At 36.3% G+C, this 72,089-nt stretch overlaps 1 protein-coding gene across 13 annotated transcripts; it reads left to right on the top strand.

The window, feature by feature from the left end:
- The first annotated feature begins 32,581 nt into the window (after window positions 1-32,581).
- MBIP (MAP3K12 binding inhibitory protein 1) lies at window positions 32,582-54,342 on the top strand. 13 transcript variants are annotated; one of them, XR_007152944.1, is made up of 10 exons: window positions 32,583-32,744; window positions 36,533-36,652; window positions 38,399-38,659; window positions 38,748-38,844; window positions 41,593-41,658; window positions 41,888-42,040; window positions 45,650-45,747; window positions 49,295-49,439; window positions 52,336-52,374; window positions 53,631-53,725. XR_007152944.1 is itself a non-coding variant. In XM_047862459.1 (9 exons), the coding sequence occupies exons 1-9, from the start codon at window positions 32,616-32,618 to the stop codon at window positions 53,736-53,738; spliced, it is 1,071 nt and encodes a 356-aa protein (XP_047718415.1). In that variant the 5' UTR covers window positions 32,582-32,615; the 3' UTR covers window positions 53,739-54,342. The 13 variants fall into 13 exon arrangements, 11 of the variants coding, with proteins under 11 accessions (XP_047718415.1, XP_047718421.1, XP_047718420.1 ...); XR_007152945.1 differs by having other exon boundaries at window positions 53,634-53,710; XM_047862459.1 differs by lacking the exon at window positions 49,295-49,439 and having other exon boundaries at window positions 32,582-32,744; window positions 53,631-54,342.
- The last annotated feature ends 17,747 nt before the right edge of the window (window positions 54,343-72,089 follow it).

Genomic DNA, 72,089 nt, shown 5'->3' with positions numbered 1-72,089 from the left:
TATGAACTAGAACAGAGATCTTAAAATATTTAATTTTAAGGAGAATGGAATTGGTTAATATTTTTAACCTAGTTATTTCTCTTCTTTGTTGTCTTTGTTAACTGTATACTGAAATAGATTTTTTAAAAGAAAGGTCTTTTTTTTGAATGAACAATGAATATATTATAATATTCAATCTATCTTCTTGATACAAGAATTCTGAAAAGATTGTACAATTAATTCAACACATCAAACTTCAAAGAGCTGCTATGGTATCAACATACTCTTCAAGGGATCCATGGGGAAACCACCAATTGCACATTCAAATAAACATACCCATAGCAGACTGGAGCTTATTAGTGTTCATGCTTCAATAAATTCGACAAACATTTATTGAGCCCCTACTGTGTGTCAGGCACTAGGACTATAGTCTATGGGTAATACAAAGATGAATACAATAGTCTCTATCTTAAAGAAATTTATGATCAACTAACGTACACAAATAACTCTAATATAAACTCTAAACATCACGAAAGACCATAAAAAAGTGTTCAAGGAGTTCAGATTTCTTCTAGGTTCTGAATAGTCCTCAGGGAGGAGAAGACATTTGAGCTAAGACTAGGATGGGGAAAATTTGTAAAGAGAGCTTTTATAATTCTTTTTTTGTACCTTAATATTCTCATCTTTAAAACAGGCATAATAGTAGTTCTCATGTTTACTCTGCAAAAATGATCTCAGGGTCAACCCAACTTCATGGACAGTTCAGAAGCAACAGTCACTTCTCAAAGAATGTATATACTTCCCACTGCCTTTTATTAACTCATTGCTTCTATCTCCAGGGTAAGCTTTCAAAACATTTCAGAGTGATAAAGCATAAGCCTTACAGCAGACAGGTTACCTCTGGCAAACCCCATAAAAGTGTACCATAGGGATGAGTGCACTGTGTAGCTGTATACAAATTGCTGGCTATTTGTATTTGGGCTATGTTGAGGTGAACCAGTCAGGTAAACTCTCTTCTGTGAGTAAAGGGTAAAGGAAATATCACCCTCTTAATTTGTTCAACAAAATGACTCACATCTGTCCTGACTTTTTTTTAAAATGCTTGTTTGTTTGTTTATTGTGAGAGAGAGGGCACAAGTGAGTGAGGAGCAGAGAGAGGGGGTGAGAGAGAGAGAATCCCACACACTGACAGTGCAGAGACTGAAGTAGGGCTCTAGCTCATCAACCATGGGATCATGACCTGAGCTGAAGTAGGAGGCTTAACCGACTGAGCCACACAGGTGCCCGTCTTGACTTTTCTGGTCCTGCTGCCCTACCTTGATTCAAGCCCTTATTCCTTCACTACTAGAGTACTATATCATTTCTTCCAAATGATCTCTTGGTACCTAAGCCTTCCCACTTCTGTGCTTTTACACAAACCACTGTCAGACTGATTTTCCTAACATAGTATTCTGTTCACATTACTGTTTAAAAGTCCATCAGAGGCTCTCTCTTGCTGTCCAGAAAGAATCCAGACTCCATGGCCCACCATTCTTGACTCTTCACAACTTGGACCCAGTGCACTTGTCTCATCTTAAATCCCACAACACTCCTATGTCTGTGCCTTCACTTATGCACCTCTCACTGACTAAAGCACTTAACTCATTTTCATACATCAAAATAGAAACAGAAACCATCCTTCAATGCCTGCCTACTTTAACTCCAACCCTCCCCCAACATTTTGTACATACAGCTTTGAACTGCACATATTTTGGTACATGGCTATATTCACCAGGGTAAGTAACATTACTGCTTACTGTTAATTTACAATATTATTTACAATACTTATTATGGAAATAGCCGAAATGTCCATTGACTGATAAATGGATAAAGAAGATGTGGTGTGTATGTGTATATATATATATATATATACCACAATGGAATATTATTCAGCCATCAAAAAGAATGAAATCTTGCCATTTGCAGTGATGTGGATGGAGCTAGAGAGTACTCTGCTAAGCGAAATAAGTCAGAGAAAGACAAATAACATACGATTTCACACATATGTGGAAGTTGAGAAACGAAACAAGTGAGCATAGGGGAAAAAAGAGAGAGAGGCTAACCAAGAAACAAGACTCTTAACTACAGAGAACAAACTGATGGTTACTAGAGGGGAGGTGGGTGAGGGGGATGGGTAAATAGGTGGTAGGGATTAAGGAGTGTAATTTTTGTGATGAACACCAGGTGTTCTATGTAAGTGTTGAAATCACTAAATTGTATACCTGAAACTAATACTACACTGTATGTTAACTAACTAGAATTTAAATAAAAACTTTAAAAAAAACATTAACTGCTTATAATGTAATAGAATAATACAATATTGTTTCCTGTGCAGAGCTTTGCTTATTTTAGGTACTTCAATAATTTGTTTAATTATACATTTAGTAATATTATTATTTAATATTTATTAACTACTATGTTTTAGGTGCTGCTTAAATTCTTTTTAAAACAATTTTTTAATGTTTATTTTTGACAGAGAGAGAGAGACAGAGACAGAGACAGAACATGAGTGGGGGAGGGGCAAAGAGAGAGGGAGACAGAATCTGAAGCAGGCTCCAGGCTCTGAGCTGTCAGCACAGAGCCTGACGTGGGGCTCGAACTCACAAACTGTGAGATCATGACCTGAGCTGAAGTCGGACACTCGACTGACTGAGCCACCCTGGCTCCCTGAGGTGCTGTTTAAATTCTTTACATGCATTATCTCATTCTATCTTCTCAAGAACCCTCTGAAGTAGGTATTGTTATTATCCCTTGTAAGGGATGAAGAAACTGAGGCACAAAGAGTAATTTGCCCAAAGTTACACAACTAATAAATTGGACTTAACTGATGCTCTTCATGAATATACTATGCCAGCTCTAATGTTTTTAAGGTGCTTTACAATATAAAAAGCACTTTCACGTACGTGATTTTCATTTCAGATGTGGAAACCGATGCTTAGTGGCAGGCCCAGAGTTATCCAGTGAGTCACAGAGTGAGGACTGGAGTACTAGAGGCCATTCCTCCTTCGTGCTGCAAGGAGTCACAGCAGTATACTCTCACAATAAAAACAAAGACAAGCAGGTGCCAAAAAACTGGAAATACAGACAAGGAGTTTTTCAAGGTCAGTGTGTGAAACTGGCATATTCTTAGTGCCAACTAGCCATTGGGCAATGTGACCCAAGTAACAAAATAGGGATGTCACACCCATTGAGCTTGCCTTTTTAAAACCCCTGACATAATCAAATTCATATTGGCTTAGGGAGGAGTATTTGTTCTTCAGTTTCTGGGAAATGTCTCTTATTTTGGTTCCCCCCAAATAAGACAAGAATTTGGGTTAAAGTGGTTTACCTTAGAGATGATTCTAGGAAGCATGAGTAAATGAACTGTGAGAGAGGGACAAGGAAGATGGAGATAACAATAAAAGTGTATTACCAAGATGGTTACTGGGTAAAGGTAGCTCCATTAAACCTGGATCATTAAGAAATATACAGAATTTCCCTCCAGAATTGCCTGACTCCAAAACAGAAGACTAGAGCATTTAGCTACAGCCCCAACTGGTTGGGAGTGTCCTGGAGGCATTAACTACTCTCACTTCTGGCCTGCCTTTGACGTAGGTCCAGCAAGTTCTGTAGTTTTGGAGAAGAGACTGAGGCAGAAAGATGAACCACACAGTGCATGTTTGAAGTGTGAGTCAATATGAGCCTGAGTCTGAACTTGCATCTATTGTCCACCAAAGCTGTGGTTATAATCAGAAGTACACTGAGGCGATACAATACAAGGCACCAGGGACCTCTCTTCTACCAACTGAATTTCACTTGAACTTCATGACCCTGAGATCAAGAATCGGATGCTCTAGCAACTGAACCAGCCAGGTGCCCCACACCTGAAGAACTTTTAAATCTCCACAAGTGGATCCTGAGAAACTTAACAGGAACCCATGGGGGAGGGGAAGAAAAAAAAAAGAGGTTAGAGCGGGAGAGAGCCAAAGCATAAGAGACTCTTAAAAAATGAGAACAAACTGAGGGCTGATGGGGGTGGGGTGGGTGGGAGGGAGGGGAGGGTGGGTGATGGGTGTTGAAGAGGGCATCTTTTGGGATGAGCACTGGGTGTTGTATGGAAACCAATTTGACAATAAATTTCATATATTTTAAATAAATAAATAAATAAATAAATAAATAAATAAATAAATAAATCTCCACAAGTGACCTATGGATTACTTTTTGGATCGTAACTCTTTGGCATATCCTGACAAATCTACATAGTCAAAATATATATACTAATCATAATAATATACCTCCAAAAATATAGATCCTAATCTTTTAAAAATTTCCCACTTAAAAACTGAGACCAACATAGCCTATACTAAGCTCAGAATCAAAGTTACCAGTTTAGATATATCAAGTTTATTAGATTTTATGATAAATGCCTGAGGGTACTATTAAAAGATGATAGTTTAATAGTATAAATTTGTAATGTAGAAAGCAAAAATAAATTTATCAAGGTACTTTGAAAAGATTTCAGTTAACACTAGTGTTTTTTTCCCCTTGTGAATATAGACGAGTTGTAGTAGTATGAGAAATAAAGAGTGTAAGTTTTAGAATCAGACAAACCAATTAAATAAGTGAATGAATTTGAGCCAGTGGATCAGTCAGCTATTGCTGCAATAATGTTATGTAATAAATAACCCCCAAATTTCAGTAGCTTATAATAATAACCAAGTCTTTGGGCAGATTGTGATTCTGCTCAGCCAGGATGGGCTTAGATTAGGTTCAGGTCTACTTTATGTTTCTCCTTATTCTCTTCAGAATAGGGGCTATGCAGGCAGGTTCTTTTCGTGGTGAACAGCAGAAGCACATGAAAGAAACCAGTTTACGTATGCACATCCTTCTGCCCACATATGCTCGGTCAAAGAAAGTGGCATGACTAACATCAACATCAGTAAGATGAGGAAATATACTCCGTCTATTCTTTTTTTTTTTTTTTAATTTTTTTTTCAACGTTTATTTATTTTTGGGACAGAGACAGACAGAGCATGAACGGGGGAGGGGCAGAGAGAGAGGGAGACACAGAATCAGAAACAGGCTCCAGGCTCCGAGCCATCAGCCCAGAGCCTGACGCGGGGCTCGAACTCACGGACCGCGAGATCGTGACCTGGCTGAAGTCGGACGCTTAACCGACTGCGCCACCCAGGCGCCCCTACTCTGTCTATTCTTGAGGGAGGTATTGAAAAGTCACATGGCAGAGGGAAGCAGAGCAGAATTGGGAATGACAATCTAATCCATCTGACCTATAAAACAGGAATAATGATATTTACTTTAGCATGTGTTATAAGGATTAAATTAAGGTAATTCATGTGAATTGGATATTATAGTTCTGCCACAGAGTAATTGATCACTAAATATTAATTCCCTCTATTTTATCCCCTTCCTTATCTATTAGGAGAAAGGCAGACAGAAGCAATGCTTCTTTTCTTTAATTAAATAGAAAAATAGTCAATCTTACTAGGCAAAGTGAAGAAAAAACACTTATTAACTAATTTTTATTTCATCCTTGAACTTTTAGTGTTTATTTCCTACCACATTTCCACCTACTTAACTTCAAAATAACCATCAAAATCAGGAACATTGACATACTGCTACTGCATACTAATTCTCAGACCCCATTAAAGTTTTCCAAAGAATTGTCTAAAGAATCCAATTCAGAATCATGCAATGCAGGGGCCCCTGGCTGGTTCAGTCAGTGAAGTATGCAACTCTTGATCTCAGGTTTGTGAGTTTGAACCCTTTATTGGGTATAGAGATTACTTAGAAAAATAAAATCTAAAAAAAAAAAAACAAAAACAAAAAAACAAAAAAACAATCAAACATTTGTCTAACACATTAGTATCCTTTAATCTGAAAGTTTCTTAGTCTTTAATTGACTTTTATAACTATATTAGTTTTCTACACTGTATAACAATTGCTACAAACTTAGTAGTTTAAAACAATATACGTTTATAATTTAAAATTTAATCAAGAGTCCAGGCCTGGCTTAACTAGATTCTATGCTTCAGGGTTTTACCAGGCTGAATTGTATGTGTCAACCAATGCTGTGGTCTCATCAGAGGCTACCGTGGGTATATATCTGCTTCCAAGTTCCCTCAGGTTGTTAGCTGCTTCAGGTCTCTTGCTGGAAGCCACTTGTAGCTCCTAGAGGCTATCTACAGTTCCCTGCCATGTTAGCTTCTCCAACATTACCATTTATTTTATGGCAGTTTACCTTAAGGACAGTAAGGGGGAGTTTCTGGCACCTCTGCTAACAAGATGGAGTCTTATATACATCATAGATAATTATGGAATGACATCCCATCACCTCTGCTATGTTGTATTAGTTAAAAGCAAGTCACAAGTTTGCTGAAACTGAAGGGAAGGCCATTACACAAAGGCATGGACACCAAAGGACAGGTATCTTTGTGTGTGTGTGTGGGGGGGGGGGTCACGTTAGGTTCTGTCCACAACAGTAACCTTGACACTTTTGAAAATTACTTTGTAGAATACTCCTCACTTTGGGTTTTTATAAAATGTGCTTCAGTTTGGATTTGTTTGGTATTTCCTTATGATTACATTATGATTAGGTAAAGAATCTTTTTCTAGAATATCACAAAAAGATGTTGAGCTCTTCATATTGGTTGCTGTCTCAGAATTTGTGTGCCCTATTATTAATATTCAAATTGACAATCTGAATTAAGTAACATCTCTTTTCCCTTATGTAATTATTAAGAGTTCTGTGGAAAGATGCTTTAAAACTGTGTAACTATCTCCTTCTTCATCTATCAATTTAGTTATTTAATAACTAAATTTAAAATTTTAGTTATTTAGTCAGTATGGTCTTGTGGTTTATTGTTTAATTCAATGTTATTTTGGTGCTCAAATTATCCCAGATTTAACCAGTAGAAGTTCCAAGTTTGCTTGGGTGTTCTTTTAACATGACACCATCATTCTTTGAGTACTTACTTACTCTCTGACACAATATGATATCCAGGCTCATGCACTTTCCTTGCTCTACTGCGTTACTCCAAGAAACCCTTTACCAGCGTTCTGTGTGCAGATTCACATTACTGTCTGGGGTCACTTGCTCTCAGCTTGAAGAACTTCCTTTAGTATTTCTTGTGAGTCTGCTGGCAACAAATTCTCTCAGTTTTGTTTATTTGGGAGTCTTTCTTTTGCCTTCATTGTTGAAAGCACTGCTAGATATAGAATTCTTGGTTGAACTTTTTTTTTTTTTAATCTTTGACTACTTTAAATATTTTAACCCACTGCCTTCTGGCCCCTATTGTTTCTGCTGAAAAGTCAGCTCATAATTTTACTGAGGTTCCTTATAACTAATTTCTTTTATTTTGCTGCTTTCAAGATTTTCTTGTCTTTCATCATTTTTACTATGCTGTGCCTGCAGTTCTCTTTGAGTTTACCCTACTGGGATTTTGTTGAGCTTCCTGAGTATGGAGGTTATTATTTTTCAATATATTTGAGAAGTTTTCAGCCATTATTTCTTTGATATTTTTGTTTATTCTCCTTTCCTTCTGATACTCCCATTATTTGTATGCTGGTGTATCTAATGGTGTCCCATATCTCTGAGGCTCTGTTCATTTTTCTTTACTCTTTTCTCTCCCTGTTCTTCAGCTTGTAAAATCTCTATCAGTCTATCTTAAAGTTCACTAATTCTTTATTATGCTAATTCAAATCTGTTGAGATTCTCTAGTCAATATTTTATTCCAGTTATTGTACTTTTCAACTTCAGAATTTCCATTTAGTTCATTTTTATAATTCCTCTTTGTTGACATTTCCTATTTGATGTGACAGTGTCATCATACCTTCCTTTGTTTCTTTAATCATTCTTTACTTTAGTTCTGTAGATATGTATATAAAACCTACTTTGAAATATTCTATTAACATTTATTAAAATATTATTAAAATATTATTATTTTAAATTAATTTGTCATCTGGTTGCTCTCAAAGGTAGTTTATAGAGCTGCTTTTTTCCCTGATGTATGAATCACGTTTTCTTATTTTTCTGTATGCCTCATAAATTTTCATTGGAAACTGGACATTTTGGATACTATATTGTAGCAATTCTGGGTACTGCTACCCCTTGTCCCCTATAGTGAGCTTGTTATTTCATTATTTTTTTACTGACAGGTTGGATTATTTTAGTGAAGTCTATTTTTCTCCCACATTGTTACATTGCTGATGTTGTTCCTCTAGGAGGCACAGTTTTGGGAATGTTCTTAGTCACTCAATCTCAGACCACACCAAGCTGTTAAACTCCACTAATTGCAGGGCTGATTGCTCTACTGTTTTCAATAATGCCCTAAGGAATTAGTTCTTGTACAAACAGATCCAATCAAATTGTGGCTCTTTTGAAGGAAGTTTTAGATGTCAGTGTTTGATATTTGTTCTAAACCCAGGAGGGATCCTCCTAGCTGTCTTATTTTCCTTTCACTCCTGCAAACTAGCCAGCCTTAGTCTTGGCTATATCAACTGCCTTTTACTACATATCTACTATTTCTGAGAACACCCTTAGGCTTAAATTTTTCCAGTCTCTGTTGTAAATGAAGACAGTTACTTTGAGAAAAAATTAGGAGGTATTTGGTTCACGGCCTGCCTCTCCCCTAAGACAAACTGTCTTAGGAAGGGCCCAGGAGTTGAGAGGAGGGACAATGAGGTCCTCTTAACTTGCTTCTTCTGGTAGGGAGCTACCATGTCAGGAGCTTGGGTAAGGGTTATCAGGGTCCCAACCCTTCTAGGATGCTACTCCCAAGGTAGAGCCTCTCTACTACAAGCAGGATTGGACACAAGAAGGGATCCCTACTCTTCCTGCACTCATTCAGGAATTAGCCTGAGCAACAGGCAGTTGGGGGCAGGGTGAGAAATGCTAGGATCCTGCTAGTCCCAGGAAGAAAGCCCTCCAGCTCAGAGCTGGGGAGTGTATGTGGGGGGTTGGGGGGGGGGGAATCTCTGCCTCCCTGATTTGGGAGGGGAGAAAGAGGGAGTGGTCTGATTCAAATACCATACACTTGTCTTTCTTACCTAGTTATTTTTCTTTTTTTTAACTTAGATTTTCCTGAGTGGATGTTTTTTTCATTTGCTATTTGCATTAGGATCATTTCCAAAGGTTTTAATAATCTGTTTTTGTTTGTTGTTTGTAATTTTGACCAGTTTTTAAAAATAATTTTGACCAGTTTTGACCAGTTTCACTGGGGAGCAAGTCAGAAGAACACCTCATGTTGTCATGCCAGCAATTAATCTCACAGCATTTTAAACATTTTAAACTGAATTTTTAACTTAACAGTGTTGTTTTTGTGTAGTCATGACCCACGGCCCATATACATTTCAGAGTTTCTACATATCAGAGTTCTTTTACATTATCCATCACTGCATCTTTTCCCAGACCTTTGCATTGTCTGTTCTCTCTGCCTAGAACGCCCTCTCTCCAGATATCTGCAAGGCTTACTCCCTCTCTTCCTTCAGATAATTGCTCAAGAATCATCTTTTTAGCAAGGCTTTCTTTCACTATCCTATTTAACATTGAATTCTCCATCCCTTCTCATCCCCCTTTTGTGTGTGTGTTGTTTTGGGGTGTTGTGTTTTTTTTGTCATTTTTGGTCAGAGATTTTTTAAAAAATCTCTTTTGTTCACTGCTGAATTCTTAGCACCTTCAAGTATCCTGCACATAGTAGGCACTAAAAAAAAGTTATTAAAATAATATTCTTAACATCTTATGCATTATTAATTCAACTAATGTAGATCAATGATTGTAAATTGTGATAGTAATTGATAGCTAATAATAAGGTTTCCTACTCTTCAGACATGGAAATTGAGGTACAGAGAAGTTGAATACCACAAGGCCACAGATGAGAGATGAGAGAAAAAAATTATGGAAAATGAGAACAGACTTAGGGAACTCAGCAACACCATCAAGCATAATAACATTCGCTAAATAGATGTATATATCCAGCAAGGCTATCATTCAGAATAGAAGTAGAGATAGTTTCCCAGACAAACAAAAGTTAAAGGAATTCATGACCACTAAACCAGCCCTATAAGAAATGTTAAAGGGACATTTGAGTGGAAAGGAAAGACCATAAGTAAGAGTATGAAAAGTAGGAAATACAAAAGCAGTAAAAATAAGTGTATCTGTAAAAATAATTCAAGGGACTCAAAAAATAAAAGGGTGTATAGTATGATATCATATACCTAAAACAGGGGGAGGAAAGGAGTAAAGAATGGGTTCAAACTTAAGTGACCATCAACTTAATACAGTCTGCTATATACAGAATATATTATGTACAAACCTAATGGTAACCACGAATCAAAAACCAGTAATAGAGATGCAAAAAATAAAGAGAAAGGAATTCAAGTGTATCACTAAAAAAGCCAACTAATCATGAGAGAAGAGAACAAGAGAAGAAAGGAATGGAGAAAAACTACAAAAACAACCATTAAACAAGTAACAAAATGGCAATAAATACATGCCTATCAATAATTACTTTGGATGTAAATGGACTAAAAGCTCCAATCAAAAGACAAAGGTTGATAGAATGGATAAAAAAACAAGACCTATCTATGCTGCCTACAAGAGATTCATTTCAGACCTAAAGACACATGCAGATTGAAAGTGACCAGATGGAGAAGCATTTTTCATGCAAATGGATGTGAAAAGAAAGCCATGGTAACGATACCTATATTGGACAAAATAGAGTTTAAAACAAAGATTGGAAATAATCTAAATGTACAGCAATAGTAAATTTAAAAAGAAAGTATAGTATATCCATACACTAGAATATTATGTAGAATATTATGTAATCAATAAAAATTGCATTGTGAAAGAACACACAATAGTATACAAAGATATTCTTAGTATATCATAAGGTTTATTTCAAAAGATAGTTATAGGTCACCTGGGTGGCTCAGTTGGTTGAGTGTCCAACTCTTGATTCCAACTCAGGCCATGATCTCACCGTTAGTGAGACTGATCCCCTCATCAGGCTCTGTGCTGACAGTGCGTAGCCTGTTTGGGATTCTTTCTCTCCCTCTCTATCTGCCCCTTCCCCACTTGTGCTCACTCTCTCTCTCTCAAAATAAATATAAATCACCTTAAAAGATGGTACATATACATTTTATATGTATATAAATGAAGAATAAAGAGTAAACATGAAAGAAACCAAAATATTAATAATGTTATGAGCCTCTATAGAATTATGGATTATTTTCTTTTCTGTATCTTATATTTGTTTTCTAAACTTTCTGTAATAAACATTACATTTATGTAAGAAGAAATAAGAAATAAAATTTTTATTCACGATTGAGGCTTAAGCATTAAAAACACTTGAACATTATTAAGGATTATAAGGAAACTATTGCCATTAGCAGATTACTTGTTCTCCTTTGTAGTGATTTCTCTGCAACTTGTCATACTATTTCACAATTTTGTCCTGGACCTTATCAAAATCCATGAACATCTATGATCTGAACAAAAATTAACAGAAATCTTCAAAACAGCTATGAGGGACATTGTTTTTGTGAACTGATGGTCAGCACTCTAGGGACAATGTGTCTTCTTTTTTACCTTAGATTTTATTTTTGGGCTTAACAGTGCTTTGCTCCTATCAGTGTTCATTCATTTATTGAACCAATGCTAAATGAATATTAAATTACTGAAGGCAGGGGCGCCTGGGTGGCGCAGTCGGTTAAGCGTCCGACTTCAGCCAGGTCACGATCTCGCGGTCCGTGAGTTCGAGCCCCGCATCAGGCTCTGGGCTGATGGCTCAGAGCCTGGAGCCTGTTTCCGATTCTGTGTCTCCCTCTCTCTCTGCCCCTCCCCCGTTCATGTTCTGTCTCTCTCTGTCCCAAAAATAAATAAACGTTAAATTACTGAAGGCAATTTCTGCCTAATTGCTGACAGCACCCTACAGAATTTGCTATGAGATGTACATAAACTGTAACCTGCCAAAATGAGAACCCGAAGCTGTTTTGGGAGATATAATTAGGGACAATTCTCTTTGCTTTGTTACCTCTGAATTAGATTTAAAATAAATACTGTTGATCCCAGAATGGCATGTGTGTAAAAAGTTCACATTTGTCTTATCTCATTGGTATTTTGTAATAAGATTTTAATAGGTCTTCTGTTTTGATTTCACTTGCTGTGATCCAATGTGATTACAATAGGTTAGACAAACCGTAAAACTCCTAAAAGTACGGAGCAGTGTGTAACAATTGCCATGATTTTAAAGAGACATTTGTCTTGCCTACGCCATTGTCTAATTGTATTTCAGTTGCAGACATATTTTCTAAATTAAATTTATTTTTTATCTGTGGGATATACACAGGAGCTCTTATCTTCAGGCATGCTTTTGACCTATAACTTTAGTAATTTGAATCACCCACACAAGCTCAAGGAAAGTGCTGTGAACATAACAAGTCCTTATCCAAGTCCAGTGTATTTGTTCACCTAGTTTACTGCCTTACCATCTGCCCTTCACTTCTGGAGGACTTGCAATAAAGCAGGAGCCAAAGTAAAAGCAGATACCCCACTGCTATCTATTTAACTTTCATTAAGTGAGTTGGTGCAGTGCTCAGGCGCCTTCTCAAAACCAGCCCATCATCTAAGAGTATTTACATAAGACTCTTTGCATTATATTCCGACCTCTGCAACATTAGTATTAACTACTGACATCTGTCAAGTCTGACTGGTAAGTGCTTTACAGTATCAATTCATCCCAAGCAAAAAGCATTTCTGAGTGCTGCAGTGCTCTTGTTAATGCCAATAAGAAGTATCAAGGCTCATATGACACCTAGCAGAAATTAGTACCCACATTCAAAGAAAAGTCTTTGTTATTTCCCGAGTATTATGTGGACTTTATTGAGATGACTGCATCTGACACCTGCTGTAATATAAAATGCAGCTATAATTAGCCAACTGATGCTCACTGCAGTTTAGGTCGAATCCCTTCTGTGGGAATTATGCTTTAAAATATTCAGAACTCCAAGTGGCTCTCATTACATTTAATTTTAACTTAGAATTAGGTGGTCTAGAAAAAAAATTTAGGATTGTAATAGCCCCCTGCTGAATGCCACACAGCAACATGAAAACCCATAGGGTTTTTCCCCCCTTCTAAATTAAAAAAAAAAAAGGAGAACAGCAGACTACACTAGAGCCTTCAATTGAAGTCTGGCTTTGCTTAATTGTACTTTTTGCACTCATCAGTCTCTCCTCTTCAGAGCAAGCTACAAAAATTGCCTGAATAGCCAAAGAAAAGTTTCCCACAGTCACTGGCCACAGAAAAACACTATTGTCCTTCCTCACAGTTTGATGGACAACATTTCTATAAATGGGTAGCCAGCCTGTCAATGGTACCCTTGCTGAAAAGGCAAAAGAAGAGAACAGATTCTGCCAATATCTGACAAAGCATGTTAACACATAATCAGGCATTCAGTAGTCAGGCAGCTGCCCCTGGGACCTTCATCACACAGGTGCCTTTAAGCCATTTCCTATTCACAGATAAAGGAAACAAGCAGGAGATACCTGGGAAAGGAGCAGTCTATTATGGCTTGCCAAACGTCCATCTTCTAGGCTGTGTGTATAAAAGTAGAAAGAAGAAAAAGGAAACTGTGGTTTCAATTGAAAAACTGTAAAATAGCAGAACATTTACAAAACCTACCACTTAAGCTGTGGTGTTTTTTCCCTTTCCTTTTCTTTTTATTTATTTTTAGGAGGGATGGATTTGTTTGTTTGTAAGACAGAGCACTCATGTCTAATAACAAAGGTCTATTTTCCTCAGTGGCTTGTCAAATGCATTTGTCCAAAAGTCCCTTCACATACAGGCCAAAATACTTACCTGGTCTAATTGAATTTACTTTGTCACCTTAAGTGATTTTTTTCTATACACACACATACATACACACTCCATTTTAAGTGATGTCAAAGTGGTAATGGGGTAGATGATTCTCCAGTAAGGCAGAACCTCTGGACTATCTCTTGAGGAACCACCAAAATAAATACTTGAGAACGATTACCATTGTTCATTTTTTTGTAACTGCTTAGACTAAGGACATTAGTACCATACTGCACTGCTCTACCCAGTTAGAGGAAGTATCAGACCTTAATACTCAATTAAGCCAAAGGCCCCATTAGCATATGCATGCGTATGTGTGTGTGTGTGTATAATATTTTCAGATTAAAATTTAGTAATTTTACTTTAAGACCATTTCAAATCAAAATTTCATGATTACTACCTCAAGGCTGTTAAATATGAATTTCTATTTTATTTCTTTGTTTTCATTTTACTTATCACCATACTCTCAGATCTTCTATACTCAGTGTATGCAGCAGATATGGGAAAGAACCAGGAGTACAATTTTGGGAAGTGATCAAATCCTCAGGGACCTTAGATTGACTAAATGTGGTCCTTGGGGTACAGTTTGAAGACTGACATTCATAACCATAACTTTTCCTCTAAAAGGCAAGGTACTATAAAACTACTGAGGAACAACAAAGTCAACACAGTGATATAAATCAAATGCCATGAGTTAAAGTACTGCTTTTTCAACTAACTTCTTGAGTTCTACTTATTTTGTATAGCTTCCTCATCTGAAAAATAGGATTGTACTATTCACCACAAACAGTTTTAGGGAGTAGTCACTGATGAAAGTTTCTGCCTTTGGGGTGGCCATCTGTTAAGTGGAATAAAACCTATTAGGGATCATGAACACTTAAGAAATAGAACACTGAATTCTCTGACTTAACATTTATTTTCTTCTTTACTTCTTTTTACTTATTTCTAGAATACAAGTAAAATTATGAAATAAATTTTAGTGAATAAATCATTAATAATTAGGATTTACTAATTTTATAATCTTTACAAATATAAAGATGGGAAATTTTCATTAAATTCAACTCAACTCAATTCAATAATATTAAGTAGTTGCTTCTATATAATCATTGCCATTACTGCTACCATACCTATTATATCTAGCTACTTTATATATGTTTCATCATTTATTGACAACTCTGAGGCAGATCCAATTGACATTTTATTTGCTTATTTATTTAAAAAAAACACACATGGGGCTCAAACTCACGACCCCAAGATCAAGAGTCATATGCTCTAGCAGCTGAGCCAGCTAGGTACCCCTATTATTGCCATTTTATAGGTGAGGAATTCGAGGCTCTAGAAGCTAGAGTAGTTTAGCCTTCTCTACTTCTCTGTCAAGCTCGCCTTGGATGTGAACCCAGATATGCCTCCTTCTAAAAACCATGCTTTTCCTATGAAACTATGGTTCATGCTTTAATTAATATAGGACACAATGAATTTTTATTTTTTCATGACTTGAAAACACAGTATGCTCTTTTACGAGGTAGCACATGGGTACAGGGTATTAGATAGCATATTTATATTTTATGATATATGTATGAGTCTTTCTAATAATTGTAACATAAGTTAAATCAACCTTTTATCTCCAGGTGGAATAACCAAAACTTTTTTGGATAGGTGAATTAATTTTTCTTAACTATTTCTAGAGAGTTTCCATCAGTGACCAAATTTATACTTGAAAATTTTAACCAAAGACTACTTTTATCTCAAAGGCATGGTCTATCTCACCAACCAGATTGAAACACTTAAAGTCTAACAGGAACCCAGTCTTCAGCTTTCTCAAAACATTTTTGTAACAAAATATAACTTCCTCGGAATTTTTTCTTCAGGTGTATCCTTAAAACTCCTACAATTTAAAACACTCTTTTATTTTGGCTTTAGCTGAATCCACAGTTTCTTACTACTTCCCATTAGGTCAAATATAAAGGTTATAGCCTCATGTTCAAGTTCACAGAAAACTAATCCTAACGTACTATTTCAACTTTTAATCTCACCCTTTACTCCAGTTGAGCAAATCTCATCTCTCCTTCTTCCTTGCTCATTCTCATTTCTGGCTTCTTACTTGCTGTGTTTCTTATTAGAAGTAACTTCTTGGGGCGCCTGGGTGGCGCAGTCGGTTAAGTGTCCGACTTCAGCCAGGTCACTATCTCACGGTCCGTGAGTTCGAGCCCCGCGTCGGGCTCTGGGCTGATGGCTCAGAGCCTGGAGCCTGTTTCCGATTCTGTGTCTCCCTCTCTCTCTGCCCCTCCCCCGTTCATGCTCTGTCTCTCTCTGTCCCAAAAAATAAATAAATGTTGAAAAAAAAATTAAAAAAAAAAAAAAAAAAGAAATAACTTCTTTCCGGGGCGCCTGGGTGGCTCACTCGGTTAAGCGGCCGACTTCGGCTCAGGTCATGATCTCAGAGTCCGTGAGTTCGAGCCCCGTGTCGGGCTCTGGGCTGATGGCTCAGAGCCTGGAGCCTGTTTCCGATTCTGTGTTTCCCTCTCTCTCTGACCCTCCCCCATTCATGCTCTGTCTCTCTCTGTCTCAAAAATAAATAAATGTTAAAAAAAAAATAACTTCTTTCCTTCTTTTGATTAAACTAAACCTAATATTTCATGTCCATCTAATGATATATCTTCTTCAAGGAAATTTTCTTAACTCACTTAACACTTATCTTTTCCTTAATTTCACCTACCTTTTTGATTTTATTTTGTGGCCTATAAACCATTCACTGGAATGATATGATAGTCTGCCTCATCCTCCAGTTGTTTCATGGAGCCCAGACCTATGTTTCCTGACAAATTATAGCCTCCTTGGGGGCTAAAGAAGAAATAAGTCCATAAACAAATGAGTGAAGAATAAAAGTTTATCCTAATGCTCCATATAATATTCTCTTACATTTCTTCCTTTGAAGAAAGTTATCATCCATCAATATCCTTCTCGTCCTACAACTAGAAAAGGAAGCAACACTCAAATCTGGCTTGAACAGAGAATGAATTAAAAGAGTTGCCATCTCCAGTCCTTTCTAGATGAGTATAGAACTCATTAGTATACTAAGTAAGTCTGGCCTTTCTCCTTCTGAGCACGAGGGGACTATCATTCTTGATCCCATTTGAAGTTAGCATGGCCATATCTTTTGCATTAGTCAAGTAATGTGATCAGAAGTAACAAAACATCACTTTTAGGGAGAAGCTTTAATATTTTGTGCTTACTTTCCATTTTACTTTTTCTTTTCCACAGTAATTGTGAAACAGTGTAGGTAGACCCCCTCTTCAGCCAGAGTCTCTAAATGAGGATAATGTACAGGAGAGTCCCCAGCCAACTAATGATGTACATGTAACAGGAGCAAGAAACAAAAACTTGTCATGTTTTAAGGCACTAAGGTTTACTACATCAGACTATGCCTGATGTAATAGCTTACTTAGGTCAATATGGGAATCAATGTCAAGATATGAGAAGACTGAAAAACAGAATGACTAAATTAAAGCATCTTAAAATATAATCCATAAATATATAAAATTAGGCATTTCACTTTTTAATCTGCTGGGTAAAAAATCAAGCTAAATAGATCCTTCAAACGTCTTGTTACTGAATTGTCTACAATTTCTTTTCTTTCTCGTCTTTGGTATCCATCATACTTTCAAACTCTATACATTATTTTAAAATTTTATACTGACCACAGACTCTACTAAAATGTTAACCACCACAAAATTTAGTGTTAGATTTCCATAACTTTTATATATGTAATATTTCTCATTGAATATTAAAATATCATTTGTATCCTTGTAGATACAGCTACAAAAGGATACGCATATTTTGGGCATTATTTTGCTGTGGTATTGTCCAGGGAGTCAAAATAAGAAATCATAGATCTAGCTTTATTCACCTACTTACAAGTTTCTTTTATTTAGTTATAGCATAAGTACACACTTTAAAAATTTTATTTATTGTTGGGGCGCCTGGGTGGCGCAGTCGGTTGAGTGTCCGACTTCAGCCAGGTCACGATCTCACGGTCCGGGAGTTCGAGCCCCGCGTCAGGCTCTGGGCTGATGGCTCAGAGCCTGGAGCCTGTTTCCGATTCTGTGTCTCCCTCTCTCTCTGCCCCTCCCCCGTTCATGCTCTGTCTCTCTCTGTCCCAAAAATAAATAAAACGTTGAAAAAAAAATTTAAAAAAAAAAAAAAGAAAAAAATTTTATTTATTGTTTTATTATCCTTGTTTCAAAAAAGAATATATAGCTCAAGTTTCAAATATGACATATGATAACTTACTGAGTATGCTTATTTTGTTTGTACTTCTATTCTTTTTTATATACTAAGATTCTGACAGATGCATTCCCCTCTGACTACATTCTTCACCATACATAAGTACTATATAGTTATGAATAATGAAATTTAAAAAGCACAATGAAAGAACAGCACAACTGTTTTTTATTTCTCACTCTTGAGGACTCATCGCAATATTTCCTGCTCCATATTAAGTTTGAGAGCTTCTGAGTAGTATTCTCAGAATTCTGATCTTTTGGAAAGAATAATGATTCAATTAGGGTTTTTTTTTTTAATCATGATGATTACTTTATGATAATGATCTTATATAGCTAAGATGTTGCACTTATATTGCACTTAGATGCAGCATTTCATTTTAGCAAATTCCAAGAATCATCCATGACTTTATTACTGTACCTGATTTTTATAAGTTCTTTATCCAAGAACCTCTTCATTCTCAATTGAAATGGGGATGCTATTTGATAAAGTGCAGTGATAACCAGTAGCAGCTGAAAAACATGACAAAATGAAGAATATCAGAACTATTTGAAAGCAAACCAAAAATTCCCATTTGTAGTGTTCAGAATCCACCTTGGAACTGGTTCAGAAAGCTGTCATTCAGAGGTGCCTCACAATTCCTTTTAAGTTTCATTGGAGAAATCTAGACTTTAGTAACATATTTGATATAAAGCATTAGTTTCCTCCAACAATAAACACAGGGAACTATGGCTGTACCACTATCACCATTTCTAATAACATCCTGCTAGCTTAAAACTGAAGCTGGCCAAATTGCTGACAATTTCATCTTCATTCACTGGAGTGGCGAGACATGGATAGAAATAGCATTTAAAATGAATTGTTTATTAGAGTGATTAAAGAAAAAAGTTTATTTTGTAAAAAGATTAACTATTTTTTCTTTTGCCATCCCCATGTAAGGTATTCAATTTATCGATGTTCATTCAACCAATGTTTATTGAACCCTATGTTATAGAAATGAAACCCATGGCATTGCACAGAAGTAAAAGGCAGGTTAAGATATATATCATAGGAGCAGCACAGACAATGTTGGTTCTCTCAAGAGAGCTTCCAGTTACAGGGGCCAGAGAATGTTTGGTGTGAGAGATGAGTCTTAAAAAATAGGTGAGATTAAAAAAAAAAAAGTAGGCGATATTTTAGTTGGTATAAATGGGAATAATAAAATGACAAAATACGGGGCACCTGGTGGCTCCGTCGGTTAAGCATCCGACTTCAGCTCAGGTCATAACCTCATGGTTTGTGGGTTTGAGCCCCACATCAGGCTCTGTGTTGACAACTCAGAGCCTGGAGCCTGCTTCAGATTCTGTTTGTGTCCCCCTCTCTCTGTCCCTCCTCTGCTCACACTCTGTCTCTGTCTCTCAAAAATGAGTAAACATTAAAAAAAAAAACAGACAAAATGAATTCAAGAGGACAATATGGGTGACAAGGAAATAAGTATACTATAGTAATTGCAGAGCACTTATACAAAAGGTAAGTATGAAAATGGGATGGTTATAGTCAGTAGGGTCAGAATTTTAGTTGTTGATGATGGTGATGGGTTTCAGAGAGGTGTGTTTAGATATAATGAAGTTGTCCTTCTTTGAGAGAGCTGAATCCCTTTCAAAGAGGAAGAAGAAAGGAATGGTAAGAAGAGTTTAGCCCTGGAAATAAAAAAACAAAACCAAAAACAAAACTCTTCTTTCTTTGCAATAGGAAACCATCCTTCTTTACTAAGAACATCCAAGGTCAAAATTACCTATTGTGCCCTTCCATTCTGTACTCCTCCTCTATGTAAAGTATCTCAGCCCCTAGACCTATCTTTTCATCAACACATAGATTCATTTCAACAGTTATTGAGCACCTACTATGTGCCAGGAACAAGCATAGAGCCCGGCACATGGTTGATAATAAAAGTTTGCTGCTTGAAGGTAGAGATAAGGAAAAATTAAACAGCACTAGTTACCTGTAAATTTCTCAGTAAAGTTGGATGGATATTATCTGGTGAGAATGGAAAGGGTAAGTAGTGAATCAGATGTGTGAGCAGAAAGATCTGAAGCACCTTCTAAGGGAAGTGTGCTGGGGAATAAATGGGAGATCAATATCAAGATTGTCAAGCAGCAATGAGAACCCAGTTGGAGTAGGTTAGATTGATTTTGCAGTGGGCCAGGGGTACACATAGTGTTATGACGTTCTCCAAGAATACTATTTGAACAAAATTCTCTATTGGACAGGAAAAGGATCAGGGTAGGTAGTGACTAAAGATGAGGGCATGGCAGAAAGATAGGGATTTAATAAATGCAAAATGCAGCTTCTCATTTCCCTATAAGCAAGCCCTGTCTCCTCCAAATAACATGGTGTTACATGATATTTCTCTCATATTCTTAATCCATAAAAAATGAATTAGAATTATATTGTAAACTGTCCTATTCTAAAATCACATTTTAACATGACTTCTGAAATAGCTGATTAGTAAACTAGTCTTAGAATTGTTTTATTTATATATGAATGTCCACAGAAGTGTCCTCTTATGATAAACTTCTATACTAAACTTTCATAAAAATATACAAGTATTAAATGCAAGATGTAATAAAATTAATATTAAATAAATAACATTTACTTTACCATTGTGAGATTTTGGCAATCCCATACTATAAGCCTTAGAAATCATTTTTTAAAAATAAATTGGAGACCCTTCCAGAGGACATTAAATCTACACAAAGTAAAGAACAGCCTCTACTGGTTTAGCTACTAGCACATTCATTTATGCTGCTCATTGTCTAGTCAGAATTTATATATCCCATGTGTCTGCATATCTGAAATGACCATAAGAAAATATGGCAAAACTGCATTAGCTTATTAAAAAGTGATAGGATTGAATACATCACAATTCTAAAACTCTGTGGCAGAATTAGTATCTTTTATTTTAAATCAATTTTCTGACACCTGGATTTTCTTCAGTGTAGAGGGGTTCCTAGTCTAAGATGGACAGAAGCTGACTGATTCTGGCTATTTTCAATTCCTCTCATTCAGAAGCCAGGTAGGTAGTCCAAGCAAGCTATTATGCAGTGGTCAAAAAAACATCATTCAAGAACTAAAAGCCTCTTCAGTATATGGAGTATTTTTCCCTTGGGAACCCTGAAATTCTCAGGATAGAGCTAGGTACACACCAGACACTCAAATACTTGTGTGACTAGACTCCATAAAACCCAAGGATGGATCTGTATCTCCTGTTCATAGCTGGATCTCCATTGCCTACCAAAGCATCAGATACATAATTGGTACTGAGGAGGAAGGAAGCCATGAGGTCCAGAAGTAGTTCAATTGTAAGTAATAACATTCTCCTGGGCAATATCTTGAAAGGGCCAGGCACTGAAGAAAACATCTGCACTTTAACAACAGTGTTAATAATAGCACATGTTATTAAATACCAAAAGACTTTGAAACCACTCACATTAAAAAAAATTTAGAAAATTGCATTCAAATTATAGATAATCTACATATGAAATCCCTTGCAGTTAATGTGTTGCTTAATAAACACACGTTTGTGGGGTGCCTGGGTGGCTCAGTCGGTTCAGCGACCAATTTCAGCTCAGGTCATGATCTCACGGTGTGTGAGTTCGAGCCCCGCGTTGGACTCTGTGCTGACAGCTCAGAGCCTGGAGCCTGCTTCAGATTCTGTGTCTCCCTCTCTCTCTGCCCCTCCCCCACTCATGCTCTGTCTCTGTCTCAGAAATAAATAAAAACACTAAAAAAAAAAAATAATAAACACACGTTTGTTCCTGTAAATTTGGTATTTTCTTTCCCCGTGATTTAACTAACTCACCTTTTAGAGAAAGTTGTAAAACTGTATTTTAAATCTCAATAGTTTTATCTTTTTTTTTTTTTCAAGGGGATACTGCTGTTGCCTGGGTACAAGAGCAGGAGGTAAAACCAGCTTAAGGGGCTTTGTTTATTATCATCATGGTAAGAGTTCAAAGCAATAACAAAAAAGGTAATAGATTTTATTATCCTCAGGGAGATTTTCGAAGTGTTCTGCTACCCCATTTGTATTGACAAAAATAAATTAGATGAAATTGACCAAAAAGAGAGTTCTCTATAGGAAGAGTTCAAAAGATGAATTATATTACCCTTCAGTTATTGCTAATAACAATAATTTAGCTTACTACTTCATTTTATAGTTTACAACATGCTTTCACTTACTCTGTCTCAATTGATTTGAACAACTTGTAAGTTAAGTCATGCAGCAAATACTAGACCATTGATTTTTTTCCCCCTATTTCCTTGATTTTTCAAGCAATTCAGTCATCACAGAAAATTATAGGAAAAATTGTCAGGAAAGTATACAAAAAAAACCCTACTCTAAACCAATCACAGTTAATATTTTGGTGAATTTCCTTTCAGTCTTTTTTCTATGCATCATTCCAGTATTCGAGTTAACAATCTATACAGTTTATTATCCTATCTTTTTCTTTTGACATTATAACAACCATGTTCCCATTTTGAGTCTTTAAGTATCATTTGACTGAATGCACAAGATACTTCTAGTTTTTAAACATGTATAAATAGAAGGGTATTTGGGTATCTTTATGCTCAAAACTTTTTTTTTTTTTTAAATTTATTTATTTATTTTGAGAGAGAGAGCACAAGCAAGGGAGGGGCAGAGAGAGGGAGACAGGGAGAGGGGAGAGAGAGAATCCCAAGCAGGCTCTGCATTGCTAGCATAGAGCCCGACACAGAGCTTGAACTCACAAGTGGCAAGATTATCACCTGAGCCAAAACCAAGAGTTAGATGCTTAACCAAGAGTTGGAGACACTCAGGCACCCCAAAACTCTGTGTGTTTTAGAATAATTTCTTAGAATAGATGGCAAGATTACATTTACCAAATACTAGAAGCAGCCACAGGATTAGAAGGGATTTGATTTTATGTAGTCAATGTTCTTGCCTTTGAGAACAATCCTATTTTTACAATCCTAAAAAAATCTATAAAAAGTTTTCCTTGCATCCCCCTTAAATGTTAAAGACAGAAGCCCTCAAATGTGTTTTCATTTTCTCATCTCACTACGTTCTCTGGTGAAGAAAGAAAACAGCTAGTTGCTATCTTAGTACAGTAAGATATTAAATGAATATATTGAATATGTTCAAAGAGATAAAAGAGATCAACAAACAAATAAAAACAGATGATAAAACACACAATTACTTAGTAGTTAAGAAAAATAACCAGACATTTTAGAAATAAAAACTATATCTTATATTAAAAAAACTCAGAAGATGGGCTAAATAGCAGACCAAATATAAATGAAAAGAAAATTAATGAAGGAAGATGGAACTGAGGAAAGCCCCTATCACCAAGATATAAGAAAAAATATAAAAGATGGGGTGGCTGGGTGGTTCAGACGGTTAAGTGTCTGATTTCAGCTCAGGTCATGATCTCCCAGTTCGTGAGTCTGAGCCCTGTGTCGGGCTCTGTGCTGACAGCTCAGAGCCTGGAGCCTGCTTCAAATTCTATGTCTCCCTCTCTCTCTGCCCCTCCCCTGCTTGCTCTCTGTCTCTTTCTCTCAAAAATAAATAAACATTAAAAAAATTTTTTAATTAAAAAAATTTAAAAAAGAAAAACAAAATATAAAAAAATGACATTCATATTACATATTTTCAGGAGGAAAAAATAGAATGGTAGGTAGGCAATACGTTAAACTAAAATGAGTAGCAATTTGGCAGAATTTTAAAATTTTGTCAAATGCTGATCAAAATTAAGTTAAAAAAAACTCATATCTGAACTCATGGTGAAGCTTGTGAAAAGTAAAGGATATTGACAAGCTTCCACAGAGAAAACACAGAATACTGTAAAAAATGAGAAAATACTGTCATTAGATTTCTCATTACTAACACTGGTACTAGGAAAACAAACAAATACAAGACCAGAAAAATACTTTCAAGGTATTGAGGAAAAAGAAAACAAAACTTGGAACCTAGAAACCTTTGGCAAGTCAAACTATCACTCAAGAATGATGACAAAATAAAGACTTTTCAGGCATACAGAAAGTTTAACGCTCACAGATCTTTGCTTTAAGATGTTTGGAGAAGTGGACTTGTAATTGTAGTTCTTGAAGCAAACTTAGTAGCAGAACCACTCTTTTAAGTGGTGTTAAATCAGAGTCAGAGAATGAACTTCTAAGAACAGTAGAATATTAGAGGTCAAGTCATTGTCAGGGACATCTGGGAATTATCTGTGCTTTGACCAACACCTTCTCCCTCCCTTATGAAAATGTAGCCCTGATAGTACTAATGGCTTAGCATAAATTTGGCTTTCCCAGTTCTGGAGGATGTTACCTGTGCCGAGTGTCACAACCACTGCATGAACTATAAGTGAATCAAAAGGTCTAATTAAAGCAGTGGCAGACCGCTACATCTGACCAAGGGGCAAGATTTATCCTCCCACTTAAATGACTAGGTGGGGGGTGGGGGGTGGGAAGCAAAAACACAAAAAAGAAGCAACCGTTTTTTGGATATTGGATAATAGAAAGTATAGAACTGTCATCCCTGAGGGAAAGGAAACAAACAAGTTGAGCCCAGTAATTGTACAAGTTTGCTGCCTATAGACAGTTTCCAGTCTGCAGGTCAGGGAGATGGAATGCAACTAAGTCTTTGTCTCACTGGGTTGAAGAGACAGCAATCAGTTTGCAGAGTCAAGGCAGTTAAGAGTCTGTGGGACAGAGTATCAGAGAAAAGGGAGCTCTGCAGAGAGAGTTCTGGAGATCTATAGAGGGGTATCCTAGAATCTTTGAGTATTGATCCAGGTACATGTGAGAGGAAAGTACTCAAGACTTGAAACTAATAGGCAGAACAATTCCCAGTGCTCATTAGAGGGCTGGGGATAAGAATAGTTTGTTTTCACCAACAAGAGTGAAAAGCTCTTGCAATGCAAGGAACATTAACTAGAACACTCAGAATAGGTATTACCTTCGTTGTGGGGCTAAATTAGCCCTGACCTACGGCTATTCTAAACTTGCCAAGACAAAACTTAAAACCAAACCTCAAAAGCAGCTTATTACATATAATTTAACTGCATTTCAAAATAAAACACTATTTAAGTGAATGCTTCAAATTCCACAAACCAACAATGTAAAATTTATGTAATATTTGTGTAAAATGTCTGGTAACCAAAAAATCAGGAAAATATGACTGATAACCGTAAGAAAATCAGTAGAAACAGACACAAAATTAAGAGATGATGTAACTAACAATGATATGTGAAATAGCTAATATAAATATACCCTGTATATTTAAGAAAATATGAGGAAACATGACATGATGAGGAGAGATGTGGAGGATATAACAGTGACTCAAATGGAACTTCTAGATAAGTACAATATAAGAAATGAAAAATACAATGGATGGGATTTAGAACAAATTAAACACTATCTCAGAGATAATGCCAGTGAACTTGAAGACACAACAACAGAAATTATCCAAACTGAAGCATCAAGAGAAAAAGACTGGAAAAGAAATAAATAGACTTCTGAGATAATATTAGGTGGCCTAACAGATATATAGCTAGAATCCCAAAAGGAAAATAGAGAGAAGAGGTAATAGAAAAAAAATATTTGAAGAAATAAAATTTAAAATTTCCCCAATTGATGAAAACTACAAACCCACAGACCCAGGAAGTTCAATGAACTCCAAGTAGAATAAAAACAAGGCACAGCATAAACAAAGTTGCTGAAAACCAGCTATAAAAAGGAAAATGTTAAAAGTAGCCAAAGGAAGAAAGAGATATATACAGCAAACTTCTCAATAAACCATGCAAGCCAAAAAATAATGGAGACACATCTTTAAAGTACTGAAAGACAAAAATACTCAAGATTTTTTTGTCCAGCAAATATATTAAAAGCTGAAAGCTCAATAATAATTTTGTATGTGTGTAGATTTTCCTGACTATTCTTGTCTGTTTATTTTTCCACATTAACTTTACTTTTTTAAAGATTTTTTTTTTATGTTTATTTATTTTGAGAGAGAGAGCTAGCAAGCAGGGGAGGGGCAGAGAGAGAGGGAGAAGGAGAATCCCAAGCAGTCTCTGCACTGCCAGAAAAGCCCTCCATGAGGGCCATTCAAACTCATGAGCTGCAGGATCATGACCTGAGCCAAGATGAAGAATTGGATGCTTAAGTGACTGAGCCACCCCGGTGTCCCCATATGGACTTTAAAATGAACCTTCCAGGTCCAGAAAAATTTTTGTTCCATACTTGTATTGGGATTGTATCAACTTTATACATTCATATGGAAAGAACTGTCAAGCTCATAATGTTTAATACTTAGCCAAGAATGTAGGTCTTTTAATTTGTTCAAGTCTATTCAGTGTTTCTCAGAAGTGTTTTATAATTTTCTTTATATAGATTTTGTACATTTACTGAGAAACAAAAATCTTAAACATTTGGAACTACTGACTTGTAAAAATGAATTAGAAATGAAGACTAACTACCTCTGAAATTAAATTACAAGTCAAAGGGGGAGAAAGTGGGATTGAATTTGTAAAGCTTGATTTATATGACTTTTTCAAAGAAAAAAATATTTTTAATGTAAAGCATTTATAAAAAATAAGGTGATTCATAACTATAATAAAATAAAAGAAGAAATGTTAAATGTGTCTTTCCTCTCTTGAATGAGTCATTTTCTTTTACTTAGTGTATCTCTACCAAATGTACCAACCCACATACTGGTTTTTTATTTTTTTTTTTTTACCAATTATTAAGAGAAGAGTGTTGAAGACTCCAAATATAATTGTGGATTTATATCTTTCTCCTTTCAGTTCTATTAGTTTTTTCTGATAATATGAAACACTTTTGAAGAACTGTTGTTGCTGCACAAACAATATTGTTAAAGCTTCTTGGTAAATTGGCCCTCTAACATTACATATTGCTCTTAGGATACCTACATTGTCTGATATTAAAATAGTCATTTTAGTATTTCAAGATTTATTTTTATGGATACTTGCATGGTATTTTTTTCATCTTTTAACCTTTAAGCTATCTCTGTCTTTATATTTAAAGTGAGTTTCTTTCAGTCAGAATATAATTAGAACTTAGTTTTTAATTAGCCTGTAAATTTGAGTTTATATCATTTACATTTAATGTAACTATTAATATGGTTGAATTAAAAACTATTACCGTTAGTTATTTTCTATTTGCTCCATCTTTTTTGTTTCTTTTTTTCTGACATTTTAAAATTAATTATTTTATAATTCCTTCATATTTCCATTATTAGCTTATTAATTATATTTCTTTTAAAAATATTTTAGTGGTTACCTTAGGGCTTAAAATTTACATCTTTAATTTATCACAGTCTACTTTCATATAATATTATATTGCACCATGTACAATGGAGAAACCTTACAAGTGTACACTTACAATTGCTCCCTCCCGATTTGTGTTATACATTCCTCTTATGTATGCTATATCCACAATAAATTTGCCATTATTTTTGTTTTGGATAGTTAGTTATCTTTATAACAAATAAAAATAAGGAAAAGATGTCTTTTATATGTTACTTTATTTTAACTATTGGTTAAGGTCTTCATTGTGTAGACACAAATTTCTTTCTGGTATTGTGGTATTTTTGCCTTAAAGAGTTTTTTAACATTTCTTATAATGTAGGTCTGCTGTACTATAGGAACTATATTTTGTTTACATAAAAACAATCTTTATTTACCCTTCATATTTTTTTTAGTGTTTATTTTTGAGAGAAAGAGAGATGGAGCACAAGCAGGGGAGGGGCAGAGAGAGAGGGAGACACAGAATCTGAAGCAGGCGCCAGGCTCTGAGCTGTCGGCACAGAGCCCAGCATGGGGCTTGAACTCACAGACAGAGAGATCATGACCTGAGTCAAAGTCAGACGCTTAAACAACTGAACCACCCAGGTGCCCCTCCTTCATATTTGAAATAGAGATGTGGAACCTAATTTCTCTCCTCTTGAGTATGGGCCAAACATCATAACTTACTATAACAAAAAGAATCAGATGGAAGTGGCACTGTGTGACTTGAGAGACTAGGTCCTAAAAGGCACTATGACTTCTGCTTTCTCCCCAGTGAGTGAAAGAACCACCAAAGCGACTCCTGAATTTCTGACCCAAAGAAACTAGGAGACAAGAATTTTTTGTTGTTGTAAGCCACTAAATTTTGGGGTAATTTGTTATATAGCAGTATACAATCAATACTGGAGTTGCCTGGTTTCTTGGATCTGTCGTTTGATGCTTTCATTATTTTTTGGAACTTTCTCAGTCATTATCTCTTGAAATGTTTCTTCGGCCCCAATCTCTTCTATTCTCCCTTAGGGATCCTAATTACATATATATTAGACTGCAAGGTGCTGTACTACAGTGCTTTGATGCTCTGTTTGCAGTTTTAAACACTTGCCAAATCAGCCTAATCACATCCCTGCCTCTTAAGACACCAGTCCCAGCTGAGCACCATCTCCTTCTCTGAGGAACTCCACAGGAATGCTCCCCTAAGCTCTAAATCTTAATAATTCCAAACTCTTCACTTTGCTTCCCCAGCCATAGAGGGGTTAGTTGCTTCCTGAATTTGCTAATTGTGATATATTATTGTTTCTTGGTATCTTTTGAGTTGACAATGTACCCTAATAACATTTTTACTAACATTTTCTCTGTTCAAGTAACAGGTATGGTTTCTATTTTCTAACTAAATCTTGACTGATTCAGAAATTGTTATGGAGAGTCCCAGGAAACAAATCCTCAAAGGTAGGATTCTGGAATTTGTTTAGTTGTGCCTCGACTTGATCGTAGTGTGAACTCCTTGCTAATAGGAAGTGGAATACTGTGACCCATTTCATGACATGGCAACACAATTAGTCAACATTACTCCAACTTGTTTGGCCAGGGAAACTTCTGTTGAAAGAAGCATCTTACAGAACTAGTATTCAGCAGAACAAACTCTGGGAAATGCTGGCTCAGCCATCCTTCTCTGCTCCATATATCCTCCCAAAACACACCAAGCATGTTCAAGTTGCTGCTTATGCTTTATCTAAATTGAGAATTTATACTCATCATTTGAGCCTCAATCCACATTCTATATCAGTTTAGAGCTTCTCCTGACACTGAACCCAAACATTTCCTCAAAGGAATTAACTGGTTGTATTATCTTATACATACTTCTAAAATAATCGTTGTCACACTATATCATAGTTGTTTGCTTACATATATACCTAGCCCACTAAAATTGGAGCTCTTTGAGAGTCTTTGCCTGATTCATCTTTATATTGCCTATGCTGATCATAGTGTCTGGCACATAGAATGTACAATTAATTGGTATGGCTAACATTCATGAGAATGTTTATGGAGGCTAGCTATATTTATTCATTAAGAAAAATTTGAGCACTTTGAAATTGGCATTATTCTAGAAGAGGATAAACAGACATGCTTTGTTATTTGAAATGAATTTGCATATCATTCTTACTATGAGTTACAATTTCCCCTCAAGTATAGAAGCTTGTGGGTTTTTTTTCCCATTTACATATCTGTTCACTCTAGATAGGCAAATAAATTCAGCTTAACAAGCATATACTGATTAATTAGTATAGTACCTGACACACAGGTACTATACTGAACCTTAAATACACAAACATGATAAATGGTCATGGCTCAATGGGGAGACAGGCTCATAGTCAAGGAAATTTCAATATCAGTATGATAAATACAATAATCAAAAGTATATACAAGTTGCAGGAGCAGTTTAGCAGAAAAGATAAACTTTCATGAGAATTGAGGGAAGACTTATCAGAGATTTCTGAGCCATAGTTTGAAAGAGGAATAGGAGTTTTATAAACTGAGGTGGGGGCATAAATAAAAAACATGGAGACAAAAATAGTAAAGTTCTAAAGAACTAAAAGCAGTTTCAGGAGCATTAGCACCAGATGGTTTGTGACAGAAAATGAGGCTGCGAATTTAGGCAAAGGCCAGATCATGAGAAGAGACTAAGATGCCATTCTAAGGAACTTGCACTTATCCATCAGGTGATGGGGAAGCAGAGAAGATAAATAACGTTTATTTTTCTTTTGCTGCATTAGTTAAAATTTGTACTATGTACATTGAACAAACATCTGTTGAGCATGTATAATACTACAGGCATTTTGCTGTGCACTGGATTATTTAATGGAGTTGTGCCTTTAAGGCTCTTCATAAAGCATATTTTTGTTGATAAGATGGATAGTCCAGATTTCATTTATACTTTCTATCCTCTCAACTGATTCTTAGCACAAACTTGCAGGACAGTATTTCTAATTATGTTGGTAACACAAAGACCAACACTTTGAATCATTTCTGTCAGGCAGCAGATTTTGCAGCATCCCACTTTATAAACTATAATTAGCCTTCTATAATGAGAACATTATTTTCTTTATTCCCTTTCTAAATGTCATAGCTTTCATCATATTTTTTGTTATACATCACTATCTACATATTTCTATTTAAAGTTAGCTCAAGGAAATCCACATCTTTTCAGCCTATTTAAAATAAATAGAAGAAAATAAGAAATTTCCAAACTGACGGTAATAAGCATCAGGAAGGAGTAAGAAAGATCCCTGGAAAGTAGGAATAATGCACAAAAGAGTTAAATTCCAACTATTATCTCATTAAGCAGTACTAAGATATAAGTGTAAGTTTGGATATTGAAACAGAGTTAAATAGACAACATACATAAAAATCAAATGGCTATAAATTCTATAATAGAGGAATAAGGGAACAAGTAAAACTTGAAATTTCAAAATCAGTGATGGCATGGACAGGAATGAGCAGTACCTAATTAAAGATGCTATTCTTATAATATACAAAGTGTGGTCCCAACTGTGTTTCCTACCAGTGTCCTGAATATTGGGGAAAAAACAAAAACAAAAACAAAACAACAACAAAATGTTCACACCTAGATGAAAAGAAATGATCTGAAACTGGTTGCTAATTTGTTACAAAACAAAAATTTCTAGTTACCCTCTTATATTCTCCTTGAAAAGAGACCTAAGGCAAAAAATGCTAGCATTGCAAAGAATCGTGAATTTAGGTTAGGTATGGAGATGAGTTAGGTATGGAAGGTTGCTCAATTTGGGATTACACATTGTGAAATCTTTCTCTGGATGTTTCTAGACATAGGCTGGATTATAAATTGTATATCTTGCTGTGAACAAGGAAACAGACAGGATTTCTCAAGATCCTGTCAAGCCTCCTGAACTTTGGAAATGAAAGCCTAATTAAGAGGCTCCCAAGGGACAGGTCAAAGGCGTTCTTTTATCCCTACTGCCCCTATTCCACTTTCTTGATGCCTATTCTGCTCTTTTCATTCAGCCTACTCTAAAACTGAAGAATACATATTGTGCAAGTTTCCACCTTTGCTTTCTCTACTGTAGATGCATTAGACTATTAGAATTAAGAATCTTAAATCCCTCATCCCTTATCTCTACACTGATGTGTTTTGTTTTTGAATAGAGCTTAACATTAAAAATTCTTCTAAAATTTGTGTCCTTCAACTGGACAAAACTTTTTAACGTTAGACTGTAAGATTGAAAGTCCTTCAAATATGTTTTAGTAAATCTGATGAATAATACTCTGTCAAATTTCAATTCGGATTTATGCCTTCCTTCTAATTCCAAAGATTGTGTTGCAGGCAATTACTTGGGTTAAAGGGTTAGAATTGTATTGACAGTGTCTCACTTTGAAAGTTTTAGGGTGAGCGTCTCTACAGTATCACCCAGAGAATAGCAGCTGATGCGCGTTTTAAAACTTGACATAATTATTTTGCAGATTTAAAGTAATTAACGTCATTCCCTTGACAGTAAATGAGGCATAGTAAAGCATCTTACTGTTCTTTTCTATCCTCCGCTCCCTCGCATGAAATATTAGTGACGTTAATTTGTGTAAGTTTTAAACAACCCTGTAGATTCTACAAAGTTGTAATGTTCTAAGTATGACAATTCTATGTGAAACAGTTTTCCAATGTTTAGAAGCAGGTGTGGGCACTGCTGTATCCCCGACCTTTCTGCAGACCATTTCACAGCGCCATGTTAAAATTTTAACTTTTAATTTAAAAACTTAACTTCTAAAACTCTAACATTTAACTATGTTTCCTCTTACCATCACTGATAAGCAACATCTAAGAACCAAGACAGTCTTCAGATGCTAACACTCAGTGGACCACAGTTCCAATCACCAACCCAAATACCTTCTGCAACCTCGTTCAGGTCTACAATTCCCCGCTCCCAGTCCTCGGTGTGACGCTATAGCTGCACCTGATTGGTGCACGGGCTTGTCAGTCACAACGAGAGAGTGGGTCCTCGAAAGCCGAGTCTAAATGAGACGCTGTGTTTTTACGTCATCTCCCAGAGACGAAAGCGGGAGGGGGTGGGTTTGTGAGCACAACTCGGTGGTGGCGGGGGTAGCCTGTGAAGGTGTCATGGCTGCTGTCGCTGAGCTTAGTCGCTCCAGCAGTGGTGACAGGAGTTTGGAACGGAGCTGCAGCCCTAATCTCTCCCAAGAGGTGCTCTGCGAAATCTTTCGCTCTCTGCATAGCCTGGTGGGACAAGTGAGTGGTGGTCTGTGGGAGTAGGGGTATGGGAACCATCCGGCCCCTCCCCCCTTTTTTCCTCTAGCGGAGGCGGGGGGCCGAGGACGCCGGCCGGGATCCGGCCTGAGTAACTGAGGCCGGAGGAGGAGCCCGAGCCCAGCAACCTACGGTCGGAGCGAGGATGGCCGTACGGACTTAGTTCAGGATGGGTTGCAGACTAGATTTCCTTGCAACTCTTCTCCCCAAGAGTGAGAGAGGAGAGTGTAAGTGGAAAACCCGGCTCCGAGAACATGTTTGGCGAGAATGAATGTGTAAAAAGCTGTGTAGGTTGGGAAGGCGCCTGGCGCGTAGGACTCTTTCCTTCAGTCCATTCATTATTGAAATTGATAGGCTAGTGCGGCCTGAGAGTTTTGGAAAAGAGCTCTCAGCCTTTTTTGAGTGATTTGCTGTAATGAGTCACTTGGTTTTCTTTCTTTTTTTCCTTCTGGTCGTTGTGTGCATCTCTTACCCTTTCATACAAGGAGGAAAATAAAAGGAATTAATCTAAATACTTCTTGCATAAAGTTGGATGAGTTAGCCACGGTTGACAACAGTTTGCATCGGGAACTGTTGTTTAATCGTCATTTAATTATTAACTAATTTAACTGGCTAATAAATAACCTCTGCAGATATATCATAATAAATTGGGCTTAAATAAAAGTACTCCCTACACTCTATTACAATTAAGTGACTATTTCGTTTCATGAAGTAAAATGCAAAGCATATTTTAAATGAGAAACACTTGAAAATACGTTTGTTTGCTTTTAAAAAGGAAATCTTTTCTCACATTTTAGATGCAATATTTTCTAGCTCTAAATGTTTGTTGTGGGGTTGGTACTAGTGCGGGTAGCAGACTTTTGTGTCGAAGATAATGTTATCTTCCTTTATAAAAATGGATCATTTGTCTGATTGGTAAAACATTATTTTAAAAAGCCGTGGGTAGATAGAGAATACATTTTTTTTAAAGTTATTTCAGTATTTAAAAGAAATTCTAACATGTCGCGACTTGCAAAAAGTACTACTCCAAGTTGAACATTAGTTTGGTGTAATGGAACAGTTATTAATAGAATCTGATAAAAGTTATAGCTTTTGAACTCAATTGTTTGCCACGGACTTACTAAAAAAATTTTAAAGACTGGGGGACGTAAATATTTTAGTCTTATCACCGAAGACCTGTACTGGTTTAACAGTTTAAGAATGTTTTATGACATTGGAATTGTAAGGTTTATTTATATTTAAATGTCAGGATGAAAAAAGTTTTTGCTCATTTATAATTTACATAAGGTTTTTTTTTAGTGATGAGATATTTTTTAAAGTAACATTAAGAAATAATTTAAACATTTCTTTTGAAATATTTTGCATACTGAATTTTCACAACTCATTTAAAAAATTTAAACATTCAGATATTCTGAAGGTACAAATAGAGATGTGATTAAAGTTTACTTATGTCACTTGTCAAAAATGTTAAGAGTAAATATTTGGCGAGTTTACATGACACAGTGAAGGGACCATCTATACAAGTGTCAAAAAGTAAATCCTTGTCTCATCAATTAAATGCTAACCATTTTTTACAATGCTAACCATTTTGATATTACTCTTTATGTTTTGAGATGTATTCTTTAAAGATAAGCATGAAAGCCACAATACTTATCAAATTGCTCCTGGAGGAAATCACTATTTACTTTTGCAACAAGTTTGCAGGCTGCATTTTTAATTATAAGTTTCAAAAAAAATGTCAATATGCCTAATTTCATTCTGCATAGTATCATTATATTGTTGGCTCTCCTCAGTAAGAAACAAAATTGAATGTTAAAAAGTATTTTCTATCCCAGATTTCAGATTTACTGATTTTAACCTTCTTGCTTGCCTCTCCATGGCCCATTTTACCAAGCTGAAGCATTATTTATTGTTAGCTTGGAGTTTCATATTAATTTAAGTTTTTACTGAAAATGCATATTTGTATAGGCCATATTAATATCGAACTAATACATTTTTGAGTGAATGGTTTACAATAACAAGTTCTGTAGGGTAAAAATGCATAGAACTCGTATTACTAATAGGGAATTTGTTAAGTAAATAGTTGGATATATTGGGATAATTTTATTTATTTATTTATTTATTTTTATTGGGATAATTTTAAAGTTAATTTGTATCATGTGGTTTTCTTGAAAGACCAAATATTTTTAACTGTGCTTGGAAGGCTTACATAATCATGCTGAATTGAAAGGAGAATATGATCCCAACATTAAGATTTATTTTCGATAAGTTATTTTCTCTAGAAAATTTGATGCTTTGCTTTGGTTGAGGATTTATCTGTGTTATACCTAAACTCTATTATAACTAGTGTTTAGGGATAACTCTCTTATGAATAACACATAAATTTATTATCAACTATAGATCTCTTACAGGACTGTAGAAGTACAGTAATAGTTTACTTCCATACGTAAGTTGTTGTCTGATGAAATTTTTACAGGCATTAAATAATATAAACTAAGATTAATGCAGTAATCTTAATGTAAAACCTTAGTTAACATAAACTGACCTTTGCCAATGCAGTCTATACAAAACTTCTATTTCTTTATACGTATCTAATATGGACCTTAAATGTTTCTTGTCTCATGCAAAGGGTGGGGGTGGTAAATTTTTGTCATATAGTATTCATTGAGTATAGTGCCTTTTTGGTAACTTTGGGTCTCTGGTTCTTTATTCAGTGATTCATCTTTTTGTTTTATTATAATCACAACTCATAACATCTGTATTTGAACTAATGTAACACTTGCCTTTATTTTGTACAAAATGGGACTTTTAATAAATGGTTTCTGAAAAAATAATTCTACGATGCAGCATATCTTTATAGTATGCTATAAACACATGTCCCTAGAAAAGTTTATTATGGTTCACTTTTATTTACTTAAGAGCCTAAATATGGAAGCTTTCCTTCTAAAATTTTCACTAATTTTGATACTAATTTTATATTCGGGTTCTTGGTAGTTTTCTGTATATAATTTTATTCTAACAGGTCACACATAGCCAACTTATAAGAAGTTTTATATGATAAGCCCTCACACAATACTAGAAAATACTATTTAACCAAAGATTTGGCCAGTGTTGTGGAAAAGTTTTTGTTTTTCACTTCAGATTCCACAGCTAAGTAATTGTTTTTTTATTTGAAGCAAATAAACATGCTGCAGTTTATCCCTAGATTTTATAATATGTATGAATAATCTTGAGTTTTAAATTATTTTAAAAATTGGTTAAAGTTGAAAATGATAAAAATGTGATTCAGAAAACATCAGAGTAATGATGTATGCCAGTTATGTTTTCATGTACATATTTAACAAAAAGAAATGTTTATATCAGAACTTGCATAAATGTACCTGCCCCTTCTGTTTAATGCTCTGAGCTAGAAGTACTGAAAAGGGCAAGTCTTTCTTGCCTCTCATCCAAAGGTTTTAGATAATGAAGTATCCAAAAAAGCCTTATCTTTCCATCTTTCCTGGACAGTTTCACCTGTGAGATGGTCCCATTACACAGACCCAAGAATAAAATTAGAATGAGATGTCATTGTGATTTTTTTCTATAAAAATTGCACCTTTCTTGGCCTTTTAAAATGGTAACTAGGTAGAGCATTTTAATGTATCATTAAAAACCTGATAACTTTGAGCTAAATAGGCATGTTACTCTAAAGAAATATTATTTTTGTGACATCCCATATATTCAGCTTAATCGTGTAATTTTTGTGATGTCGCTGGTTTGCCCCTTTGAAGCTTAACCTCAGAGATGATGTGGTGAAAATTACAATCGATTGGAACAAGCTCCAGAGCCTCTCGGCATTCCAGCCCACTTTGCTCTTTAGTGCACTTGAACAACATGTTTTATATTTACAGGTAAATTTCTTGTTAAAAATGTTAATTCAGTATTGAGAATAGAAATTAATTGCAGTTAAATTATAAGCTAGAGTATTTGTCAGGTCCGTCTTAACACTGTATTAATAGTGTTATCAGTAAAAGGTTACTTCAGCCAGATTAGATCTAAATCTGTTCATTTCCATAGTGATCTGGACAGTCTCAGGAATATAGTCCAATAGGCCAATGTGGCTATGAAGACTGAATGAATGCAATTCTATTCAATTCTAGACTTGTGCCGAAAATTCAATACAGTAGCATCTATGGTGGGTTATAATTAAGCAATAAGACACGGCAGGTGTGTGTCATGCTATGATAATGATTCCATGCCTTGGGTGAGTTTGGAGGCTCATGGAGTGCTTTCAGTGGTTCAAGAAGTGGCATTATCCCAGCATGACACATCCTGGAGTGTCTATTGCAATTAAACAGTTTCAGCATACTTTTTAAAAAGAAAGTAATTTCTGTGACATTAATGTCTCATCTTAGTAAGTAGCCAGTCACTATTTTATCTTTTCTTTTTCTTAACAGTTTGAAATAATTCGTCCCTTATATTAGAAGTCAACATTGAATTATTTATAATAGTATTGCTATATTTTATAATATTTCAGTTTAATAACTGAACTAGTTATTTGCTAGTTTCCAGCTGAACATCTCTGCAGTTATAACTGATGTTAAGTTTGCAGTTTATCTCTAATCAAAGTATATAATATGAAGTGTCAAAAGGTAAGTGGAAGAACTGTTTGGATTGGTCATTTTATTGCTATTAGGATGTTATAAGGTTTCAGAAGAATAGTTGGTATATAGTAAACAACAGAAGCAAAATTATAGGTATGAAAAAATAACTGGAACATTGACCAGTACTGGTGTATTTTGATAAATGGAGTAAACATTAATTCTCAACCCTCTGTTCAGTGACTATGGGAAATTTTAACTCTGTTTCATATTGAAATAGTTAACCCTAAGATTAAAGGACAGAAATATGAGTTATAGAACTCAATTGAGGCCTGATTGTTGGGGGGGGTGGAGGGTGGAATTAGTGGTATAATTTATATTATACAATAGGGTTTGTTTTGTTTTTTTTTTTTAATTCCCTCCAGTATAGTGAATGATAGGCATATATCTCTTTTCAGCTATGGAACTTGGGAGTTTTTATTTTCTTTTTAAAAATTTAATTTCGTGACCCAAGAAGGTACCTTGCCATGTCAGGAAAAGCCTGAGTATTCACTCAGCATAACACCTATATATTTCATATCTATGCTGTCTCATTCACTTTGGCCAACTGCAGTTTCAAGTGGAGAATCTCCAGTGATACAGTGATAATGCAGGGCTTTGCTGAGTGAGAGCACTGGCTCTCATGTTAAGGAGGAAAAATACTAAGCCTTAGTGTTCTGAGGAGGCATTTGAATGACATGTTAATTAAGTGGCATTGGTGCCAGAGGCTGAGGCTTTGATTTGGCACAAAATAAAAGATGAGTGACAGAATGATTCCCTCAAAGAAAATTTTAAATTTCCTCAGGTTTTCTTTCTTTCTTTCTTTCTTTCTTTCTTCCTTTCAAACAGATTTATAGCAAATGATAATGGTCACAATAGCAGAGAACAGCAAACACATGTGATCAGATCTATGTATCCTGATATGCCAACTTTTTATATTTTGTTTGATATTAAATATTGCATTTACTTAGCAGAAATTTATATAAATATATTAAATGTGTAATTAATTTTGATTAGTTTGAACCTCTGCAGATGGAATTGTGTTTTTCTCAGCCTTTTTTAGCAAAACTTCAGCCTCTGATTAAAGAGGAGAATACAACTGTTGTTGGAGGGACAGAAAAAACAGAAATGGGGAATAAGAATGAAGTAAATGCCAAATTTCCCATTAGTGACCTACAAGAGGAAGAAAAGCACAAAGATTGTGATTTAGGAGATGTGAAAAAGACACAGATCCATGTTGATCCAGAAGTAGTTCAAATAAAGGCTGGAAAAGCAGAAGTAAGAAGTTTTGTTTTTTTGGGGGGGGGTATTATTTTTTAAAATCTTATGCTTGAATTGTTAAAACATGCGTACTTATTGTTTGTAGATTGACAGACGAATATCTGCATTTATTGAAAGAAAGCAAGCTGAAATCAATGAAAACAACGTGAGGGAATTTTGCAATGTTATTGATTGTAATCAAGGTAACTACCTCGAAGAAGTTAATTTTCATAGGATTTTAAGTACAGTTTTTACAGTTGCTCTGATTTTTCATTTGTTTTTAAAAATGAATAACATTAAACCAGTTTATTTCACAGGTTTATTTAGAAGCTAAGGCAGCAGAATTTCTTTCTGTTTAATAATACACTACATTGCAAAAACAGGTTTCATTTTAGTTATGCAAAGATCAAATGCTACACACAAGGGCTACCACAGGTGAAGATTCTTTTAAATTTCCTTTAGAAATGAAGATGAAGTGTGGGTGGCAGTGTTGCTTAGTCTCCCAAGAAGGAACTAAGCTATATAAATTTCAAGCCTGTAAATGTACTTTTGAAATTATGATGTTAATACATAAAGTGAACTTAGTAAAGTTAATACTCCTCAAGAGGGAGCAGTTTTCTCACTACTCATGAGCTGTTTGAAATGTTTTCTGTCACGATAAAAAAAATTGTCATGAAGACTGTGGTGTCTTATGCTTTCTTCCTTTCTCTCACAGTGCATGCATTTGCTATTCTTTTTATCAGATTCTCCTTTTCCTTTCCACTTGGTGCTATATATATTTACAAATCTGCAGGTATGCTGCAGTATACAAAATATTGCAAAGCACTGGCATAGATCTTACTCAGGCATCATAGTAATAATCAGAACAAGTAGTTCTTAGAAAAAATCATGGAGAAGAGTTCCTAATTGGAATGAACATTTTTCTTGTTGCCTCTACCATCTCTTAGCTAATTATTATGAATACAGAATTGTGAGATGAACCTAGAATTGACACTTACATTGGTATACTGATTCTCTTAATAATGAAATAATACAGGCTCAAGTGGGTCCTGAATTCAGCCTTTTCTGCTATTAACATTATACATGCATATCTCTAGACTTAGTAAATTTTCCTGTTAGCTTTTCAGAACAGGTGCAAGTGGCAAAATCTCAGGTATTGCAATCCATCCAACTGCAAGCAACCCATGAGAAAGGGTTTGTTGAGGGAACAAGCACATGTGTCACTAATGTTATTCCTCTGTTCTCCCTGCTAACTCTATTATTATAAACCACCAGGGGATAGAAATTGACAAGAATTGAAATGCTCAGCAGGATTCCTTGGCCCATTCAATCCCTTGCTGGCTCAAAACAGTGCTAGCAAGAATTGCTGTGGAGAGTGGCTAGCACTCATACATTCACTATCTTCACACCATGCTGAATTTCTCACTGATGGGTCAGTTAATCTATATACATGGAATATAACTCTGGAATGGATGATAGCTTCTTTTTTTAACCCTTAGCCCCATGAAATGTTAGAAAAAGAATGGAGAAGTGATGGCCCTTTGAACGTTATATTGAGGTATCTCAAAAAAAAAAAAAAAAAGAAAAGAAAAAGATTCTGTTTACTATCTATATAAAAGATAAATTTAGAATATTCACATAATTTAATTTGTCAGCAGAACTGTTAAGGAAACTCAGACTGAAAAAATATGAATGTATTATAATGTGTTTGTGTATTCCTTTGATACCTGTCAATCTGACTGAAACAAAAAATATTTATTTTTGAAAATCAGTTTCCATAGGGAAAAAAAGAATTTTCCCTCAGTATCTCTTTTACCATCTATTTTTTATTATAAAATAAGGGGAAATTTTCAGGAAATTTACTGCAGTGCATGGCTTAATGTCATTTTAAGTGTAATTTCATAATATTTGACACATTTATGTTTCAAATTTATTCATGTTAGGTTAACATTATTCCAGTTTTCCCCTGGGTTTGTAATTAATTTTTGATACCTAATTTGAGAAAAAAAAAAAAAGCTATGCCTTTCAGCTTAGAAAAAAATGGAACAAATTTTTACAACTTATTTTTCCTAAAATTGTACCTTTAGACAGGAACAGTCTGGAAAGAGATAGATAGCTTTTGGGATTCTGAAATTAAAATGTGTTAAATGCATAATTAATCCTTTTTATTAGATGATTGCTAATTTGACCAATAAGTAATATCAAAATGCTGTATTTTTTTAAAAGGCATTTCGGTAAAAATAATGAATTCTATTTATTTCTGTGATGAAATAAAGGGAGTAAAGTCTCTTTGGCTTAAAATTAAAATGCTTTCTATAATATATAAAGTATTTTCTCCAAAGGTCCAGATGGTTTGGGTGGATATTGGTATTTGTTAAAAAATTATATTATGCCACTGAATGCTGAGGACTTTTCTTTCTGTAAATGTAAAAATTAGGTACGATTAAAGCTTATAAATTTTAGAGGGTAAAGGTCACTAAATTTTATCCTGAATAAGATGGTAATTTAATTACTGTTATTTGAAATGATAATTCTTTTATTAGTAGCATGTTAATATGAATTATTGGAAGTTTATCAAAATCTCATATAGTTGAAGTTAAGAATATATTTAAACTTTTTTTTTCAATATATGAAATTTATTGTCAACTTGGTTTCCATACAACACCCAGTGCTCATCCCAAAAGGTGCCCTCCTCAATACCCATCACCCACCCTCTCCTCCCTCCCACCCCCCATCAACCCTCAGTTCTCAGTTTTTAAGAGTCTCTTATGCTTTGGCTCTCTCCCACTCTAACCTCTTTTTTTTTTTCCTTCCCCTCCCCCATGGGTTTCTGTTAAGTTTCTCAGTATCCACATAAGAGTGAAAACATATGGTATCTGTCTTTCTCTGTATGGCTTATTTCACTTAGCAAGGAATATATTTAAACTTATACTCATCTAAATTCTCTTTAGAAAACAGTTGTGCAAGAACTGATGCCATTTTTACTCCTTACCCGGGATTTAAAAGTCATGTAAAAGGTAAGTATCCACTACATATCTTCATCACTGACAGAAGTTTATTCTCAATTATAAACAAAATGGAATAGAAATCACCTTCCTATCTAAATTTTGTTTATTTTAAAACACAAAAAAAAGTCTTGCCTTCATACTTGGGTTGGTTAGATGGTCTTTATAAAGTACTGTTAGGGAGATAGAATTTCTGACTTTGGAGCGTATTAAATTTACATTTCAAAGTTTCTTAATTTAGTTTCTAGAGTTGTGAATACATATGGACCACAGACTAGACCTGAAGGAATTCAAGGGTCAGGTCATAAACCTAACAGCATGCTCCGAGATTGTGGTAATCAGGCTGTAGAAGAACGACTACAAAATATTGAGGCTCACTTGCGATTGCAGACGGGTAAGCAGAGTGCTGGGCAGTGCCCTAACAAGGTACCTTTGCAAGTAGTTAAACTACACAATTTATTGAGTCACAGAATTTTCATTGAGCACTTGCCACGTACAAAACATGCTTCTGGTTGGTATGAAAATGAACAAAGCATAGTCTCTACTCTCAAGGAATCTACAGTTCATGTGTTCAGGTTCTCCCTCCTCTTGCACTTCTCACCAATTTGAGACTGTTAGTAGAAAGGGAACAGATTCCAAATAGATCCTGACACTCTCAGTTTATTAAAGTCATGGCTGAAAATTAATGTAGTCTTTTTCCTGCCACCAGTGTCATAACTTAACCACGACTATCACCCACTGTGCTAGGTACCAAGTATTGATAAATGTGATCCTAGTCCCCAAAGATCTTTCAGTGAGGAGAAGCATATAACTAAGTAAATACCATAGGGGAAATGAACTAACATTTATTGAATAATACTAAGTGCCAGTCACTCAAAGTATTATACATGTCAACTCACCTAATATTTAACAGTACCTTTGTGAGGTGTTGGTGCTGTTATTGTCAGATGAAGAAACTGAGTTCAGAGAGCTCAAGCAACAGGCCCAAGGTGGTAATGACAACTCGAAATCAAACCTCAGTGTTAATTGGCTGTAAAGCCAGTCTCCCTTCTCATTTAGTCACCAGATAACTGTTGATTCTGTCTTCTAAATATCTCTCAAACCTACCCACTTCTGTCTACTTCCACAGCTGCTTCTCTAGTTGAAGTCACTGTTCTCTGCCTGAGACTGATGGAAGGATATTTGCTGGTTGCTTTGCCACTAGTCTTCTTTCTCTTCTTCCTCAAGACCAAATCTGGACCAATGGCCAAACTGCTTTTTCTGAAGCTCAAATCTGATCTTGCTGCTCCCCAGTTAAAAATTCTTTAATGGTTTCCTGTTGGCCTTACATGAATACCAAACTTAGTACTTATATATTCATTCCACAAATAGGTATTAAGTTCCTACTGTAAGCCAGGTACTGTTCTAGGCACTGAGAATACATGTAAACAAAAATTCTAGTAATAAATTATATGCTACACAAGAAGAGCTACAGAGAAAAGCAGGTTGACCAAGAGAAGAGAAAGGAGCTTAGGATGGGAGGGGATTATAATTTTAAATAGCACAATGTACTCCTACAGTTCCAGCCCCCTCTGGGCTTCCCAGCTCCTACTCATTTTGCTGTCCTTAGGGCCTTTACCAAGGCTTTTTCTTATGCCCATGCTTTCCCCTCCTGATCCCAGACTGTTATGGATTGCCCTTTCATGTAGTCTCAGTAGCACGTGGTACTCCCTGCCCTCCTTTACAGCAGTTAGCACAGTTGTGTTTGTTTAATATCTATGTCCCTTGCTAGATAGTAAGGTCTGTGAGAGCAAACTGTCTGCCATGTTCATTACTTTGTGTTTAGCGCAGTGTCTGGCAAAAAACGGGTATTCAAGAGGTTTTTAAATGAACGATTGCTCATTTCCCTTTTCAGATGTATGCAAAGTACAGTGGGCACAAAGTTAGTGTTCAGAACTCTCAGGAGAAATCAAGAGATGGTATCCCTGGTGAAGTGTTATTTGCATCCTTGAAGGATTAGTAGGAATTTGTCAGCAGGCAGGAGCAAATTATTCCAAAAAGAGGGAACACCGTGTGCAAAAAGTACTGAGGCACAAAAATATGGTTAGGGAATTTCTGAGTCCAGTCTAGCTGGAGTATTTGCCAGATAGAAATAGAAGATAGAAGATGAGAAGGAGTAAATCTTTGAGGGTAATAAGAGATTAGCATTAAATGTTAACCCCTCCCCCAGAAGTAAATTCATTTAAAAAAACAACTAGATAAAAGGATTGATTGGCTTATTAAGTCTAATAGTATCAAGTAGTTAATTATGAAAAGTATCTGTTGAGTGCCTACTATGTGCCAAGTACTATTTTAGACACAAGGGGGACTGAAATGATATAGCTGCGGTCCTTAGCTTCAAGAACTTCACAGTCTGGGAGAAAGAATAATGCTGAAGTGGAATGTTACAGGGGCTATGAAGGAAGGACATGGTGGGGCACAAGGAGCCTCCATATGAAGAGATTCAGGCAGTGCTTCACTGATTCAGTGAAGTTTGAACTGACTCTTGAAAGATACAGAGGTGAGGCAGAGGACATTCTAGGTAAAGGGGGCAGCAAGAGCAAAGTCAGTTGAATAAGTTATTCATTTTGCTGTACTCAAGAGCAAGAACAACCAAGATCCTAAGATAAAAAAATTCTGAAAAAAGAAATCCATTTCTAGAGTTTTCATACTTCAACAAAAGTTGATACTTTTGATAGAAAATTTGCCTGTATGCTTTAATTGCATAATGATTATATAATTATATATTCGTTCAGTCTGTAAATACTGAGCACCTGTTTGTGAACTGATGATTCCTAGGTTTGTGCAGTGCACAAGCTGCACAGCCATACCAATGAACACAACAAAATTTTGCCCTCCTGGAGCTCACATAAAAGTGGAGAAACAGGCAATAAAACAAAATATATGGACTGTAGTAGTAATATATGGAGGTGGTAGTAATGGTTTGGAATAAAATAAGGGAAAGAATAGGGAGTGTGTCTGTGGGGAGGTTTAGCGTTGGTATTTTTTAAAGGGTGGTCAGAGAAGTCCTTCCTGCTAAGGTAACTTTTGAGCCCAGACCTAAAGTTGGTGAAAGAAAGCTTTGTGTAGGGAACCACAGGTACTAAAGCTGTGAGAGTATTTGGCCTACTCAAATAACAGAAAAAAAGGAACCAAATGGCTAGAATGATAAAGGTGTGGGGAGAATGTCCAAATTGTTTAGGACCTTATATACTACTGTAGAGGCTCTGGTTTTTAGTCTGAGTGAGATGCAAAGGTATTGGAAGGTTTTGAGCAGAGAAATGACACTATCTGACTTACGTTTTAAAAAGATCATTGCTGTGTTGAGAACAGACTGGGAGCAAGGCAGAAACAAGAAGTCCAGTTTGGAGGTTGTGGTAATCCAGACAGAGATGGTGGGGGTGTAGACAAAATGGTCACATTGATGTACTGAGAAATAAAAGGATTTGGGATATAATCATAACATTGAAATTTGAGTAACTTTAACTTATCTTCCCCCTCCACAGAAAGTTTGTTAGGAATTATGATGAAGCTCCTAAACATTCTTTTAGGTTAAAGGGGAAAATGTGGCATGTAGGGAGAAATATAACTTGAAAGTGATAAAGACATTGCAATCACCAAATTGAACTGTCTGTGGTCCCCATGCATTTTTCTCCTCACAAGTAACTATCAAAATCTGTCAGAAGTACAAATTGTCTGATACAGGAACTATTCAGTAGCATGTAATAAATTTAACATATAACAAATCTTCTAGAAATATAGGAAGCATAAATGGGGCTTGGGGAGAGGTATAATATAATATATCCCACAGTGTATAACATAAAAATATGAGCTAAGGATTTCATTTTATTTTACTCTTGTTCGTTATCTTCTGAGGCTTAAATATTTCCCATTCCTCTGCACAAGTTTCTCTGCATAGTATTTTAAGAATAAATATTGTAAGAATTATTCAATAGAATCTCAGAATTTTTTTAAATGTATTTAGGTGGTCCAGTGCCAAGAGACATTTATCAGAGAATTAAAAAACTTGAGGATAAAATCCTTGAATTGGAAGGCATCTCTCCTGAATATTTTCATTCTGTAGTAAGTATAAGTGTCTTTAAAAAAATAAATATTTTATTTTATGATGCTTCATCATATAACAAACAATTCACTCATTTATCTGCTATATGTGAAACACTGGTGGGTTGTTTTTTTTTTTAATGTTGAGAGAGAGAAAGAGAGAGAGCACATGCGAGCGCGTGAGAGGGGAGGGGCAGAGAGCAGGGGTGACACCAAATCCAAAGCAGGCTCCACATTGTCAGCACAGAGCCCGACGCAGAGCTCGAGCTCATGAACCGTGATCATGACCTGAGCCAAAGTCTGACACTTAACCAGCTGGGCCACCCAGGTGCCCCATGTGAAACACTGTTTTAGTAATTCAAAGGTAGAGGTGCCTGGGTGTCTCAGTCAGTTAAGTGTCCGACTTCGGCTCAGGTCACGATCTCACAGTTTGTGACTTTGAGCCCCACATCGGGCTCTGTGCTGACAGCTCGGAGCCCGGAGCCTGCTTCAGATTCTGTGTCTCCTTCTCTCTCTGCCCCTCCCCAACCTGTGCTCTGTCTATGTCTCTCAAAAAATAAATAAACGTAAAAAAAAATAATAATAATAATTCAAAGATAAACATAGTCATATGTAGGGAATTACCTACTTTTTAAAAAATTATGATTTTGAATTTTGTATTTAGACTCATAATTTTTTTAAAGGGGTAGTTTTATTAAACATTACCCAAATTCTCAAACTTCAGCCATTTTCATGGCATAATATATCAGCCTAGGTAGTTGTCAATCCTGTCACTTACGAAAATGCTATCTTATAGAACAAAGGCTTCCTCTGGGACCCTGCTCTGTCAGTTATCCTTTCTGTCTGTTTAATCCCTCACTGTCCAGACTCCTTCCCTCAGCTCATACATGTTTACATTTCTCCTCCATACTAAACAAACAAACACCTCAATCTGCCACCCTTTTTCTTTAGCTTAACCACCAAACTTTTTGAAAGACTAGTCAATGCTTGTCTAATTCCTCAACTCTGGCACTTATTTATTCATTCATTCATTTTTACCCTTTTTTCCAAGGACTTTAAGAAACGGTGTTGTACTGATAAGTCTCTTTTTGTCACATCAGCAGGTTTCAGACAAGTGACCCTGAGTTCACTGTGTTATTTTACTCAGTCTTCTGGGGTGATTATACATACACCTGCCTTTTCTGAGGTTTTATTTTGTTTTTGTTTTTTTCTTTTTTTCTTTTTTAAAGCAGTGTCATATTAGAACTTTTCACCTAAAAGTGAACAAAATGTTTTAATTTACTAAATTTTTAGTGAAAATTTTACTAAAACTCCTGGGTCAGAAAAACTATGTAAAATAACTCATATTAGCATGAATCATTTATAAGTCACTGGTGAAAATATATTTAAAATTATTTTAGGTAAACCAGCAATTTTTCCAAAGTGGTGAATTAGGTATTCGAGTAAGGTAAAGAAAAGAAGTATTTCCAGATGAAGAAGGCAGGTTTATATAACAAAAGTGAGCAATGAAGCTTAAAGATCAAGAATTTAGAGAAAGAGTTTTAGTGATTTATTTCCCTCAAATGTAAAATAAGGTTTATTGAAGTTCTAAAGGCTGAAGCAAGGATTAAATGAGGTAATACCAGTCAAGCACTTAGCACACTGTCTAGCATGTGGTAAAAACCTCAGTAACTCTGCATTTACTTAGTTTCAGAAACCAGCTATGAATACACTGTGTCATATGTAAAATGTGGATAAGTCATACAATTCCTTTAACCTTCAGTTGTCTAATTTAGAAAATTTCTTGGTTATATTACATAATTGCAAAGGTTTTTCCACTTTTAGGGTTGTTCTTTGAATGTATCTTCCTAGAAAACTTGATAAAGATTTTATGCTTTTTCCTAAAACAGTCTGCCATAAGTTTTTTTTCTCCATTCAAGTTGCCTTCATTAAGTAATTCCTAGGCAGATTATTTTTCTAGTTCAATTTCATACTTTGTTAATATAGCTCTTGTTAACAACAGAACTGATCTTAACAGAGAATATCGTAGTATTGGATGCCTCCAGAGAGACCTTGCTCCATCATTATTCTCTTTGTTTTTGATTTATAAAGCTTAACATCTACCTGTTACTGAACTTGATTAACAAAAGAACAAGCCCTTCAAATCATAATCTTGTTTTGGGGATGTCTTATACACAAGATAGAATGTTTAGACTGTTTTGGTTAAAGAGGTAGACTAGTCAGATTGTAGAGGACCTTAAATACCATACCCAGAAGTTTAAAGCATTTAAAGTTTAAATGCTATTGAAAGCATTTGAGCAGGGAAGAGACTTGTGCAAGTTACTCAGAAGATTTATCTAATACTCTGTGAGATAAATGAAAAGGGAGAGACCAAGAATAAGGAGACATTATTATACTAGCTTAGATATGAAGTGAGATTCTGAACTAAGGACAAGAGAGTGTGAATAGAAAAGATTAATGCAAGAGGCATAGAGCAAGGGTGAGTCAGTTTTCTGGTTGGAAAAATGATACTGTCATTGACAGAAATAAGAAAATCTGGAGGGGGAGTTATTTTGGGAGGAAATGTGAATTTAAAGTCATATCAGGATATGCAGATAGAAACATCAGGTAAACTTTTCAAGAGTAGGACTTATAGTTCAAATAATTGGGAAAGTCTGTAGAGGTGATAATTAAAACACAGAATGGGTAAAAGAACACTGGGATTGTCAGAGGCCTGAAGTCTGAAACTTGGTGACAACTTCAGGAGCAGGAAGCATTATACATGCAAACAGGATTGGCCTGTATGTGTTAGGTTGCCATACTTGTGATAAAACTAGTACTCTAAAAATATATTTCCAGATATGTTAAACAATATATTTGATTAGAAGGATCACTTCTGGATTAGTATTACAAATGACAAGTCCAAATTAATAGTGAGCTACAAGGAAGGACAAAACACTGAAAAGGTTTAAACATTCAGATTAACTCTATCCTTAAGGCCTATAAATAAACATGGCACAGGCCCAATGGCACAGGCACTCACCCCTCCTAAACAGAATGAATGTGCCATCTCTGGGAGCCACACTCTTCTCTTAAAGTAGGTCCGGCTCTAGGAACATCTGTGGACATGGGCAGAGTTAAAACACATACCCTGTAGAGGACATATACTCATCACTCTCACCATCCTCATGCTGGGAGTACACGTATGGAAATCACATATTTCTACGTATCTTTCAAAAGTGTATAGAAAAGAGTACATACGCTGTACAGTCTTCTAGCTTCTAAAGTTAGTAAGGGAGGGGTGCCTGTGGCTTAGTCAGTTGAGTGACTGACTTCTGCTTGGGTCATGTTTTCATAGTTCGTGAGTCTGAGCCCCACGTAGGTCTCTGCACTGACAGTGAGGAGCCTGCTTTGGAATCTGTCTCCCTGTCTCTTTCTGCCCCTCTTCTCATGTGCATTCTCTTCAAAAATAAATAAACATAAAATAAACTTAGTAAGGGAAAATTGAGCCCATTATATTTCTTATGGATTGAATTTTTATAGAAACTGAATTCTGAACTCTGAGAATATTTATCTGTGTTTATTCCAGATTTACATGTAGATGAATTCTAAACACAGGGAAGACTCATAGTTGAACAGAGATTGGTTATCATGGGTAACATTGAAGCACAGCATATGAAAAGGGAAAAGCTAACGGAAAAAAGATATAAATTGCATTTGGTTCAGGAACAAAAGTAAGTTACGTAAAATTCTCTTCAGTTATGAAACAGACATAAAACTCCAAAACAATGTATATAAAGCAGGAATTACAACAAAGATTAGTGTTTTGTTGTACCTTTTAAAGTAATAGTTCTAAAGGTCTTCATTCTTCACATTCAACATGATAAGATTTGAATGGGATAATGTTTTAAAATTTTTAAGGGCATCCCTTAATAGACATTTAAAAGATAAAATCCTTATTAGTATTTCCAAAGAATTATTACTGATTTTAAATTTTGACCCTTGAAACCACAAATATAACATGCTTCACAAATATATTTTTATAGCATTGTTCATTTTACAGCACTTACCACTTACATGTTTACACATCTGTTTTTTACACTATATTTTGAACCTCTGAAGGGCAGGAACTGTGTCTTGTTCATCTTTGAACACATAGACCATAGTAGGCATTGAATAAATGTGTGAATGGATAGGGTTTGGGTGCTAGTTCATTACTGGACTTTTGAAGGTGTGTTACCTTTGTTCCAAAGCACTGACTAGGTGGATCCTTAACCTTGTCTGTAATGGTAACTCCTGGTTCTGAAGGTAAGTATAGGAAGAAGGGAGTCAACTTCATGTGCACAGGCCATGTACATGTGAAAGTGTGTCATGGGCCTGAAGCGTGAGGTAGTAACTGGATCTGGCTAGAAAATAAAACTGCAGACACATTTTGGAGGGCCTTGAAGGTCACACTAACCAGTTTGCAATTCTGGTGTCACTGGTGCACAATTAAGTTTTTGAAAAAGAGAAACTTGTTCCTATCTGGTGGCATTATGAAGTTTGAGTTAGAGATTAGAGTCCAGAAAGATAGTTTAGAAAATAGATCATTGTCCACACCAAAAAGAAATCTGAATCACGGTAGTGGGATGGGACCACAATGGAAGAAATACTTAAGACCCTACACCTAAACTAAGCCCCCCAAAACCACATTTTACTGTTTTTAAGTTACTGAATCTGATGTCCTTATTCTCATTCTGATACTTCTCACTTTGGTTTTGTGATATAATAATAATCTGATTGCTCAATGACATGGAAACTGTCAATATTTTAATAGACTAAACTGTTAGGAAGACAAGGGGAAGTATATTTTAATCAGGTGTGTGAAAAGGCACCCCTTGGGAAGGTAGAAGACTGAGGAGTCATCTGACCAAAATTAAACCTTAAGCCCTTACCTGCCTATGGGCCCCATTACAGGTATCCAGCTTAGTTTGGCAAAGGAAGGAACCTGTTTATATAAACACCTTTCCCCCCATATTTAATAATTATAGTACTTCGGGGCACTTGGATAGCTTAGTTGGTTAAGTGTCCGACTTTAGCTCAGGTCTTGATCTCACAGTTCATGGGTTTGAACCCCAAGTCGGGCTCTGTGCTGACAGCTTCAGATTCTGTGTCTCCTTCTCTCTATGCCCCTCTCCTGTTCATACTCTGTATCTCACTAAAAAATAAATAAACATTTAAAAAAACCAATTACAACACTTCATGATTTCCCACTTTAACTACTGATAAAGAAGCATACCTCAGTATTCTTTGAAACAGCTTTTGACACAAAGGAAAATGAAAGTTTTTACCTTTTATTCTAAATCTTAGTGGTCAGAAATATTCATGAGAAATTTTTGCCACCTACATTGACAATTTCTTTGTCAAATATACCGATATACTAATTTGCCATTCAGAAGCTTATGGTTCTGTGAAACTAAGAAAATCTAGAAATTCATTTGGCCAAGGTTTAAAAGGCTCAGCAGCATGCCAGTGAGAATGTTGTCAGCTTAAGTAATAGAGATTTAAACTTAAATTGGCTTGAACAGCATGGAAATTATCTTACAAAGTAGGAAGTTCAATGGTAGTACACTCTTCAGGGTTAATTGGTTCTTGGGCTAAATCATGGTTGTCAAAGAATTGGGCTCTTTCCCCCTCAGCTCTGCTTGGTATTGGCTTTTCCCCCAGTGGCAGATTGCAAGACAGCTACTTTCAGGTGTCCTATTCAGACATAGCAGTGTCCAGAGGAACTGCCTCTTTTGAAGGCTTTCTCTTAGAAGTGAGAAAGCTTTTTCCAGAAGCTCTCTCCCGAGTCTCCAGCAAACCTCTTCTTACTCATTGGCCACAACTGGGCCCATGTCCATTCTAGTCGCTGACAAGACCAGTGGGATACGATCAGCATTCCCGAGTCCTATAGAGGAGCAGTGGGTAGCTGCTTGTACAGACAACCACAGTGATCATCACACTCAACCAAGGATGTGTGTGCATGTGTGTGTTTTCACCTGGTACTCCAAATTCTGTTTTCCTCTATTGCTTCACTTGTTCAGTATCCTGAAAGGCTATAAGAAAGGAAACTAAGTAGAGAAAGTCCCCACAGCATCTCCTTCCATAATTATTCCCCCTCATTAGAAGCTGGGAATTAATGGGAATGTGTGTGTAGCCAGGGAGGAGCATGTTGCTTTGATGTTACTACTATATAGTTGTTTTTTTTTTTTAAGTTTATTTACTTATTTTGAGAACAGAGAGTGCTAGCAGAGGAGGAGTAGAAAGAGAGAGGGAGAGAGAGAATCCCAGGCAGGCTCCTTGCTGTCAGCACAGAGCCCAACTCGGGGCTTGATCTCCTGAGCATTGAGATCATGACCTGAGCAGAAATCAAGAGTCAGATGCTTAACCGACTGAGCCACCCAGGCATCCTATTACTATATACTTTTAAGATCATCTTTTAGAGAGTATCTTCCAAGATACAAGGACGCAGATATCAGTGGCAGATAGTGCTTGATGAGTTCTGTGGGCTTTGTTTCTGCCAGGGTTCTCTGTGTTGTGTTCAGTATTCTATAAAGGAAAATTGTTTATATTTTCTAAGCATTGATTACTTACTTTCTTTTTATCTAGAGCTTTTCCGGAAAAAGAAGAAAAGTACAACCACCTCAAGTAAGTTACTGAATTCTCATTGTGGCTTCTGAAATAGTTGGATAAATTTTATGCCTCTCATCAATAAAAGTTTCTACACTGGTTGTTTTTAGATCATACCCTGGGATTCAAGATTGAAAAAAAAAAGGGGGCAGCATAAATTAATGAACTTGAATTAAATAATTTTATTTCAAGGGTAAGGAATGATTCATATGAGTCATATAAATGTGAAAGTATCTAGCTGTTAATTGTGGCAGAATGTATCAATTACCAAATGCAGAAAAATAATAAATGCTAGGTAATTTAAATCCCCCCCATCTCAGGAACCCCAAGATTAAGAGCCCTATGCTCTACAGACTGAGACAGCCAGGCACCCCACCCGCCCCTCCCCCTTTTGCTGACCCTACTAATTAGCAGCATTTAAATCCAAAAAGGATGTTTGGCAGAGGTTGACTTCAGCCTACCACTGTCCACAGTCCTACTATATTAATTAGTTGAATCTTAATTAATGAGGTTCTCATAGCTGTTAATGGTAGTAATGTAAATTTAAAGTTGGAGAAAACTTAAAAAAAAATTTTGGTTTATTTTTGAAGAATAGTTTTCTACTTATTTTTTTTTTTGTAAAATTTTGAATAAATTTCTGAGAGCATCCGTGTTTTCCAGGAGAGGTAGTTGCTTGCAGTTGATCCATCAAAAGAGAATTTCTAGCAGTTAAGCTAATCCTAAAGTTTAATTTTTTTACTGGGAGAATAGTCAACTAAAGGAAAAGTTTTTACAATCCTTTCAAAGTGAGAGTAGTCAGTTAAAGTTTTTACAATCCTTTAGAAGTATCCAGGAGAGCTTCCTCATTAGGAAAGAGAAAAAAAGTATGAAATATTTTAAGCCTTGTTATTTTCTGCCTATCTGATATAGCCAACATAAATAGTTCAATTTAAGAATTATTCTTATGGGGGCACCTGGGTCGTGCAGTCGGTTAAGCATCCGACTCTTGGTTTTGAGTGAGGTCATGATCTCACGGTTCAAGAATTCGAGGCCCTTGTCAGGCTTTGCTCTGATAGCACAGAGCTTGCTCCTCCTGTCTCTGCCCTCACTCATGTGTCTGTGCTCTCTTTCTCTCTCTCTCAAAATAATAATAATAATAAAAACATTTAAAAATTACTCTTATGAAGGAAAAAAAAGACACTTACTGTATTGTCAGTATTTCTAGTTCATTTAGCCCTTTATCTGCATTAAGATACTTCAGAGTCTTATTCAGCAATTTCTATTCTTGTTTACAGCAGAATTATTCACTGGCTGAACTTGATGAAAAAATTAGTGCCCTCAGACAAGCCCTGCTCAGAAAATCAAGAGAAGCAGACTCCATGGCTACCCACCACCTTCCATGAAAAACTCCTCTCATTCTTGTCATTTTACTTTTTTTATATACATGTAACTTACAGTGCAGTTAATTAAGTGGATATGTGTTTATCAATGTAACTTTCCTTCTCTGAAATCAAGGTTCTTTTCATGAGAGTCTGGCCTGCAGCAGGTCATCTGCAGATATTCCAGTGAAGTTTGAAATGGTTATAAGGTGTGGAAAACAGCATTGTTGGAACGTGTCCCCTTCTGTTCTAAAGGAGGTATTTTGGAAACCGAAAAACTTAATTTCAAAGCACATCTTTTTGTGTGTGTGTACATGCCACAGAAAGGACGATTTATTTTGAATAGTGATATTTAAAAGGACTTTATATTTGTAACATCAGTGTTAACCAGTTTTTTTGTTTAAATCAGTACTTTGTACGTAACAGGCAAGAAGAATTTACCAACTGAAATGAATTTTAAATGAATGCATACTTTTTTTCCCAAATGCCAACTTTAATGTAAATAAACAGTAGACTCTACCTTTATCCCCTTACTGTGTGACCTTTAGCAAATTAATCTCTCTTTGTATCTTAATTTCTTTATCTATAAAATGGCATTGATAATAATAAAACCTACGGTTGTCATGAATAGGTGAGATCATGCATATACAGCTTTTGAAACGGGCCCAAGGGCAGTGCTCAGTAAATGTTAGGTATTATTCCAGTATAAAACCAAGTCTGTCTTTGAAAGTATTTAGATGTTACAAATATTCCCTCTCTCTTGACAGCCTCACTTTTTTACAGTGTCCCAGTTATGTTAGGCAGCATATGTATTTCTATAGTTGCAAATTAATCATTGAAAAGATGCAGCTACAGTCAAGGAGCAGATGTTTAGGTCAAGAATTGTTTTGGTTGCAAGAATCAAATCTACCTAAAATAGCTTGTAAATAGGAAATTGTTGAATCAAAAAATCTGGAATTTAATTATAAGAAGTATAGCTGGACATTGTGGTACCTAGGAGGTCACCAACAGTTCATCTCTCTCTGTCTCTAGCTGCCTCTGACTGTTTCTATGTCTAGTTCTCTGTGCCCTACCTTCCTTCTTTTCTGCTGTCCCTCTTCCTCTCTTTCCCTCTGTCTCTCTTCTTCGTTCTTTTTCTCTTACCCCTAATCATCTATGTGACTGCCTTATTCTCTGTGAACTGATTTCTCTGAAGGCCTCTTCATTACTACTTGATAGTAACTTCATTACTCCATACAGGGTGACATGTTAGCCCTGTCTCCATAGCCTTGGCATTCATGCCTTTGAGTTGACATGGTGCAAACTCGAACCCAACTCTGCAGAACCTCACAACTCCTCTTAGATCTCACTCAGTGTGATCAGGGGTCTCTATCAGTTGTGGCCAGGATGATGGGGCAGGACCTCACAGAAATATACAGTATGCACACAACCTTGCACAACCATTTGTGGAAGCTTTGAGAATGGGGGCACGAGGTAAAAAAATAGGGGCTTTGAAATCATTCCCAAGAAGTAGCTGTGGACTAGGTCGATTCTACTAACATTTTAACCACTATATTTCTTCTCTGTGGAGCAACTCATCCTTCAAGATCGTCTTGCCCAGCGTAATCCAGTATTACAGGCACAGCTGCAGATGACTGCTCCTCAGTCTCCATTACAGTCTGATCATTGTAATGATCCTGCCAGAATGACCTCCTCTGAGTTTACTGGCACATTTACTACCATCGTGCCAATAACAACAGGAAAAAAGTCAATAAAAGTAAAAATGAGGTTGACTTAGAGGTAGAGAAGAAACCTAGAAAACAGGATCACATACTGGTCACTAGTCTGCCCCGAAATAAATGTCTTGAGTCTGTTTCTTGACCCTCTTGACAGAATAAGTTCCCAAATCATGCCTAACAGTCCTAGGATCTGTCCACTAGAAGGATTTCCTTTTACCATTGTCCCCTTCAGGCCTCCTCTCTCCACTTTAGTAAGTGTTGTCGGGTGCCAGCATCCTTTCTACTTGAGTTCAAGCCTCCAAAAGAGACCAGGACTAAACACCATGTTGATTTGAGTTGGCATAGGTACTTATTCAAGACTAAGGTTCTGATGATAACTACCCCAGAATTTTAGAGAGTTTTCAGTCACTGTCTTTCTTGAGTACATCCTTGACTGAAAGTCAATGCTAGGAATTTCTGTGTGGGTAAGTTTGCTTCTTTAATTACCAGGCTACCTAATGACCATTTCCTCAGGATTTTTGTTAGTTTGGCTCCTCTTAGACCCATTGTTCTTAATGGCCCGGTCCTCAAGAGAATAAAGGAGGAAAAGTGGAAAAGGTTTTGCAAAACAGGAAGCACTTCCACCTTAGTCTACCCCTAAAAATCCCTCCCCTCCAGTCTAAGGAAGTGATTTACTAAGGGTTGGGAGCTAGCAGGGGTGATAGTAATCAATATGTTTATCCTGAGGAAAAGGGCTGGGTTTCCAGCTACTACTGGATAGCCTTTCAATTGCTAGGCTCCTGAGCCCTGAGCTTTTCCAAATTCATGAATGGTATCTGGACCTCGTCTTCAACAATCTCATTAGAAAAGGTTTACCTTTATGAAACAGATACGAAATTTCTGCTTTTCCCTATCTGCTTTTAGCCAACCGGGTATAGAAAACTTTTTGCCACTGCATTTTAATCATGTCCATAGGGAATTAATCCTACATTTTGACATTTGACAACTTTTAAATCAAAGCTTGGCCTTTAGTGACATGTGGTTTGGGTCCCAAGAAATTTTAGACAGTTGTTTAGCTATTTTGCCAGCTCTTACCTCCATACTACCCAGTTTTCCATGGCATAAGGAATCCTTTCTGTCACTCCTGCCTTTATCCCTCTGCCTTGACTCCACAGCTAGTTCTTCATTTTCACTCAGAGTCTGTGACTTGCAATCCCATTGCTGGCACTAATTTCTGTTTTAGGGATTTGTTGTTTTCAAGAAACAGAAACCCAACTCTAACTTACATAAAGGTTGTTATAAAGAATATAATTCAGGGGTGCCTGATGGCTCAGTTGGTTAAGCACCCGACTCTTGATTTCTGCTCAGGTCATGATCTCATAATTCATGAGTTTGAGCCCCTTTATAGGGCTCCACATGGAGCCTTCCTGGGATTCTCTCTCTGCCCCATACCACCCCCCCCAATAAAATTTTCAAAAAAGAAAATAAAAGAATGTAATTCAGGGCGCCTGGGTGGCTCAGTTGGTTGAGCATCCGACTTCGGGCTCAGGTCATGATCTCACAGTTTGTGAGTTCGAGCCCCGTGTCAGGCTCTGTGCTGACAGCTCAGGGCCTGGAGCCTGCTTTGGATTCTGTGTCTCCCTCTCTCTCTGCCCCTAACCCACTCACATTCTGTCTCTGTCTCTCTCAAAAATAAATAAACATTAAAAATAATGTAATTCAAATTGCAGGAAGTTCAGCCAGGTTTTGTCACTCTGTCACACTGAGCCATGTCGTCTGGATTCTGAATATATGCCCCGTTCTGCTTATAGCTTGACTTCTCTGAAAATGTCTTCTTTTCTCCTTCTTTGCAATTTAGTTTTGTGTAAGACTTTGGGGTCTGTGTGCTGCTAGCTCTCACCTATCTCTTTGGCCCAGTGTCCCGTGTTTATTACAATTCAAAATATGAAAAAGGAGTAATTTGTATTCAAAACTGTCTACCCCTGGACCAATTATCTGTGGCCTGAGAGGATATTCAAGAACAAAAAAAGCCACATGACCTAGCCCTTTGGGGGAATAAGTGGCACTTCCACCAAAGAAAGCATAGGCCAAAACTCTGCCCCTGTGATCTAGATTGATGGAACATTTGGCCTTTACAAAGTTTTTAGTTCTCTAAGAAATACTTTTCTCCCCCATGACTTTATCTGAAAATGTTTTATGATCTTTTAACCCTAGAGATATCACATGAGTCCATTAAACAAAATTTTAGCTTTGGGTTTCTTTTTTGAGCAGTGCTAACTTTATAAAGATTGATATTTCATGACTTTTAGTCTTTTAATATTCTCCAAGGGATAAAAAGAAAATTTACTTTTTAAAAATAGAATAAAACTCATATTTTTCAATTCCCATAGAGGTCCACTGGACCCTTCTATAACTCTAAGATACATTATGGGATCTCTGATTTAATTTTTCCTACATCTTTTGAAATATTTTATTTCATCATCCCAGCAACTATTTAATTATTACTAAGCAACTATTTGCAACTGTGCTTTAAAAGACTAAAATAGTAAGGAAATGGAATGATGATGGAAACACCTAGAAGAATGTAATAGTATATATAACAGTAAAATAAGTGAGGATCCTTCTGTTTTCACATAACATTGCCCAAAGTATTGCATTATCTTTTAAGAAGATATAAGGGTCTAGAGAGACACCATCTTTAGAGTTTTTTTTTAAGGCTTTCAATGATGATTACAGTTAATAGTTTAGATTTCTTTGTTTTTACTATAATGACAAGTAGAAGGAAATTAACAGAATTTCCACAATTATTAAAGGAATCAGAAGGTAAATGCAAAGAGACAGGGCAGTGCTCTGGATCCTAATGATGTTGATGAAATTGACCACGTAAGCAAAATCTCAGATCATGAGTCTTCAGACTGTGTATTCAAAGTCTGTTTTCTCAAACTCAAGAATGAATGAGTGAACCATATATTTCTAAGCACAATTAGAATATCAGGTATTTTCATCCACTTATTCAATAGTCATCATGCAAATTTTATAAGGACCTGGACCATCTAATTTTGCTAAATGGGTGGTGTGGTTGTATTTTTTCACTTTTTATGATGTTTATTCACCAAAATTTACTTGATATAGTTCCTAAGTTGTAAAGTGCTGAAGACAGCATTTTTGTATATACAAAGGTAATTGAAAGGATATAAACGATGTGGAAATGAAAAAATTACTGGACTGTTCATTCTAATTGATGCTTATAAATCTAAAAAAATTTTAAATGTTTTCCAATAATTGCCATCCTTCAATAAAATCATATCATCAAAGTTTTTTTTTAAGTTTTGTATTTTCACGATACAAGTGCAAAAGAACCATAAGTAATGATAAACTAGAACCTAATAGAACTGTATTTGAAATCTAGAGTTACTATTTACAAGATGGATATGTTCCAGGTTCGTGCCTGGCAAGTGATGAGCAGGTGGTCACATTCAACTGACATATATCTATCTACCTTTAAAATATGTGTGTGTGTGTGTGTGTATACATCTTCAAAGCCAAAATATATGGAATAAAAATTGTGTTTATCATGCTTAAATTCTTATTAAAGTTTCTAATTGAACTACCCCTTTATACTTCATAAATTATTAATAAAATGACTTAAATACATATTATAATTATTTTATTTTAAAGATTCACTGGACCCAGACGGTAAATGGCAATGACTATTTTTCCTGGTATATTAAAAGTTAAGATGCAGTTTTAAAATCTGAAGATCTTTGTAAAATTCACATATGCCTAATATTAATTTTTTATAACAATACCAAAGTAAAAAAAATCATATACATAAGCAAGCCAAAATTACTTTCAAATATTTAATTTTTAAAAATGGTTCTAAGAAATTTAAATTGACATGTGAAGTCATCTCCCTACACACTTCCTCTAGGAAACTTTAGTCAAAAGGAATGAATAAAAATGTGAGAAAAATCCCTGGATTACAAAATGTTCACATGCTTCTGCTTTTTAAGAAAGTAAAAATTTAAGTAGCTGGCAAACTGCTTTCCCTGTGTAAAAAGTTGGGATCGTTTCAAAAACGAACCATCCTTGTAGGACAAAATGCTTCAAATGTTCTTACTTGCCTCTTATAACTTGCAGCTTTTGGTAAGCACAAAACTGAGGAATTTATTACCATGACTACTATTTTCTTTAGTCCATTTAGACTATTTTCATAGTCTTTAAATGGCCTTTCTAGGATGACCTTTTTCTACACTATTATGAAATAGAATACAAATTTTTTCCAAGTTATCTCAAAATTAAAAGCTTGAATACTGATATAACTTTAGATTATCAAACGGGGTTAATAACAGATTTTGCCATGTGAAATTAGTTTCTTAAAAGTGTGAACTATTAGGACACCTGGGTGCCTCAATCGGTTGAGCTCAGGTCATGATTTCATGGCGGATGTGGGATTGGGCCCTGAGTTGGGCTCTGTGCTGGGTGTGGAGCCCGCTTGAGATTCTCAATCTCTCTCTCTCTGCCCCTCTCCTGCTTGCTCTCTTTAAAAATAAATAAATAAAAATAAAAGTATGAACTATTTCAAACATACAAGAGTACAGACAACAATATATCAGACAACTGTTAATAGATGTTAACACTTGCCATATATATTTCAAGTTTTTATTTTTAAAGGAAAAGACCAAGTACAGATATAGCAAAACCCAGTTGCTCCTCCCTCCCTTTCCTCCTCCCTCCCCACCCCTCTCTGTCTCTCCTCAGAGGGAACCTATATCCTAAAGTTCCTATGAATCATTCCTTTGCATTTTTTTACTATTTTTTTAATATATTAACATTAATCGTATCATGCTTGGTACTCGTTACTTTTCACTGAACATTGGTTTTGAGTTTTACCACATTGATCTTTATAGCTATGCTTTATCTATTTTAACTGCTGTTTAACATTTCAAATGTATAAATAAACTAAATCATGTCCTTCATTTGAGGGACCTCATGAGGGACACCTAAAATTGTTTCTACTCTTTTTATTTCTTGCATGGTACCCTGAACTATGCGAGGCAGACTCTGGATTGGTAGGTTTTCCATGCACATAGCTTCCAACCTTGGAAAACAAGCCACCCCAGAGATTTACTAGAATGTTATTTTGAAAAAGGGATGTTGTGGGAGGGGGTGGGATAGGCTAAATGGGTAAGGGGCATTAAGGAATCTACTCCTGAAATCATTGTTTCACTATATGCTAACTAATTTGGATGTAAATTTTTAAAAAATAAAAAATAAAATTTAAAAAAAAGGAGGCAAATTACTTATAAATAAAAATCTTACTGACAGAGCTAGATATATACCTAGTGGTAGGTGGAAAAGTATAACCAAGCATAAAACGTATGTTCATTTTTAACTGTGATAATTCTGTTTCTTTCCTGTATCTCAGCTGATTTAAACATTTAGGGCTTAATAGCATGGGAAGTATGCTTTGAAATTCACTATTGCTAAAGAACTTTAGCCTTCATGTGGCAGCCTGCCTATTAAATAGCTGCTATTCACTGCCTTTTTCTTTTTTCCTTGCTCTTGGAATTCTGATCTCAATAGAAAGACAAGCATAGATGAACTCTCATGCCAATTAACAAATCTGGAGAAAAAAATATGACTGATGCTTGAAAAGTTCTGGTCTCTGACCTTTATTTGCCTTTATAAGGTAAAGTTAGAAAAAGGGAATTGAAAGGGCATTCTGTTAACCTTAGTCTGTTGCCTGAAACTATCAGTCCAATGTACCATCATGGTAAAAACCACAACAAAAAAAGAATTATGGAAAATTTATTTATTCATTTAAAATCTATTGAATAATAAGTACTATAATGGGGCTGGGTATATGTTGATACATAAAACAGATGGAATCTGCCCTCAAGCCTTAACCAGTGTATGCCCTTATCCACAGCAGTGACAACAGCCCGTCGCTCCTTTTCAACAAAACCAGGAACAACTGGAAATGCCCAAGAAGCACAACTAACATAATCAAGAGAATGTATGAATGAAAATAACCAGAAAAGCTAATAAACAAGCTATTAGAGTTTGTGTATCCACTATGCTACTTTTGTATACAAATTACAGAAAACTTCTACTTAACTGGCTTGAACAATAAGAGGGTTTATTATCACACATAAAAAAAAGTCCAAGGCTGGTTAATTCACTAGTTCAGTAACTGTCACTGAAGACCCAGATTTTTCCCATCTTTCTGTTATCACCTCCAAGCTTTCATGATGGCAAGATGGCTGCCACACTTCCAAGTGTCACATCTTCTGCTATAGGACAGCAGAAGCAGCAATGTGGGACAATGTCAGCATTTCTTCCAGGTGTCTCTTTTCTTATGAGACATCCTCTTACATCTCATTGGCCAGAACTGTATTACATGTGCCTTCCTAAACCAATCACTGGCAAGGGGAATTACATTTCCATACCTGGCTTAGACTACCTTAGTTCAATTAAAAATATTGAGCACCCACATGCCAAATGTTTTCTCCTTTTAACTGAAAAAACAAATACAAACAAACCAAATAGAGGACAAGTATTGTGCATAGCTCAGGAATATGCAGACAGTGAAACAGATGTGAAATTTAAATCTCTGTGTTAATAAATTGATTGACTAATTTGTTTCTAATGTTTCCATCTGACTACACTAGCTATCTGCTACTGGGAGACAAAATCAATGTTGGGAGGTGCCTATTCCCCCAATAAAAGTCTTCTGATGATTCCTGGCTCTCAGCAAAATAACTACAAATCTGAAATTTCAAATGGGAAATATAATAGAAATTAGTCATCACTCAATATTCAAACTCGTGCTCATTTCAATGAAATACCATTACTGAAAGAACACTATCTTCTTTCAAGAAACACAAGTACATCCCTGACTGTTTTATATTTTGCCAATAGTCAAATTTAATGTTTTGTGTTGATGATTAGGAGAAATTCTTCTTGGATTAAATAATACTGGTGACAATAGGGAAATAATCCCTTGAATTTGTAGAGTACTTTATGCTTTCAAAGTGCTTTCTCATATGTTAATCTGAATTATATCTCATTCTTACTCTAAGAAGGGGTAAACAGCTGCACTGAATCCTCATTTTTTAAATGTGAGAACTGGGACATGTCAAAAGTTAAAAGATTTGCCCAAAGACTTCACAGCTAAGTAGTTAAATAATCAGGATTAAAACCAAATTACTTCATTCCGAATTCAATGCTTTTGGAGCTATTTAACAAACTCTCAGGTAACTTAAAATTATTTGATGCTGTAAAAACCTATTTTAAAAACTGTTTAAAAAGTTAGAATCTCTCTTGTGAGTACATTATAACATCTTCTAGATCTTATCTTCTCCAACCCAGACCCAGTTGTTAGGTCCCTGAAATCTAAGGCTCTTAGATGTATGTTCCTTTTTTCAAATGTTCCTATCACCTCTCCTGCCACAAAACTGCCACATATTTCATATAAACTGAAAATCCAACAAGCCTGGACACTTGTGTGACTTTAAATTCTATTTATACCCTGATTCTGAAAGAGCCAAAGTCAAACTTAAAACAAATGAGTTTACAAAGAAAAAAAAAAAAAAAGACAGAAAGAAAGAATAAGATTACCCAGAATGAGACCCTCAATGACAAACTTGAGAAAAATCTCACTAGAAGGGACCTTAAAAGGGAACTTGTGTAGGAAAAATAATTCTTCTTACTTTCCTGAATTTCGTTAGAATTAAAAAATGAAGAAATATTTTAAATCTGTCACTCTTACCTCAATCTTTGAAAAGTGACAGGTGATAGGGAACCAAACAAAGCAACAGGCTTAAAGAAAGGTATTTTCTCACTAAAACTAGAAGGAGCAAAAATTTCCCAAAAAGGACTGTGACAAGCCATTTCTCTTTGGGAATGTTGATCTAAATGGAGATTGTGGAGTGCACAAAATATTTATCTCCTCTCCTGACCACATTTCTATATCCAGTGGTCCACTTGAAGTCACTGCTCAGATGTCTTGAGTTTTATCAAACTTACCACTTCCTAAAGTAGACTCCTGATACTGTCCTCTGGCCTGCTCTACTTCTATCTTTCCAATCTCAGTGGATAGCAGCTCCCTTCTTTTCAGGCCCTCAGACTGAAACCTACCTTTCCGGGGTGCCTGGGTGGCTCAGGTCATGATCTCACAAGGTGGTGAGTCCCAGCCCTGCATCTGGCCCTGTGCTGACAGCTCAGAGCCTGGAACCTGCTTGGGATTGTGTCTCCTCTCTGCTCCTCCCCTACCACTGTCTCTCAAAAATAAAATAAATGTTAAAAAAAAATTAAAATAAAAGAAAACTACCTTTCATCCTTTAACTCCTATCTTTCAAATATTCGGTTTGTTAGGAAATTCTGTTGTCTCTTCAAAAGATATTCAAAATCCAACGATTTCTCTTTACTACTTCCTATCACCTCAGTTTAAGCCACCATTGTAGTATTCTCCTAGATTACTGCAAAATCCTCCTGGGGTCTCCCTGCTTCTGCTCTTGTCCCTCTGTTCTCTATTTTCAACACAGCAGCCAGAGTAATCCTTTAAAATAATAAGTCATAAGTCAGGGTGCCTGGGGGGCTCAGTTGGCTAAGCGTCATACTCTTGATTTTGGCTAATGTCATGATCTCACAGTTTGTGGGTTTGAGTCCCACATGGGCTCTGTGTTGATGGCGTAGAGCCTGCTTGGGATTCTCTCTCTACCCCTCCCACGCTCACACTCTCTGTCTCTCAAAATAAATAAACATCTAAAAACGAGAGAGAGGAGAGAGAGAGAAATAAGAAGTCAGTTCATGTCCCTTCTTTGCTGACGTGGATCTTTACATAGTTCACTCAAGAGAGGTAACAAAATCTGTCCAAAGGCCTACAAGCCCTCCATGTTCTGCCTGGCCCCTTCTTTCTCATCTCCTCATTACTCCTCAGCCTCTTGCTGCTGGGAATGCACCTGCCATACTCCCACCTCTCGGCATGGTACACTCTTCCCCTAGACTGCTGTCTCACATCCCCTTCAGATCTTTGCTCAAATCTCACTCTTAATGTGGGGGTAGGACTGGAGGGGATATGTGTGCCAGAAAAACTATAAGGTACAAGTAAAATTTGAATTTCAGATAAGCAATGAATAGCATCTTAGTTTAAGTCTGTCCCAAATACTGAATGGGACACATGTATATTTTAAAAATTATTCATCGTTTATCTCAAATTTGCATCCAATTGGACATCCTGTTTTTTGTTTTTGTTTTCTAAAACTGGCAATCCTACCATGGGTTCTACCCTGACCTAAATATATCATGTCTTCCCTCTACCCCCAGACTTCAGATACCATCTCACCTGCTTTATTTTTTTTCTTTCTTCACAGCACTCAGTTTCCTCTAACCAAGCACATAATTTAGTTAAATAGCACATTTACTGTCTGTATCCCTCCTCTGGAAAACTTTTCCATGTAAGAAATTCCAAGATAAAAGGAAAATTTAACTTGTGGTTAAAGAATTTCATTTTTCAGCCTATTTCTTTTCCACTGTTTTGAAGAGTTGAAAGTTTTTCATGAAAACAGGGAAACTAGGCACTTCTCTCTCTCCACTCTTACTATTCTTACATATATAATACATATGCACATGTTAATGTAACTGATTTCCATTTAAAACTAACCATTTGCTACAACTGAAGAACTTTGCCCCCAAAAAATACACGAGATACATAACACGAGACAAAATAAAAAATTACCATGTTGGGGGGGGGAATTACCTTTAACAGAAGACCATCTGTTGAATTCTATAGTTTGACAAAAGGTATAGAATATGTAACCACTTTGTTGATCCATTCATTTATGTATTCATTCAACACACTGTCCTTGTTTAGCCACCTTGTGCAGAGCACTGTGTCTGGCATGGGGCGGGGGGAGAGTGGGAGTGATATCCTTGAGAGGGAAGAAGCACCCAAGTCCAAAGGGCCTGGTAAATCAGCTTAAAGAGCCAGTGGGAGGAGCAGGGGGATGGCCCCATCAGATGTGCACATTAGAAAAATTATTCCAGCTTCTGGCTGCACTGTGGAGAAGAGATTACTATGCTTAGGTACATTACACTTGATTAAGAACTTATTATTATAAACAGGGTCTTAACCTTAACCTCTGGGCCTCAAAGTAAAAATTTCAGAAAAGGGCCCCCTTTGAAGAAACCACAGATCTGTTTTAAGTATCTTATTATGTTCTGTTTAAATGTAGTTTTTAAAATTACTATATGTATAGCAAACATCTGCAATTTCATTCAATTCTGTGAATTTCTACTAATGAATGGAGAAAAAGGAAGAGCTGGTATGAACTAACAATTGTGAGTACTTCCTCAAAACACACAAAGGATGAAGGCCTTCTCGTGCATTATTTCATTTAATCTTTACAATATGCTGAGAGGTTATTGTGTTATTATCCCTATTTGCAGATAAGGGATTTGAGACTCAAAAAGGTGAGTCCTGCCCTCTGTAAAAGGCAGGGTTGGTTAACCTGCCCTCATGCTTTCTCAAGCCCACATTCTTGCCCCTAACAAGAGTGCAAATTTATTTACAGTACAGCTAAGTTAGGCAGCAGATGGGTAGGGGAAAGGCTGAGGCAACCTTAAATAAAAATAGAATAAAGACAGAAAATGGTCAGCTAGAGCAAAGGCAAAAAAATAACTGAAAAAATAAAATTATGAGTAATTACCCTTTTTTTGGTAAGAGCAAAAAAGGCAATTTGCTTCTCAAATGGAGAGATATAGAGCTATAAAGATTATCAACTTTGCATAGTTTGGAATACCACAAGTACAACCACAAACACACTTTCTACTGAACTACAAAATTCAAGAGATGGCCTTTTTGCTGAGGTGCCAATATTAAAGATAAAATGCTATAGAAAAGAAATCCACTTATTAACTTATGTAATTTAACCGCTCTCATCGAGCCTGGTATTTGTCATTGGCCAAGCAGGCTTGATCAGCATGCAGACCCATGAAAGCCAGCTACTATCAGTAGATTTGGTCCTCTGGCAGAGTAATGTTCCTTGCTGAAGGGAACAGGGGGTCTCCTGTCCCCAAAAAAACTTTCATCCAGGTATGTGCCAAAAATTCTAGAATACAAACTGTTTTTGGAGAGAGATCCAGTCACTCTGAAGCATCGCTTCATGCCTTTTCAAAGACACAGGGCTATCCATGGCCAGTTGGACAGTCAATGGTCACTCACATAGTGAGATTTGAGGGACACAAGCAATGTCTCCTTTCTGAAACTAGCCTCTCTACTGGTAGAGATCTCGGATTAATGTGCATGGCCATTGGATTAATCAGCCAAACACCTACCAAAAACTACAGGGAGTGGAACACAGATTTGGCACAATTCGACAGGCAGGATACAAGGAGAGAATGTTGGCCCAGGTAATATATCTCAAAGAGAAGGCTAGCTAGCCAGGAAACAGATGAATCTGTTGAGGTAAAGAGGACAGGATCTGTATATCTGACATACAGTGGGTTGTTATGTCTGATGTGGAAATATTGGGGTTCAGAGCAAATGGTCAAGAAAGAACTCTTGAGAGGTCTTTGGTGCAAAGGGTGGTTTTATTAAAGGAGGGGGACAGGATCCGTGCGCAGAAAGAGCTATACTGGGGTTGACAGGTGACTAATTCTACACTTTCAAGTTGGAAGGGGGTTGGGGACAGCACAACCCAAGATATTTTAGAAACAGGTTTCCAGAACCCTGAGGGGGCTAGCTGTTGTTAGGAATAGGTCATTTATTACTGCTTAGTAAACAGTCATGAGACCCTTCACATGTATATCAGTGGGCCATATGCTTGGAGGATGATTGCTAACACATATCTTGGGAGGATAGAGATAAAGGAAGTTTCCAAAGGAATTTCTATGTTAAAAGTAGACTCACAGGATCCTGGGGCGGGGGGGGGGGGGGGGGGATCAGGATAATGTTAAGCTACAATTGCCTTTTGCCCTTGGCAAAGTGTCAACATGGAGGCAGCTGAGCTCCCAGAGGAAGGTCACTCTGCCTGTTTCAAGGACTTGTCAATAGTCTGTAAGTTGTAAGGAAATTTTTTCTTTCCATTTGCCTTTGTTCCCCACATCAGTGTCCACAGTCACTATTCATTGGTTCTTGAATAATTGTTACAGTGTTATGGGAAGTAGGGATGAGGGGTCAGCCCTCACACTAATACCTATTTAACAAGTTTTCCATTGCCTATATCTGAACAGGCAGAACACTGCTTAGTTGAATAAAGTGATGGTACAGTGAAAGTTACATATACATAATGTATGTATACATACATATATATATAGTATATGTATTTGTGTGTGTATACCCTCTCCATGGGGCATGGTGTGAACAATGTGTGAGCTTTTCTCTTGTTAAAAAGAAACAACAGGTCCAAAATGGAATGAATTGTGCTAAGCTCCACATCAGCAAACGAAGACTTAATACCTAACTTAATTGCAGTATCAGTCCTTCCCAGGAATAAAAAAATCTTAACTGGTCAGACTGGATTTCCTGGTCAGCACTAGTAAGGTAATTTGTCTGATAGACCCCTTTCACCTCCTAAAAGTGAACGAACTTGCCTGAAATAAGCCACTCTTTCCCCACTTCTGCCTATAAAAGGCTTCCATTTTGTGCAGCTCCTCAGGCTCCTTTCTCTTTGTCAGATGATATGCTGCCCAATTCATGAGTCATTGAATAAAGCCAATTAGATCTTCAACTTTACTCATTTGAAATTTTTTAATACTCTTCTAAATACTCCTAGATATGTTTGTGACTTCCTACTTCTTACTAACAAAGAAGCAAAGAAAAAAGATGGAAGAGAAGGAGGGGGAGAGAGACAAGACCAAATTTAGTAATTCTCTTAGCCCCTGTCTGGCCTTTGTCCCTGGGGTGGACTTTATTGAGGAATATATTCTTTTTTTTTCCTGAGAAACTTAAAGTCTAACTGGCATCAGTCACCTGAAAATGGAAGTGGAAAGTCTTTGAAAATTCTGATTCAATAAACCAACAGCCAGTACCCTGAATAAGAACAGGAGGGAAGAGAAACATTCCCACTGCCAGAGTATTTTGCAGATAATTAAAGCAAAGACTGAATTGCAGCAGGGTGATTTTAACATACCTGACACAGGGCTTGACTCGAGCTCTCTCAGTGTCTCTTCCAGTGCAGTTATGCTATTAGCTTTCAGAATATCATATGTGGGGAAAACACTTTTCCTTGAGCTATTCCATTTTTCAATTACTAAAGAGCTTCGAGTTTAAAAGTTCACCAAAAAACCCATCATGTTCCCATCTCGGACATACCCCTTGTCTAATGGGTAGTAACGAGATCACCCTTTTCAGATACCATAGTCCACATTACTTAAACATCAGGCTGCCCTATTTCACACCTAGAATAGGCTATGCAATAAATCTATTTGATCTTTTCTTTATTGTCTGTCTTAGGAATAGATGCAGGATTTTCTTCTTTGCTATAGGAACAGATTTCTTCTTTGCTGTGTAGGAAGTGATTCACCTCTAGGAGGCTAATTTCTTACAGTTGAGTGCAGGATCTTAATAAATAAACCAAAAAGTGAAGTGCTATTTTGAACAGCCCTCACACCAGCAGGAAGAATCAGTGAATGAGGAACCATGGAAGACTGTTCACTTCATACCCATTTACTCCAAAATATTATTTGGATCAGCATTGGATATTTTTTAATAAATTATAAGTGATTCTTCTTTCTGTATTAATTAAGAACGTACACTACTCAAGTGTTTTAACTCCCCCAGTGCCAAGTTTAAGCCCTCCGGATTATTCCTGATGTATGAAGAGTTTTGAAAACATAACAATGGTAAGCAATAACCCAGGGTGCTTAGGAAATCAAGATGTGTGCAGATGCTGGTAAAAAAAAAATACAGAAAGATGGCAAATGGAAATTAGAAAGATTGCCAGACATATTATGAGAACATACTAAAAATTTAAGGCTTTGAATATGCTAGATTTATATCACATCTCACTTTAGAAGAAAGTGTGAAAGGGAGAAGGGTAGGAAAAATATGAAGGATGCAAAGCTTTTAAGATAGAGTAAATACTCAAAACAAGTTACCATGAAACAAATGAAAAATAGTGACCAAAGATAGGGATGGAAAGAGAATAATATTTCTGTAGTGATTTTAAGTAGGTTTCCAGCACAAAAAGGCATTTTTTTTTTTTTTTTTTTGTCCAAGCCGGTGACATCTGATGAGGTATCTTAGGCATGTGTATTAGTCAGAGTTCTCCAGAGAAACAGAGCCAATAGGATAAATAGACAGACAGGTAGGGACTTACTATGAGGGACTGGCTCACATGATTATGGAGACAGAAGTCCAGTGATCTGACATCTGCAAGCTAGAGACTTAGGAAAGTCGGTGGTGTAGTTCCATTCCAAACCTAAAACACTGAAACTCACGAGCTGTGAAGTCCAATGGCAGGAGAAGATGGATTTCCCAGCCCAAAAGAAAATAAGTTTGCCTTTCCTCTATCTTTTATTATATTTAACTCAATAGAAAGGATGAGGCCACCGTGCAATGATAAAGATGATCTCTACTGTCTACCAATTTAAATGCTAATCTCTTTGAGAAACACCCTCACAGATACACCCAGAAATGATTTACCACTGGGGTGCCTGGGTGGCTCAGTCCAACTTCCGGCTCAGGTCATGATCTCGCAGTCTGTGAGTTCGAGCCCCGGGCTGGGCTCTGTGCTGACAGCTCAGAGCCTGGAGCCTGCTTCTGATTCTGTGTCTCCCTCTCTCTCTGCCCCTCCCCCGCTCATGCTCTGTCTCTCTCTCTCTCTCTCTGTCAAGAATAAAAATAAACATTAAAAAAAAAGAAAAAAAAGAAAAAAAAAAAGAAATGATTTACCAGTTATCTGGGCATACCTTAGCCCAGTCAAGTTGACACAGAATTAACCATCACAGTATGACTATCAACTTACATCACCGATTTCAATTTAATCAGTCAAGCAATCATATCATTTTCATGCCAACATAATCTTCTCTTTCTGTAATACAGCCCTGCTTCTTCGTGTATAGGCTTTTCTCAGTTTGGAGAACTTGTAGCCAACAGCTTCCTCCAAAGGAATTCTGAAAGGATGGCCACTGGAATTTTCAGTCCAGATCCAGTAAACTGGAGGCTTCCCTGACAGGGGTGGGGGCAAGCAACATGTAGTGATATTGAAGTGTCTCATCTTTCCATAAACAGAGAGCCAGGACCCAAAATCTGTCCCTCAGGGCTCCCTAGTAATGATCTCCTGAACAGTCTCGTGGCTAGAAAAGTACTCTCAGTAAATTTTACTTTTATGGGAGAAGAACACCTCAAGAAAGCTAAATGTTTCAGATTTTGCCTAACTTTAGCCCAACATGCAAATGTTCTTCATCGATGGGTTTTTCATAGCAACGAAATATAATTTAAGACTTTCTTGACAAATAACCAATAGAAAGGTTACACGGTGTTTCCTTTGACCTCTTTCAAGGTAAGCCCCTGCCCAAAGGTTCAGTGCTGACTTCTTTTTTTTTTTTTTTAATTTTTTTTTTTCAACATTTATTTATTTTTGGGACAGAGAGAGACAGAGCATGAACGGGGGAGGGGCAGAGAGAGAGGGAGACACAGAATCGGAAGCAGGCTCCAGGCTCTGAGCCATCAGCCCAGAGCCTGACGCGGGGCTCGAACTCATGGGCCGCAAGATCGTGACCTGGCTGAAGTCGGACGCTTAACCGACTGCGCCACCCAGGCGCCCCAGTGCTGACTTCTTTAAGTGAAATACATACTTTACTCTTGATAGCCAATGTTCACTTTCATCTAAGCAACTGGATTTTTAGTTTGAGTTATAAAGTGAAAAACAAATACAAGCTAATTTTATGGAACAACCTTTCTGGGAAGGAACAAACCATATCAGAACAATCCCCTTTGTAGACCTCCTATTAAACTATGCTGTGTCACAGACAAAATACTCATAACCGGGAATAGGAAGGTATTGTTTCAAATCTATTATGTACAAATCACCTAATTTTTCAAGGTTAATGAGAGTAATTTACCCATCTTTGGTCACTAAAGGGGCCATATATGATGAACAAAACTTAAGAGTTCATCCATTTTATTTTTGTTGTTGATTCACCTACAGTTGTTTGGCTTTTATGTCCATGTAATTGATTTGTATAATTCTGTCCAAAGCAGATGGGCAACTGCTCATGACCACTTGCAAACCATTTAGATTAATTTTGTACTGATGTTTATTCAAGGCCAAATGGAGAGAACATAAAAGGTGTGATGTTCAACTTAGCATAACAATATCATGAAAAATCTATTTGGTCTCAGCAGTAAAATAGATTCTCTCTACCAATCAGTTTCATAAGTGCAAGTGAATTACTTCCGTCTGTGTTCCTGGACTAGCTCCCCAAATTAATTATGGCACAGTTCTCTAGTTCTATAATATACTTCAAACTTTCCAAGAGCATAATAAAAGGTCATTACCAATGCTACATGATATTAAATTTCACATTGAAGACTTACATTTCTCCTCACACCTTCGAACCAGAAGATAAAAAATTATAATCATCTGTTACAAACAAGTAAATAGATACATGCTTGTTAATCCAGAGAGCCATAGTCTACTTAAGTAATTCACAGACAGTACTGATTCCA

This window comes from Prionailurus viverrinus, chromosome B3 (assembly GCF_022837055.1).
Source record: "Prionailurus viverrinus isolate Anna chromosome B3, UM_Priviv_1.0, whole genome shotgun sequence".
In the NCBI taxonomy this organism is placed as follows: Eukaryota; Metazoa; Chordata; class Mammalia; order Carnivora; family Felidae; genus Prionailurus; species Prionailurus viverrinus.
The sequence above is the reverse complement of the archived record's forward strand: the minus strand, read 5'-3'. Positions and strand labels throughout refer to the sequence as shown.

Bases quoted from the DNA above. Each gene is read 5' to 3' on its own strand.
- MBIP (XM_047862459.1), top strand. From the start codon at position 32,616: ATGGCTGCTGTCGCTGAGCTTAGTCGCTCCAGCAGTGGTGACAGGAGT. The intron at 38,660-38,747 runs GTAAGAAGTTTT...TATTGTTTGTAG, and splicing joins TAAAGGCTGGAAAAGCAGAA to ATTGACAGACGAATATCTGC. The intron at 38,845-41,592 runs GTAACTACCTCG...AATTCTCTTTAG, and splicing joins TGTTATTGATTGTAATCAAG to AAAACAGTTGTGCAAGAACT.